Source organism: Physeter macrocephalus, chromosome 7, assembly GCF_002837175.3.
Source record: "Physeter macrocephalus isolate SW-GA chromosome 7, ASM283717v5, whole genome shotgun sequence".
Taxonomy (NCBI): domain Eukaryota; kingdom Metazoa; phylum Chordata; class Mammalia; order Artiodactyla; family Physeteridae; genus Physeter; species Physeter macrocephalus.
The window spans coordinates 36991911-37063999 of record NC_041220.1 but is presented as its reverse complement, the minus strand read 5'-3'; the positions used below and the strand labels follow the sequence as shown (position 1 = coordinate 37063999).

At 36.6% G+C, this 72089-nt stretch overlaps 2 protein-coding genes across 2 annotated transcripts; one reads left to right on the top strand and one right to left on the bottom strand.

Annotated features, from left to right (window-relative positions):
* Positions 1-10523: 10523 nt before the first annotated feature.
* NPY2R (neuropeptide Y receptor Y2) lies at positions 10524-12657 on the top strand. The gene has a single exon (XM_007118845.2). The coding sequence runs from the start codon at positions 10536-10538 to the stop codon at positions 11688-11690; it is 1155 nt and encodes a 384-aa protein (XP_007118907.1). The 5' UTR covers positions 10524-10535; the 3' UTR covers positions 11691-12657.
* Positions 12658-33439: 20782 nt separating this feature from the next.
* On the bottom strand, positions 33440-64481 carry MAP9 (microtubule associated protein 9). Its single transcript, XM_007118846.3, has 13 exons — positions 64407-64481; positions 63576-63660; positions 61949-62266; positions 55291-55520; positions 48397-48490; positions 46459-46694; positions 44826-44896; positions 43653-43821; positions 42815-42904; positions 41199-41360; positions 40932-41077; positions 40621-40753; positions 33440-34223 (listed from the first exon to the last, which is right to left on the bottom strand). Exons 1-13 carry the CDS (start codon positions 64479-64481, stop codon positions 34101-34103), a joined length of 1932 nt encoding a protein of 643 aa, XP_007118908.2. The 3' UTR covers positions 33440-34100.
* Positions 64482-72089: the final 7608 nt, after the last annotated feature.

The following is a 72089-nucleotide window of genomic DNA, read 5'->3' as shown; positions in this document are numbered from 1 at the left end:
GGGAAAGGATCCTGGTTCCCTCTCAAGGGATACACATAACTATATCTTTGAGCTGTTTTGCAGAGACTGAAACCCCCACCAGGTGAGAGAAGTTAACTATATGCTGCCCACCAGCACGTAGACCCCAGATGGGTTGGAACCAGAAGGTTGATGATGCTGACTCCCGATTACCTCCCCACCAACCAGTCAGAATAATGTCCACGAGCTGATCACACCCCCTTTGAACCATTACTATAAAATTTCTCAGTACCCCCTCCAGGTTGGTACACACAGTTTTGAGGGCATTAGCCTGCTGTGGCCCTGTTTGCCTGGCAAAGAAATAAACCTATTCTTTTTTACTTTACCCAAAACTCTGTCTCCAAGATTTAATTCTGTGTTGGAGTACAGAGGCCAGATTTAGCATAGAAGTCCACTATGTCAGAGTCTACCAGAAAATCTCAAGCTGTTTAAGGTACTTCTTTATTTAAAAGTCTACATACTTGGACTAGAAACAACCAGGTCTTTGTGTCATTTGCCTTGTATGGACATCATCTGGCACAGTATCTATAACAAATTAGATACTCTATAAAGATTTGTTGACAGGAGTTGTGAGTAATAAAATGTTTACATGGATTTTTATATAATTCTTTTTTACTACAAAGAGTAGTGAGTCCTGAATTTAATCCTACTTGCATTATTCATTTCACATTTTGAAATTTTTACCTTGAATAAGCCATTTCATCATCTCCAAAATAACATGTGAAAACTATATATAAATCTTTGACTTCTCATCTCTCAAAATAAACCAATAGTAATTTAGTATGAAAGCTTTGATTTTACTTGTACTTTTTTGAGAAAATTAAATTTGTTTTGGGTGTATGATTCAAAAAATACATATCAAATTATGTCTCTATGCTACAAGGATAAACACTTATCAAATAAAGTTGATATTTCTAAAAGGGTGCAGGTTTCCCCTTTAGCCATGGGCCTCCTGTGCACATTTCAGATAATCCAATGAACATTTGCATTGATTAAATTCTGAATTCCACATAAAAATGTCCCTTCCTTTGTTCCATGTTAAAATTTGAACTATAAATCATTTGCATTTAAATATCCTTCTAGATTTGGCCCTTTACCAGTCTCAGTATCCATTTGGATGATCACCAAAAGATAAAGATCTCAGCAAAATGTTGCATATGTTGCTTACAATCCTGCTTAATTACTTTGAATCTGTAATTAAAAATTCAAAACAAAAATAAAAATCCGGAATCCATAGAAATACAAATCATAGCAAATGATATTTATGTCCAGTTTAGGATTTAGCATACATTTCACTCTGAATGACTAGTTGCTTTTCTTGAATGAGACACCTGCCTACATAACACACTGCATACAAGGACTGTAAGAGAATCCAGACTGTGAGCTTTGTGAAATTCACTGTCTGGGCCACTTCTTGCCCACTCACATGTTTACTGGTCCACTTGTTCCAAATGAACTAAGTTTGCAATGAGATAGAAGGAAGTGGAACAATATTACCTTTTCATCAGAACAAGTGTGATTAGACTGACTAGTTTTTAAAATGGTAGACTAATTTAAAAGTTATTATAATTGCAGATCCATTTACATAAACTAGTCTCCTTTTCTATGTCTACTTGGTACATCCTCCATTGTATCTGTTCAGATATGAACTTAACTCCCATTGTTCCTTTTCATGTCCAATCAGAAATATATCTACAACCTATTGAGAATCAACAGTATAACGAAATGGACATTAGGATAGCTAAGCTCCATAATTTTTTACTATAGGAGAGTGTTATTGAAACTTTAAAAAGAATTTCTGTAGGAAAGACTTAATAAGCCTAAGAATAAATAACTAAATTTATTGAACATTTAAATAAAGCAAGACAGAGTCAGTTTCAAATACACTAAGCACTATAACTAACTGTTAAGCTAACCTGATTATTAACATTTCCTAACTAGGGACTTGTTATTAGGCTTTTTTTTCAGTCTGAGAATTTAAGTACATTATTGAATAAAAGCTAATAAGCCTCACTGAGCTTTTATTACATGACTGGGTTTAGAGAATTCCTCTGCATGGGTTTGCTGTCCTTTCTCTTTCTGTTCTTTGCTCTTCCTCCCTTCCTTGGGCTGGTGTCCTGATTTGTGGAGCTTACTTCTTTCTCCTTCTGGAATCAGCTTCCACATTCCTGCTGCACTACGCTATTTCATTCTGTCTGTGATTTAAGTTAGGGTTGTATGACTTGAAGCTTATTTAATAATCTCTCAGGAAACACTGACATTAAGGGGAAAAAAATAGCTTTCTGAACTTTCCCCCAGGAATCAAAACACATTTGTTCTTTTCAGTACTTTTATTAAAAAAATTAAAATTTAAAATTCAGTTTCATTTGCACTAGCCACATTTCAAGTGCTCAATAGCCACATGTGGCTACTGGCTACCTTATTAGACAGTGCAGATATAGAACATTTCCATCATTCCAGAAAGTTTTATTGGAAAACATTGTTTTAGATAATGTATATTTCTTTCTTTGCTCTTTTTACAATCGTTATAAATTACTTTTATAATCAAAATAACAATGAAGTTATTTACACATTGGAGGACACTTTCTTGCTCTCAAAATAAATTTAGACTGAAGGAAATCCATATCATGATTTACTTTATCTAAAAAATATGTATCATTAATGGCCTTCTATCCTGACATCATCTAACTGTTTTTTCAAATGAAGCACTTCTGTGAAATTTCTCATTCCAACCATCTAAAATACCAAGTTGTTCAGTTATTCACCATGTTCTTTACTTCAGTCTCATTGAGAACATCTATTCAACCAGAAGTGGGAAAAAAAAGTTACTTATTTAGCAATTAATATTTGGCTGCATTCCTTTTATGTGTTTGTGCACTGAGGAATGGTCTATGGGTAGGGAAAATGGTAGGAGAGTCATGTTTTGGATATTTTAGGAGGTTTGTCAAACATCACATACAAATATGAGAGGCTACAATATTGGAAGCCCATGGGCCAGGCTGCAGATATCTATCCATCTGTCTATCCATCTGTCTGTCTATCTATCCCTATCTATATCTCCTTATTTATTTTGGTCTGCACAGATCTGGGCCACCTGGGGGTTGACGTTTTAAAAATTAATTTCCTTCATATAAAATCTGGAAGATTTTTAAGAATATGGATTTTGCTTCTCTTAAAATATCAGATCTCACAATACTGAATCTATATTTTTGCAGGGCAGTTCAGTGGAGTCTGAGAAGCAGCCTCCTCCTTTAGAAGAAGCATGTGCTTTGTGCTTTCTGACACATGGTAGCCCCCAACCCTCCCTACTGTCTACTGCAGCCTAGGCTGCTGGTATATTGAGGTCATTGGCCCTAGCTATAGGCATCTGAGTTTGAGTCTGCTCCCTATGTGAGGAGTAATCAGAACATATTCCTGTTAGATGTGAAATTGCCCAAGGAACTAAATGATTTGACACAACAGAAATCAGGCAGTAAAAATTGTGTCCTGTCTCAATTTGTATTAATCAATATTTCACCACCACTTCCACCACCTTCTATCAGTGTCTTGATGGGGTTTATTGGCATTTATCAGAGTGGCTCATTGCTGCTGTACTACAGAGTATGTGCACACTAAAAGATATCTGTTAGATCTTAATGCACAAAAAAGTCATGAGTTAATTGTCAAAACTATCCTTGATAATATGACACACAATAAACAACTTTAATTTCCATGGATCAATTTCTCACGCAATTGTGTACTTTATTGGAAAACATTAATCAAAGAAGTCATGCAATCTTAACAGGACTGCTGACTAGATGTCTGTGGAGTTATGTGACTCTTCTAAGACACATACGTGTCGATAAGAGAGTGAGACAAATATTTGTATGTGCTTGCTAAGATGCTTCCAAAAAACAGTTCTAAAAGGAGGCAAAGTTGTTTTGTGCAACCCATGTCAGTGAAATCTGCTGAGTCCTCCAAAGCAATTACAGCACTCCTCTGTTTTCCTGTGTATTTGTTTTTGTGATTGTTGTTTTAAGCCACTCTTACTCTTCTAGAGTTACAGCTCCTTGGCACATAGTTCATTCTTCACTGGTGCAAATATATTAAGAAACATGGAACCTGTTGCAGAAAACACATGTGTGAACATTGACTATTTCTCCAAGCTAAAAAATGTACAAAAATATTTTAAGTGGAACTGTGTAGAACGTCTTGGATATTTCCAGTTCTATGTATTTTTGTTTATTGGTAATTGAAAAGCCCAAGCTGCTTTGTTTTCGCAATAATTTCTGTGCTCCTGAGGGCATAATTCTACACTAGCCAGAAGATCAATTTCAGATTAGGCTGAGTAAAAATGCCTTACATATGCAACACTATCAGGGCGTGGGCAAGCCCTCATAGACTGAAACCTCAATGCTCTTGAGAAGAGGACTTAACGAATATTTTGCAGAGTATTTTTTGATTAGCTTAATCTTTTTTATACTTCAGAGAAATTTCAAGTGAAGCAGTATGATCATCCTCATTTCAGAAATGAAGAGACTGATGCATAGAAGGAAAGTAATGTGTGCTAAGCCCCAGCACAAGATATTTGAGGAAAGACTTCGGTTTCCAGTTTCAGTCTTTTGTTTTCCTAGTTCGATAGGCTCTGCTGCCCCCTCTAAAAATGAACAAGGGGAAGAGAGATTGGCTGAAAACTGCGAGAAGGAATGGCTCTGAATTAAGAGTTTCTGGGAGGAATACTGAGGAAACAGACCCCGCAGCTTTGTTGACTGACTCCGCAATCCTGTTTTGCTCGGATGCTTTAACTCAGCCTGGCGGGCTCCAGCCACTAGCAGAGGGCATCGCCAGGAGGAGACTGGTAAGAGCATTTCGGAGGCACGCGCGCATCGTGGCACGAGTAGCTTGGGTCATGACCAAAGAGCGAAGGATCCAAAAGTCAGCTAACTGGAGAGATCAAGATTTAGATTTGTCTTGTTTTGTTTTGTTTTTGTGACCCTTTGTTTTCTCCTTCCTGTTCTAGCTTTTGCCCTGAGCAGCAGCGTACACCACCCGGGCTGCCGGCTTTTGAATCTGAATGCGCACTACCCAACTTGTAAACTGTTAACAGACACCAGTTCAGGAAATTGCAACCAATTGATCATGGGCAAACAGGATCTGAACTCGCTTCTCCTTCCCGTTGGAGCACAGCGACCGCCCAGTTAGAGTTGCACCGGCGCCCTGCGCTCCAGCTCTGGCGGAGGGTTGGTCCTCCGCGCGCAGTAGTGCTGCACTTTTCTGTGGTTCTGCGCGGGGTCCAGCCCCCCACCTCTGCTCCTACAAGCAAAAAGGAGAGCGACTCCTGGTTGCAGTTCTGGGATTTTACCGTCTCCGCCAAGTCGCCGGGCTTCTGCCTCCCGGGTCCGCCTCGGGCCAGCTCGAGGTCTCCTCTCAGCCGCAGCGCCCGCAGCTGGGACTGTCCGCCCCGCCTTGGCCCTGGCCTCTCCTCGGTGGATGTGGTGAGCCCGGCCCTAGTCCGGGGTCTGTCCTCGCCGGGCCGTCTCTCATAGAACTGAGGAGCGGGAGAATAAGGGAGGGGTTGGTGGAAGGTAGGAGTGGTGCGAACACCCAGAGTATCAAACTTGGGGGTGGCCAGTGGGGGTCAGGGGAGAAGAGAAGCCGTTGCAGGCGGCTGTGGGGACCCGCGAGGGGGCGCTGGGCAGGGTCCCGCTGCCCGCGTTCCGAGCCCTCCAGGGGGAGAGACCTGGACTCTTGTTTCCAGCTCCATCGCACTGAGAATTTCCCTCCAGCCTTCTCCATTGCGGGACCCTCGTCCCCCACCCTCCGCCCCTGTTTCTTTTTCCTCGAGGGAGGGATTCGCCTCCCGCCTGCAGAGGCTCGGATCCCCACCCGCTCCTCTGGCCGCGCAGTGCGGGCCGGGGCGGTGCCCTTGCGCTCTGCTGCGGAGGTGGGCTGCGGACCCCAGCGGCGCAAAACTCCTAGCGGCTCCGACTGTCAGGCGGACGCTGCGCTCTCCTGCTCTCCCGCGCGCGCGGCTGCCCAGCACCGTCGGAGCGGACGGACTGGGCCTGCCTTTGGGAACCGCCCAGTGCCCTCTCCGGGTCGGCGGGCTAGATAATCATCAGACTGACAGGCGGCACACGTCTGGCTTCCACGTCTCAGCAGAAGCAGGAGGGCCGGGTCAGTAAGTGTAAGTCCTAACTGATTCACCTTCTGGTAATGAGAACACCCCCAAAAGAAGCTTTCGGGTCCTTTGAAGAGGGATGGGGGAGGTCCTCATGAGTGTAGGGGCTTTTTTCCCACATTTAGGCTGAAGATGGGCATTGTGGGTGAGACCATCCCTGTTTTCTACACTCACTGGAATATTCCTTACCCATTGAAGAGTCTTGATTATTTCCTTGACTCTTCTTAGAGAGAGGTAATTATCTTTCCAGAACAGCAGGTTGTTACTGTTCCTGCCTCTTTAAAAATCAAACACCTGATTAGCGGGGAAGGTCAAACTGCATTCTCCAAAGCTGTTCAAGAATGGACACATTTATGTAAGAGTTCGCTGGTTCTGCACCAGAAGGGCTCACTCCCTGGTAGGAGCATATGGTGGACAAAAAGGAGGCAAAAGGAAAAGCTTTAAGGCTTTTGGAAATAGGGACACATCATGTGAACTCAGTGACACAAAATATACAGTGCTGTTTTCAAAGGTCAGAGGCTCAAATAGACAGAAGAGGTACATTCCCAATCGCCTTGGTGAATATTTTCAACTTTCTGCTTATCAGGCAAACGGTCATGTCTTACATGCAACATTCTTGGATGTCCACACCCCCTCTCTCCAGGACTAATACATATAGGGCATATAGCATATTTTCTGGGATTCTTCCCTGAGAAAAATTCCTGGAAAGTTTTGTGATTGTAAAGGTATTAAGTTTTTAGTAAGACCAACCTGTGACAGTAAGAATACTGTTGCAAAAAAACCCACAAATTTCAATATGGAGTCAAAGCATAAACTGGTTTCCCACTTAGATAATTTGAAGTTCTTTAACTCTCTGGGGAAAAAAAGTCCTGAAGCCATTTTCCTATCTATGAAGAAATAGTTCTATAGCAGAATCTCTAATGATTCACTCGTTCAAGAAAACTACCACTCACAGTTCTCCTTGAATGTCTTGAACAGTGTGAATGCCTCATTTTTACCTTATTTCATGGAAAGGTTTTTCCCCTTTTCTATTCATCTTTGAATTTTTGTGCTTTTGAGTTTTTACTCTGGCGACTCCCTCTGTGTACTCTCTTATCCTCTTCCACTTTTCCAGAAGTGCAGTCATAAAATTATACATTCTCTGGGTAACACTCTGACCTGGTTGAAGGCCAGTCAGGTGCTTGAGAACAGCTATTAGAATCCACATGATAATACCCTGTAGATCAATAATCATTCCTGTAGAGAAGCTTTAAAGAAGGAAATAAAGAAAATGAGACTGAAAAGAAAAAGCAAAATAAGTTAATAAATCAAATATGCTCCTAATAAGCGTCAATCTTGGGCTTGCTCTCAATTTAGTTTGCTGCAAACCTCAAACTCAGACCTTCTGGAGTCTCGTTAGTTCTGTTAATGACTTGTCAGGATTGACTAATTTTGCTCTGTAGAGTCTCTTTCTTAGTCTAAGGGAAATGGAAGGGCCCATCAAATAAAACACTCCAAGATTTGAATGGTTAGTTTCCACTTTCTCTAATCACTAAAGAATGGAGGCAAGTGCAAAAGGTGGCCTGGGCTCTGTAGAACATTCTATTTGAAATGTATGCAGAGAGAACAAGAATATATCAGTGAAGAAAATGCATGAGTACGTGAAAATCTCTGTCATCTCTGTGATAAGCAACTGTTAGTGTGTGTGTGTGTGTGTGTGTGTGTGTGTGTGTGTTAAGCCCTTGGAGAAAGTTTCCTTGTGGTATGTACTGACTAACGATTTTTAATGTTCTAATCAGAGATTATATCTTGGAACAACTTTCTTGTAGAGGTGGTTACCTGATTAAGAACAAGAGAATAAGCACAGAGATGTCATATCAGAACAAGAATCCTATATAGGCAATTATCTTCAGTACAGGAAAGGATCAAAATTGTTACTTTGTATTTTGCTGACCTCAATTATTCAGTGAAATTGTGCTTTCCATATTTGCTAAGATTTAAACAATGGATGGAAACAATCCAGACTGTGTTCTAAAAGACACAGCTGTGGTGGGGAGGCTGAAGGAAAACAACAGTGATGTGTCATGTGCTCCTTGCAGGATTAGAAGTGAGCACATGTTGTTGAGATAAGTGAATAGGGAGGGCAGAGAGGCATGAGAAAGGCTGATGTGTTGCTGGAATTGGAAGTAGTTTGGTATGACAGAAGCATCAGATATATCCTAAGATGTCAGGAGAGATGAAGGCAGGGTTGAGTTCAAGGAAAGCTTTGAATGTCATACAGTGGAGTTGGGATTTTCTTGTGTATGTCAGTGTTATCAGCCTGTACATGCAGCAGCTGTAGTGGGAGAGCAAATTAATGAAAGCATATATGCAGGGGCAGCTGAGCAGATCATGCAAAACAGAACCTATTCAAGAATGCAAAAGAGAAGGAATTTAATGCAGAAAGTTGGTTACACAAGTGATGGAAGCCAAGCAGAGGATGTTGAGGCCACACAGGGATTAGCAAGAGCAAAGAATCATAACTACCTCCAGATAGAGGGACACAGGGAAAAAGCGGTGTGACTGAATCCAGGGCCTACGTGCCTCCACTGGAAACAAAATCACTGCAGACCATTCCCGTGGGAGCCAGCCATAGAGGGACGGTGGAGGCACTGGTAAGAGGAGAGAGGGAGGGAGAAGAGTACAGTGGCTTCTGGATTCTCCCTTCCTCCTGCCTCGTAGTAACCTGCCAGTGCCTCCTGTTGGCCAAGCGCAGCCAGCATCCCAATGTCCTGGGCGCCTGGAAATATGGTCTGCAAGAGTCAGCCCTCCAGCGTCAGGGGAAGAATGGAGCTGAGCAAACAGGCTCAGCCAGACATTGTCTGTGGCATGAATAAATATGACTCACCTACCAATGTAGGTAGATGTGATTATGATTAATAAAAAACAAATTCATTTCAAAGAGGTTCTGAATTAATGGTGGCAGCCTTTTTTCATTATAAGTACTACCATTATGATGTTGGGCTCCGGATGTTTTTATAGACTTGAGAAGGTAACTTTATATTAGAAACTGATTAGTATTATTTGAAGCAATTTGGAGATGTTGGGGAAATGAAATGATCACATCTGAATTTCAGAAAAAAACATTTTAATGTCAGAGTATGCTCTATTCAGTAAATGTAAGAGCTTTAGAGTAAGGGCACTATCCTGTTTTTTTTTCCCCCAGCACAAATCCTAATTCCTGACAGTGGGTTTTAAATACTTGCTGAATGCACGTTTGAATAAGTATAAGCATCATGAGAGTGGAGCCACCTCTGGCATTTAGTAGACGCTTAACTATATTAGTTAAGTGAATGAATGAACGAATGAGGAAAAAAACGAAGGAAGGAAGGAAGGAAGAAAGGATAGGGAAAAGGGAGATAAGTTAGACAACTATTAGAGTTATTACAGTAAGAAATCAAGAAGGACAAAATTAATGTGTTAGAAATAAGAGGACCATTGGGAGAGATATTGAAGAGTAGTCTGAGGGTTCTCTTAAACATGTGGGCTAAAGGAGATGAAAAAACCTGCATAGTTACCTGCTTCTTAACTTTACATGGCTTAATTAATGAGGATAGTATTGACCTAAGTAGAGCACACAGAAGGATTCTGAGGGTTGAGGTGGGTGACTAGAGAAGAAAGGTGTTAAAACTTTTGTATTCAGGGATTAGAGAGAGATGAAATTCAGATTGCACATATTTTCATACAGCTCCTATGTAGGATTCTGCTGTATGTCAGGTAGGAAGTTTATTTCAGATCATCAAAAAAGCTGCTGTTTTACACAGGCTACCTATTTTTAACGCTAATCCCTACATTAGAAAAAATGGCTATGAAACAGAATATGCTCAGTTTATCTTAAATATTTTATACTCCTAAAGTCCAAGCACCAGGCAAAGGATTTTAATATTTGTCTCTTTTCTGTGCAATTAGTTGCTAATTTATAAATTTAAAACAGTCAAGATATTGAAGCAAACTTTATCTACCTTAAAATTAATTTGATGAATTTATAGCAGTTACAAAATTAATTGATAATATTTGTAATATCCATCTCACTTAAAATGGATTGAATCAATTTGGTCGCATTCACATAGGAATTGTGTCTATACTATAGACGTTACATTTTGCCTTCATAATATACATTTCGAGGATCTGATTTAATTCATCCATATTTGTGAATAGACTTATTAAAGGGTCCACTTTATTCAAATGTTCTACGATGTGCAAATTTAGGGATCAGAGGACAGGTACTGTGAGCCCCAAACAAAATGAAACCAATCCATTTGTGATATTCCTTGCACCCATGAGTTTTCCTCGTTCCATATTTGTTCATTTTTTAAATTGTAGATTCTTGTGCTAGTTGATGAAAATGGGCCCATTAGGTGCAGAGGCTGATGAGAACCAGACAGTGGAAGAAATGAAAGTGGAGCAGTTTGGTCCAGGGCACACCACTCCTAGAGGGGAGCTGGCCCCTAACTCTGAGCTGGAGCTTATAGACAGCACCAACCTGATTGAGGTACAGATCGTCCTTATATTAGCCTATTGCTCCATCATCTTTCTTGGGGTGATTGGCAATTCCTTGGTGATCCATGTGGTGATCAAATTCAAGAGCATGCGTACAGTAACCAACTTTTTTATTGCCAATCTGGCTGTGGCGGATCTTCTGGTGAACACCCTGTGCTTGCCATTTACACTTACCTACACCTTAATGGGGGAGTGGAAAATGGGTCCTGTCCTATGCCACTTGGTGCCCTATGCCCAGGGCCTGGCGGTACAAGTGTCCACCATCACCTTGACAGTAATTGCCCTGGACCGGCATCGTTGCATTGTCTACCACCTGGAGAGCAAGATTTCCAAGCGAATCAGCTTCTTGATTATTGGCTTGGCTTGGGGCATCAGTGCCCTGCTAGCAAGCCCCCTGGCCATCTTCCGAGAGTATTCATTGATTGAGATTATTCCTGACTTTGAGATTGTGGCCTGCACTGAGAAGTGGCCCGGTGAGGAGAAGAGCATCTATGGCACTGTCTACAGTCTTTCCTCCTTATTAATCCTGTATGTTTTGCCTCTGGGCATCATCTCTGTTTCCTATACTCGTATCTGGAGTAAACTTAAGAACCATGTCACCCCTGGAGCTGCTAATGACCACTACCATCAGCGGAGGCAAAAAACCACCAAAATGCTGGTGTGTGTGGTGGTGGTATTTGCAGTCAGCTGGTTGCCGCTCCATGCCTTCCAACTTGCTGTCGACATTGACAACCAAGTCTTGGACCTGAAGGAGTACAAACTCATCTTCACTGTGTTCCACATCATTTCCATGTGCTCCACCTTTGCCAACCCGCTTCTCTATGGCTGGATGAACAGCAACTACAGAAAGGCGTTCCTTTCAGCCTTCCGCTGTGAGCAGAGGTTAGACGCCATTCACTCCGAGGTATCTGTGACATTCAAGGCTAAAAAGAACCTGGAAGCCACAGAGAACAATGGCCCCAATGATTCTTTCACAGAGGCTACCAACGTCTAAGGCAACTGCCATGTGAAAATATATGGATGAATTCTGACCAGTGCTGTAAACCTGGTTGAGTGGGGCATGCAGGTGCATCCTCATTTCCCATTTTAAGGAAGCATCTGAATGGAAGCGTCCGCAGTGTAATTCATGGAAAACTGGTTGGCAGAGTCTAAGTAAAAACATTCAGATTCAAAGGCAAGGCAACAAAAGTTTGCTTACAGTTGCTTAGATTGTAGGTTGGATTATGAATAAAAGCAGAGAGAAATGGTTTTGACTGTTTCCCAGAGTGAAGAAAACGTGAACAAGGAGTTGGGGTTATCAGCATTGCTAAGAGGTGGTGGGTAAAAAAGTTGACTTTAAAATCACATTAGGGCATAGAATGGGGATGACGTATAATTCACTGCTCCCCCCTCATCTGATGAAAAGGCTGCCACCACCAATTTCCCTAGAAAGCCACAGACTCTTCTCTATTGTATTTTGCCTTTTTGTTATTCTTCCCACGGACTAAAACCATCAGAGAACACTGCAGGTAAATGTTACCAACTATTTGAATGACTTCAAGGAAATAAACTGAAATTTTCTATGTAATTCGTGTTTTGGCAAATGATGGGGGAAATCTTTACCACCCAGTTAGCCAATTGTTTTTTTAAAACCAAATGCACATTTAACGAAAAGTTTCTTCAACTTAGAAGCAAAGGCTGAAATTCTCAGAGAAATGTAAACCATCATTTAACTTCTCATTTCAACTTGTCCCTGCTTTGTATAGTTACTATTTGGATAACAAATAAGCATGCCACACAATACTTTTAATCATTGCTAATTGTTATAACTTTTGGAACACATATTATTCCTATGTTGGAGCTGAGTTTGTATTAACTAAAAATTAAATCAGATTAGGAAATAGTTTTGTGGCATTTTTGTAACATTTTGCGGTTATTTGTAAGCAGTGTTTGCACAGGTACATACTCTAATGTGTTTACTGCAGTGTTATTATTATTTACTTTTGAAATTCATCTTCCATGGACCCATTCATGATTCATAAAACAATGTAATTTCATCAAAATGGAACCCATCTGGTAAGAACTATTAAAAACATTACATTCATTCCACTTTAAAAATGTTCAGTTTGGACCAGTTTCAACATAAGTTATCCTCCTTTCAAAATTATTAGCTATATTTTTGGATAACTTCTGAATATATACATAATAAAATTTTACCTATAAATAGTGGAACATAGATGCTCTAATACTTGTCTTTTAACGATTTTTGAATACAATTTTTATTTCAGTATTATCCAACCAAAGATGCTTAAAACCCTATTACATTCATGAAAAATAATTGAGATATTAAAATAGCTGTACTTCTTTGAATGCTGTTAAAGAAGTTTCATCGTAATCATATTTTTTATAAGTATGACTGAATTTGTGAATAGATTCCTTAAATTTTAAGTAAATTCATCATGACTGTTGCATTTAGTTATAAACATTAACTTTGTGAACAGGAGCAACTTATTTTATGGATACATTTAAAATTCATATTATGGCTTTTACTGAATTCTTTTCATGCTGGAAATAAAAGACTGGTCTTGAAGTAGACTGCACTTTTGGAATACTGAAAAAGAATGAAAACAATGGAAGTTAGATTAAGTGTAAGACTGAATAAGAAGTTGACAAATAATGTATATCTGTAACATATAATTGAATAATTCATTTTTCTCTTGGACCTGGCATAACTGTCCCAGAAGAAGCTTTTTGTCTTTTAAATAGCAGTTACTTTGCTTAAGATGCTAATAGATAATTGTGCTCAAAGATTTTTTTTTTCCTCTTGGAGAATTCTTACACTGTAGGAAATGTGCATGCTACTGTATCACCTGTTGTCATAGTAAATTATTAGAAGCCAATTAATATTTGTGATCTAATTAATTATGTTAACTCATTAATAAAATGTCTTTTATGTAGTGATTTTGTCTGTTGAAATAAAAAGAATTTGAGAAATTAGAGAAATGTGTGTTAATTTATGTCAGAGTTCCTGTCCAAGATGAGATAGCCTTTGACACAACTAAAGAAAGGGAAATCATGGTGGCTCCTGCACAGTTAGTCTAGTGCTCTCTCCAGTCTGTACATGAACTTGAGTCAATGGACTCATTCCTGTGGCTGCAGGTATAATCCATATTCTGACAATGCCTGAATATACCTCTGTTTTCAGAGCTGACCTTTCTTCTGGACGTCAAACCTCTATCAGCCCACTTGACGTGTCCACACAGTTTCTCACCAGCAGATCAAACCCAGTGTGTCTAAGTCAGAACCTGCCATTTTGATACACACCCCACCTCACCTCCACTTTGTTTTCCTGTATTGCCTGTCCCAATCATGACACTGCTATCCACCCAGTTCCCAAAAGTGTAAGCACTTTGGAGTCACTCTTGTCTCTTCTGTCTCTTTATCACACATGTCCAATTAATTCTCACATTTTGTGCTAATTCCTAGATGTTTTTTGAATCAATTCACTTTTCTCCATCCCTGTGCTCCCCACCATAGTTCAGGCTGTGATTATCTCCCTAGACCCCTATATCTCTCATCTGGTTTAATGTAGCAACTTCCTAATTGTTCTTTCTATATCTCATCATTTTCCTGTCCAATCCAACTCTGCCCACTAGCCAAGTGATTTTTCAAAAAACTCAAATTTTATCAAATCACTTTTCTCCTCATCATTCTTATGCCAAAATCTTTCTATGACTTGGAAGGACGTATAGTACCTCGTTGTACCTATATGTTCTACCCCTTGCAGATTCTCTCTTTTTCCAATCTTTGCTACATATGGAGCATATGAAGGCAGGGGACCAGGACTGTTTTAATCATTGTGGTATCAGAGGTACTTGCAGTTCCTGGCACCAAGTAAGTGCTCAGTAAATATCCATCAAGGAAATTGAATTGATGAGTCAATTAAATATTAAAGCAGATTTGAAGATACATCCATAAGGATGTAAATGATAAGCTACATGATAGGAAACCATCTTTATCATACAACTTGTAGAAAAGTAAGGTTTTAGCTATGCTGGAATCCAGTAAAGATGCATATTTGTTCAAGATTAGATTGGCTTTATTTTTTTGAAAGCCATTAAGGATAGACATTGGCATAGTTGAAGGAGCTCTATAAATAGATTCCACTTATGGCTCACTCAGAATTATCTAGAACCTTGTACAAGGGAAGCATGTAGCAGCCAGTGGAGTCTATTAGTCATGATTCAGATAGCTAAGGAGAAGCGATCACAGGTATTTCCAGCAAAATGTCATTTAATACAGGAAATTAAAATCTTGCAAAACCATTGGAGGACCAAAAAGTGAAAGTTAGGAAAAGCCTCCACTGACATTGAGGAAACAAGGAAGTGCAAAATTGCAGGAAACCACAACGAATACCTACAGCAGCAATGTGGACAATACACAGGAATAAGCATAAATTTACCTGTGAAAATGTTATTGCCTCCTGCTAAAGCCACTCTCCTGCCCATTCCTCCCATAGACTCAGTAATGCCTTTTGTTTCTCTTCTGCTTTCCAAAATTCATGTGAGTATCTCTCACTTGTGAAATATAATTCAAGACTTGCTGGCAGGGATTTGGGGAAATGTAGTTCTTAGGTTTCCAGACCCTACACTACAGACTAGAGCTTTGAATGGAGAATATGGTGCTTAATTGCTGTCCAACAATCTGGCAGTCTTGAGAACTGCCCAAATGGTGCAATTTCTAGTTGCAGCAACATTCTCTCCTTCTCTGTATCTCTGGGTTCTTCAGAGTTGCAGAGATGCAAGTTAACTATGCCTTTTTTCTTTTTTCTCTTATCCAGGCCAATGTGTTAAAGATACTTTTAAAAACTGGCCTATTAGTACAGGTGGACTAAGGAGTAAAGTACCAGTAAGACCATTTTGGAAAGGAGGAAGAAAGATTTATACCAAGACTTTAAAAGCAACAATCTAAAAACCACACAAGGATATACATTCTGAGTTAGCTTCTTAGGATGAGCAAAGGAAATGATGTTTCAGGGAGAAAATAATTTTAAAATTTTCAAGTTCATGAGATGAAATATTAAATTATAAGGCAACAAAAGATAAAGAGTTTACTTTTCCTTAAGAAAACAATGTCTAAAGAAACACAAAAATAGTGGAGAATACAAACATCTTCATGATTATGTCTTATGACATTAAACAAAGGTAGGAATTTTATTTAACAAAGGGTTACTAAGGGTTGATTTGTGAAGATTTATAAAAGACACCTGTCTATTAGACCATTGACCTTTTTCTGCCTTGGTACACTCTTCAGATGTCCATAGGCTTTACAAGTTTTCCTGGGTATGGAAGAGTTTATAGGAAAGACTGTGAGTTATGACATTCACATGTTATCTGTAACTCCAACTCTTTCTTTTTAATTTGTGAATGTGTAAGTGAATGGAAGTAAACAGAAATGACTAATCTGAATCTACTCTCCTTTATAAACAAATCATTACCAAGTTTAAACACTTTAACAAATTACTTGCAAAACACCACATATGCTACATGTGTGAGTTGTCACATTAAAATTTAAACGTGCTGCATTATCTTCAAAAGACATAAAGAAAAAGCAATTGAAGATTTTAAATTTGATTTTTGCCCTTCTCATAGGAAAGTAAAATACATTGTAAAAAAAATACAGATATGTGTATATGCACAAATACACACATTTAATTACAAACAAAATCACGTTGATGTACACTATCATTCAATATTGTATATTGCCTGTGTATAAACCATCCAACTATGTAACAGTGGTTATTAACCTTTTTCCATATGACACACGATTCCCACCAGGGCCCTGTGAAAGTATTTACCAGTGGCCTGTGGGTGGGCATGGTGAAGAGAGTGGGGGAATGCATTTTGGAATGTGAACAAAAATAATTTGGATATAAGCTGTTCTGCATAAAAGCTCCTTGGTGAGAGTTACCAACCAGTTGATAATCGAAGATGATACATATCAAACTGGTGCTTATCATTTTGAACACCAGCACATTTTAAAATGTCATCTATTAGGATAGAATAAGCTACAATCAGCCTCTAAGCACACATAGATCTATAGTGCAATTATTCCTGTTCTCTGATAGAAGAAAATCAGTCTTGTTTTGAGAATGCAATTGAAGGGGAGAGAAAAGTGGATTCAGTGGATGTATTTAGAGTCAGGACTGCTGAGTGCACTGTGTATAATAAGTTGGAACCAAATACCATCAGTCAAAATAGATATACAATTATATCTGTCTCCCATCAGACTTGACCATATTGAGGGATGTAACAACAGGGTCTAGGGGAACAGAGATAATGTAATTTTAGATTCACTGAAGTAATAATAAGAGAGGTTTGACACTGAAGGATTTCTTCTGCCTTTTTGTTCCAGGAAAAATAATTTACTGGAAGTAAAATCTTCCTGCTTACTACTACAAGGACAACTCCATATAAACAGTTTTTGTCAAAGGCACAAAAAGCCTCACAAATGGACAGACACAGTACACTTAGTAGCTTATGACCTCTAAAGCTCCACAGGAGATATACAAAACTGGTTGGTCTCCATTAAAGGATTTTACATTTACTTTCTGATGTTTAGCTTAAAAGTCTAAAATTAAATGTAGGCATTCCTTACCTAGGAGGACCTCATGAGAATTACTTATAACTGTCATTACATTCAAAGACAACATGAAACAGATGATTATAGTCATGAGTATTCATTAAAATACAGGTCCCAGCAGCTTTTTTTTTCTTTTATTGGATATAATTTAAAGTATACTAATGGAATTTTGGAACTTTTGATATTGTGATGTGGTGCTATGCAAAAACGTATTTGAGCATATACCTTGAGCAGTTTTGCTATTAGTACTAATCACTTGTACTGATAGATTATTCACCATCTCTTATTGATTACACTTTGCCCACCAGCACATTTTTACAGGCATAACTGTACAACAGAGTTATGTCGTCCTTGCAGAAAACTCATGGTGTTCAACAAATTAATAGCATTCTTTACAATATCTTCTGTTATTCCCAAGCGTAAGTCCCTCTCATGAGTTTACTCCTGTTGTCCTCCTCTCCAGTTCTGTTTTCTACTGACAGAGATTGGCTGGAAGGACAAGTGAGGTGAGCAGGGTTCCAAGGAGCATGTAATATACTCCATAATGCCGGGAAGACCAGTGGGTGAATCTGCATCAGGCAACGCTTAAAGCTGGAGAGTCCAGAGCAACAGCCAATTTCAAGGAAGCAGTCTTAAAGCGGTCATGGAACTAAGCGTCAGCATCTGAGCAGGGCCTGGACCAAACCAGGAAGCAGAAACTGTGAGATAAGAGGGAGGTAGGAGCAAAGTAATAGCTGCACCACTGTGGATAGCAGTGCTAAGTGAAGGGTCCTGGACAAAGGTGGAAAATCTTAGATAAGCATCTCCTTATGTAAACTGCATATACTCATGACAGCAACACTCACTCCTTTTAGTTAAAATTATCTGCAAGCTCTCATAACTCTCTAGAAGAATATATTTTAATTAATTATCAGGTTTTTTTTTAACAGCTGAGAGTTCATTCATTCAACACATAATTACATAAGTTTACTGAACCTTAAAATAATAAATTCTTGTGATAATTACTTCCTGCTTTTCACCCTATTCGGAATGAGGTGTATGAGAGAGAGTGCTCTCTGTGGAGAGAGGGAGACATGGAGGGGAAAGAGCAGACAAAACATTCTAAAGAAAAGAGGCAGAAGACCCCCAGTAGTTTCCTGTTTGCCTTCATTGTGTACATCAAATTGGTACCAATTCACTGGAAGATTCACTGAATTTCTGCAGCACTACTCAACTCCCAGCCAGACCCAGCACTCAGTCAATCCCCTACCATTTTATATTTTAATTAAAGTAAAATTTACGTTAAAGGCACAGATTTAGGTACATAATTCCATGCATTTTGATAAGTGTATACACATATAGAACCACTTACCTCAATCATGATATAGATGATTCTCATCAATTCATAAAGATCCTTCATGTTCATTTCCAATCACCTCCCCCCATTCCAATAGCAAGCCATAGATTAATTTTGTCTATTCTTCAACTTCATACGAATGGAAACATAGACTATGTATTGTTTATATCTGGCTTATTTTACATAATATGATGCTTTGGAGATTCATCCATTTGTTGTACATTCATTCATTTTTACTTTATTACTGGGTCATGTTCAATTTTGTGAGTACACTACAATTTATTTATCCATTCTCCTCTTGATAGACTTTTGGGTTATTTCAGGGTTTTGGCTGTTATAACTAAATCTGCTATAAATTTTCTTTCCTAAGTCTTTTCATGCACATATATTTTTATGTCCCTGAGGAAAATACAAGCAGCTGAATTACTAGGTCATGGAATATATATATATATAGTGAACTTTATATAAGAAACTGCCAAAGCATTTTTCAAATAGGGGTTACACTCTCACTTGAAAAATATGAGAGATCCTGTTATTCCATACTTTTGCAACATTTGGTGTTGTCAGATGTTTAAATATTTTCCATTGTACTGGAAATCCCATAGTGCTTTGGATTTGCATTCCTCTGACGATTAATGATGTTGATCACGCCTATTCATCATTCATATATCTTCTGGGGAAAAGTCTATTCTTTATTCATGTCTACTGTACATTTTTAAAAATTGTATATTTTTGTTTTTTATTGAATTGTGGATCCTTATAAATTCTGGATATATACTGAATATAAACTCGATTTATTCTCCCAAATACATGTATCGCAAATGATTTTTCCCAGGAAGTGATAAAAGTTTTTAATTTTGATCAAATTCAATTGATCATTTTTTCTTTAAACATTAGTATTTTTTGTGTCCTCTCTGAGAAATATTTGCTTATCTCAAGGCCAGAAAGATATTCTGTTTTCCCAGAAGCTTTACCGTTTTAGCTTTCACATCCATGATTCATCTCAATTAATGTTTGTGTTTGGATTTATTTATTTTTCATATCTTTATCTAATTCTTCTGGCACCAATCATTAAAATGACTTTAATGAGAAGCAAGAAGAACTACAATCCTGCAGCCTGTAGCACAAAAACCACATCCATAGAAAGATAGACAAGATGAAAAGGCAGAGGGCTATGTACCAGATGAAGAAACAAGATAAAACCCCAGACAAACAACTAAATGAAGTGGAGATAGGCAACCTTCCAGAAAAAGGATTCAGAATAATTATAGTGAAGATGATCTAGGACCTCGGAAAAAGAATGGAGGCAAAGATCGAGAAGATGCAAGATATGTTTAACAAAAACTTAGAAGAATTAAAGAACAAACAAACAGAGATGAAGACTATAATAACCAAAATGAAAACTACACTAGAAGGAATCAATAACAAAATAACTGAGGCAGAAGAACGGATAAGTGATCTGGAAGACAGAATGGTGGAATTCACTGCTGCGGAACAGAATAAAGAAAAAAGAATGAAAAGAAATGAAGACAGCCTAAGAGAGCTCTGGGACAACATTAAATGTAGCAACATTCACATAGGGGTCCCAGAACGAGAAGAGAGAGAAAGGACCCGAGAAAAATTTTGAAGAGATTATAGTTGAAAACTTCCCTAACATGGGAAATGAAATACCCACCCAAGTCCAGGAAGCACAGAGAGTCCCATACAGGATAAACCCAAGGAGAAACAGACCGAGACACATAGTAATCAAATTGTAAAAAATCAAAGACAAAGAAAAATTATTGAAAGCAGCAAGGGAAAAACGACAAATAACTTACAAGGGAACTCCCATAAGGTAACAGCTGATTTCTCAGCAGAAACTCTACAAACCAGAAGAGAGTGGAATGATATACTTAAAGTGATGAAAGGGAAGAAACTACAACAAAGATTACTCTACCCAGCAAGGATCTCATTCAGATTTGATGGAGAAATCAAAAGCTTTACAGAGAAGCAAAAGCTAAGAGAATTTGGCACTACAAAACCAGCTGTATAACAAATGCTAAAGGAACTTCTCTAAGTGGGAAACACAAGAGAAGAAAAGGGCCTACAAAAACAAACCCAAAACAATCAAGAAAATGGTAATAGGAACATACATACTGATAATTACCTTAAACGTGAATGGATTAAATGCTCCAAACAAAACACACAGGCTTGCTGAATGGATACAAAAACAAGACCCATCTATATGCTGTCTACAAGAGACCCACATGAGACCTAGGGACACATACAGACTGAAAGTGAGGGGATGGAAAAAGATATTCCATGCAAATGGAAATCAAAAGAAAGCTGGAGTAACAATACTCATATCAGATAAAATGGACTTTAAAATAAAGAATGTTACAAGAGACAAGGAAGACCACTAAATAATGAACAAGGGATCAATCCAAAAAGAAGATATAACAATTAAAAATATATATGCACCCAATATAGGAGCACCTCAATACATAAGGCAACTGCTAACAGCTATAAAAGAGGAAATCAACAGTAACACAATAATAGTGGGGGACTTTAACACCTCACTTACACCAATGGACAGATAATCCAAAATGAAAAGAAATAAGGAAACAGAAGCTGTAATTGACACAATGGACCATTTATAAAACATTCCATCCAAAAACAGCAGGTTACACTTTCTTCTCAAGTGAGCATGGAATATTCTACAGGATAGATCACATCTTGGGTCACAAATCAAGCCTCAGTAAATTTAAGAAAATTGAAATCATATCAAGCATCTTTTCTGACCACAATGCAATGAGATTAGAAATGAATTACACAGGAAAAACATGGAGGTTAAACAATACGTTACTAAATAACCAAGAGATCACTGAAGAAATCAAAGAGGAAATCAAAAAATACCTAGAGACAAATGACAATGAAAACACAACGATCCAAAACCTATGGGATGCAGCAAAAGCAGTTCTAAGGGGACGTTTATAGCTATACAAGCCTACATCAAGAAAGAAGAAATATCTCAAATAAACAGCCTAACCTTACACCTAAAGGAACTAAAGAAAGAAGAACAAAAAAACCTCAAAATTAGCAGAAGGAAAGAAATCATAAAGATCAGAGCAGAAATAAATGAAATAGAAACAAAGAAAACAATAACAAAGATCAATAAAACTAAAAGCTGGTTCTTTGAGAAGGTAAACAAATTGATAAACCTTCACCAGACTCATCAAGAAAAAGTGGGAGAGGACTCAAATCAATAAAATTAGACATGAAAAAGGAGAAGTTACAACAGACAGCGCAGAAATACAAAGCATCCTAGGAGACTACTACAAGCAACTCTATGCCAATAAAATGGACAACCTGGAACAAAAGGACAAATTCTTATAAAGGTATAACTTTCCAAGACTGAACCAGGAAGAAATAGAAAATATGAACAGACCAATCAAAAGTAATGAAATTGAAACTGTGATTAAAAATCTTCCAACAAATAAAAGTCCAGGACCAGATGGCTTCACAGGTGAATTCTATCAAACATTTAGAGAATGATCAAGTGGGATTTATTCCAGGGATGTAAGGATTCTGCCATATATGCAAATCAATCAATGTGATACACCATATTAGCAAATTGAAGAATAAAAACCATATGATCGTCTCAATAGATGCAGAAAAAGCTTTTGAAAAAATTCAACACCTGTTTTTGATAAAGACTCTCCAGATAGTGGGCATAGAGGGAACCTACCTCAACATAATAAAGGCCATATATGACAATGCCACAGTAAACTTCATTCTCAATGGTGAAAAACTGAAAGCATTTCCTCTAAGATCAGGAACAAGGCAAGTGGGTCCACTCTCACCACTATAATTCAATATAGTTTTGGAAGTCCTAGCCATGGCAATCAGAGAAGAAAAAGAAATAAAAGGAATACAAATCAGAACACAAGAAATAAAACTGTCACTGTTTGCAGGTGACATGATACCATACATAGAGAATCATAAAGATGCCACCAGAAAACTCCTGGAGGTAATCAATGAATTTGGTAAAGTTGCAGGATACAAAATTAATGAACAGAAATCTCTTGCCTTCCTATACACTAATGATGAAAAATCTGAAAGAGAAATTAAGGAAACACTCCCATTTACCATTGCAACAAAATAATAAAATACCTAGGAATAAACCTACCTAGGGAGACCAAAGACCTGTATGCAGAAAACTATAAGACACTGATGAAAGAAATTCAAGATCATACCAACAAATGGAGAGATATACCATGTTCTTGGATTGGAAGAATCAATATTGTGAAAATAACTATACTACCCAAAGCAATCTACAGATTCAATGCAATCCCTATCAAATTACCAATGGCATTTTTTACGGAAGTAGAAGAAAAATTCTTAACATTTTTATGGAGACATAAAAGACCCTGAATAACCAAAGCAGTCTTGAGGGAAAAAAAACAGAGCTGGAGGAATCAGACTCCTTGGCTTCAGATTATAATACAAATCTACAGTAATCAAGACAATATGGTACTGGCACAAAAACAGAAACATAGATCAATGGAACAAGATAGAAAGCCCAGAGATAAAACCATGCACCTATGGTCAACTAATCTATGACAAAGGAAGCAAGGATATACAATGGAGAAAAGACAGTCTTCAATAAGTGGTGCTGGGAAAACTGGACAGCTACATGTAAAAGAATGAAATTAGAACACTCCTTAACACCATACACAAAAATAAACTCAAAATAGATTCGAGACCTAAATGTAAGATCGGACACTATAAAACTCTTAGACGAAAACATAGGAAGAACATTCTTTGACATAAATCACAGCAAGATATTTTTTGATCCACCTCCTAGAGTAATGGAAATAAAAACAAAAATAAACAAATGGGACCTAATGAAACTTCAAAGCTTTTGCACAGGTAAGGAAACCATAAAGAAGACAAAAGACAACCCTCCGAATGGGAGAAAATATTTGCAATTGAAACAACAGGCAAAGGATTAATCTCCAAAATATACAAACAGCTCATGCAGCTCAATCTCAAGAAAACAAACAATCCAGTTAAAAAATGGGTGGAAGGCCTAAATAGACATTTCACCAAGAAAGACATACAAATGGCGAAGAGGCACATGAAAAGATGCTCAACGTCACTAATTATTAGAGAAATGCAACTCAAAACTATAATGAGGCATCACCTCACCCTGGTCAGAATGGTCATTATGAAAAAAGCTGGAAACAATAAATGCTGGAAAAGGTGTGGTGAAAAGGGAACCCTCCTACACTGTCAGTGGGAATGTAAATTGATACAACCACTATGGAAAACAGTATGGAGCTTCCTTAAAAAACTAAAAGTAAAACTACCATATGACCCAGCAATCCCACTACTGGGCATATACCCTGAGAAAGCCATAATTCAAAAAGAGACATGCACCACAATATTCCTTGCAGCACTATTTACAACAGCCAGGACATGGAACCGACCTATATGTCCACTGACAGATGAATGGATAAAGAAGATGTGGCACATATATGCAATGGAATATTACTCAGCCATAAAACGAAATGAAATTGAGTTATTTGTAGTGAGCTGGGTAGACCTAGAGTCTGTCATACAGAGTGAAGTAAGTCAAGAGAAAAATAAATACCTTATGCAAACGCATATATATGGAATCTAAAAAAAAAATGGTACTGATGCACCTAGTTTCAGGGCAGGAATAAAGAGGTAGACATAGAGAATGGACTTGATGACATGGGGTGGGAGGGTGAAGCTGGGCGAAGTGAGTGTAGCATCGACATATATACACTACTGAATGTAAAATAGTTGGCTTGTGGGAAGCAGCAGCATAGCACAAGGCGATTGGCTCAGTGCTTTGTGATGACATACAACGGTGGGATAGGGAGGATGGGAGGGAAGCTCAAGAGGGAGGGTATATGGGGATATGTGTATGCATATGGCTGATTTGCTTTGTTGTGCAACAGAAACTAACACGGTATTGTGAAGCAATTATAATTCCAATAAATATCTATTTAAAAAATACAAAAAGAAAGAAATGGCTCCATGTTTTAAGAAAAATAAGAGCAATTAAGTTTCTTGGTAAAATTTGTAATATTCTTATGTGTTCTAAACTAAGTCAGTGTGTATTGAAATACTAGAAATTAAATGTGAGTTGGAGGTAAAGAGGAAAAAGTTGACTGTATATTGTGTAGGCAAGGGAGTACTCCCTCTTCTACCCCATTGTGTAGGGCAGTATGGTATTATCTTTCATAATTAAAATGCACATAACTTTCAATCCAGCAATCCAGTTGTCAGTGTTGATGCTACCATTATACTTTTCCACATGTAAAATCACATGTACAAAATTCTTCTCTGCAGTATTTTTGTGAGGAATTGCGATGAGGGAAATGGTACAGTCCTGGCTTGAATAAAGTAAACTGCTAACCAGAGACACAGAAAATGATTTTCCTGTGACAGCCTTTCAGATATACTTTATTGATACCAATCTCAAGGTTTTTCAAAGACTCTGTAACCAACTGAAATTGTTTTCTCTAATGATCTATCCAAATGGTCCAAGGCAGAATACCCCAATTGGCCTCTGAGCACTGCCAGGTTGTCAGCAGCTTACCCAAGGATAGAAAAATACAGGTCACATATACACATTGTCAGCACATTTTTCTTCTTCCTTTTGCCTCTTTTTTTTTTTTCCTCTTATATAATTCCTGTTGGCTTTTTTTTTTCTTTCATTTTTAGATGAAATCAACCTATTGCTTGGTCTCCCTTGTATATGAATAAAAAGCATTTTAATGTTAAAATTACTGTATAGCTGATCTATTACTTGACACTGTAATACCAAAGGATTGGAAAGAAATTGTCTTTCAAAAGGAAACTGTTTGAATAAATTATCAAATATCCATGTAATGTAATAGCATATAGCTATAAATAAGAACAGGGTAATTCTATATGCCTTAATCTGGGAAGTTTTCCAAGATATAAGCAATGTGCAGAATAGTACATGTAGTATTCTATCATTTGAAGGGGTTAAGAGAACAAATAATTATATACTTTTAATATAAGTGACATCTTTGGAAGGACAAACAAAAAACTAGTAATGACAGTTGCTTTCTGGAAAGGGATACCAGGGGCTGAGAACAGTAGAGAGACTTATTTTTTTACTGTATACTCTTTTGTAACTGGTTAAATGGGTTCTGCACTCAGATTCCAATGTGTGGAAGTTTTCCCACACCACCGACAAGCAATTCCGTGACACAAGTTGGGTGTCTACAATTCAACTCCATTCTGAAAATATAAGGGCTCAGTTCCTCAAGATTGTGTTGTGTTCACACCCCAGTCCCCCACCCCAGTTCAGATGCCAATCACAAGCCCAGGTTATCACCTGTGCTTCTGACCAATGGGCAGCAGATTGGAGGTTCCCATGACCCCCTTCTTGGGTTGGTTTAATTTGCTAGAATTTTCACATAACTCAGAGAAACATTTTACTCACTAGATTACTGGTTTATTATAAAAATATATAATTAAGGAACAGCTAGATGCAAAAGATACATAGGGAAAGATATGTGTAAGGGCACAGAACTTCCATGCCCTCTCCAGGCATGCTACTCTCTCCAAATTTCCACGTGTTCACCAACCCTGGAGCTCTCTGAACCCGTCCTTTTGAGGTTTTATGGAGGTTTCATTACATAAACATGATTGATTAAATTATTAGACATAGTCAATTGATTTAACCTCCAACCCCTCTCCCTTCCACAGAGGTCAGGGGGTGGGACTGAAAGTTCCAGTTCTCCAATCACATAGTTGGGTCTCCTGGCAACCAGCCCCCATCCTTAAGTTACCTAAGGGCTTTCCAAAAGTGACCTCATTAACATAACACAAGACATCTATGTTGCTGTCATCACTTATTAGAAAATTCCAAGGGTTTTAGGAGCTCTGTGCCAGAAATAGGGATGAAGACCAAAAAATATATATATATAAATGAATATATATATTATATATATAAATATATATATACTTACATATGTATGTATTTTTCTTATTATAAACCACAATAAAACAGTTGTGAATTCATTATTTTGTGAATCTATCAGCTGTTAGCTCTGGAATAGAATATTAAGTTTGTGTTTGTGTTTTGCTTTACAAACATTGATCTTCCCATATATTTATTGATATTCAAAATTAGAAAGTTGCTGGAAAAAGAGTGAAAAAAAAGTCACATGGGACAAGCAACTTCCTGGAAGTAAAAACACAGAGAAATCTCTTTTGTTACCATTACCCCAGGACGTGATATACTGAAGTAGCCCCTACTAAATATGGTGGGAGAAGGCAGAAAAGACTCACCAAACAGCAAGGGAAGTGGTTATTGGACTTGTGTGTGATTGGGCTTAATACCAGGCATAGGTTGTCATAAGACATGACTGCGTCCTGGTAAAGATCATGGCCCAGGCTTGAAGTGCCCCTTGAATGAAACTGTGTCATGGGGTTTTGTATGGTATACATTAATTAAGGAGCAAGCAGGGTCAGACATATACTCAGGTCAATCAGCATCTCTTTCCCCTAATCTCTTCACTAGGCTCTGAAATGTCTAGGACCAATTCCCTCAAATCTATCACCACCCCTCACACCCCAAAATCTTTCACCTTCATGCTTATCTGAATAAAAGGCATCATCATCCATCCATTGGCTCAGGCTATGATGAAACACTGAAGTCGTTGTTGACTTTTCTTTATCCTTCATATTTCCTACTCAGTCCATTAGAAAAGTCTATTTTTCTACCACCCAACTGTATCTTAAATCCAACCACTTCTCATTACCTCCACTGCTACAACCCAGACCAAGTCTCCATCAATCCCTACCAGGACAGGAAAGAAATCTTCCAACAAGCTATCTCCCACACAGGAGCCTGAGGGAACTTTTTAACGTACATGTCAGATCATTTAGGTCCCAAACTAAAACCCTCCCATTGCACTTGGAATTAAATTCAGACTCCTTAAAATGGCTTCTAACTCTTTGCATACGCTAGAGCCTACGTACCTTTCTGGCCTCATTTCCTTACTCTCTGCTCCTTGTTCATCACCAAGCAATGTTGGCTTTTTCTGTCCTCAAAGTCTTTTCACTCAGTGAGCCTTCTGCTTAGACCATTCTTCCAACAGTCATCCTGGGGCTGTCTTCTCATCATTTCAGGTCACAACTCAAATATTGTTTCTTCAGAGATGCCTCCTCTATTATTATTGCTAAAAAAAAATTGCTAAAAATCTTCTAGATCCCAGTCATGCTTTATCACATTAAATTATTTTAACTTCTTCATAGAATTTATCAGAGACTAAAATTATTTTGTTTATTTGTTCAGTGATTTCTGTTTGTCTCCTCCCAACTTGCATATAAGTTCCCATGTCTGCCTATTACTGCCATATCCCAAAAGCTTCATAAAAGAGTCTGGCATATGGCAGCTTGTTCACCACTTGATGAACTAACAGTTTTGATATGGAACAATCAGCATCTGGTAGCATTTGTGGAGATCGCAATCACAAGCTTTAAAAGTGTAACTCTGAGCTCTAGATCTACTGAGAAACAAGTAACTACAGAGTGACCACTCCCTCCACTCATTAGGGTCAAGGCACAGCTGCAGGGTCTGGATTCAGCATCCACACTTGGGCATATCTGAATTTCAGCTCTAGTTAAAAGATAATTCTACTCAGGATTCATTCTTTAAACCAGAGGTCCCCAACCCCTAGGCTGCAGACTGGTATTTGTCAGTGGCCTGTTAGGAACTGGACCGTAGAGCAGGAGGTGACCAGTGAGCGAGCAAAGCTTCATCTGCTGCTCCCTGTCGCTCACATTACCACCCGAACCATCCCCATCACCGCCCCCAGTCCGTGGAAAAATTGTCTTCCCCAAAACCAGTCCCTGGTGCCAAAAAGGTTGGGGACCACTGCTTTAGACTGAATGAGCCAGTGAGTCCTAGTCTGGCTCCCCTCTTTCCTTTTTCTTTTTCTTTCTTTCTTCCTTTCTTTTCTTTCTCTCTCTCTCTCTCTCTCTCTCTTTCTTTCCTTTCTTTCTCTTTCCTTTCTTCCCCTTCCTTCCTTTCTTTTTTTCTTCTTCATTGTTGTTGCTTAAAAGAAGTACACCAAGAAAAAAGAAAAGCGTTTTCTTGATAGGGCTCAATCTATTTAACTGTAAATATTAGAATATACATAAGATTTCCTGACATAATGCAATCACTTTTTAAGTGTACAGTTACATAATTTGAGGATATTCACATGGTTGTGCAAACAATCTCCAGAACTCTTTGTATCTTGCAAAACTGAAATTCTGTACCCATTAAACTCCCATTCCATGTCTTATAGTCCTGGCAGTATGAATCTGTTCCTAGCTTTACTTATGAAATTGATTTATCTGTAGCACTGATGTGATCTTACAAAGCGATCCCTGACACTTTTCTCAACTTGTACATGCACTGCAGCAAGAAGGCTAATCCTCAGAGTGTGAAACCTCCTGAGTGACTGTCTCAAAGCCTAAGTTCCATAACCCACTGGATGTTTTGACATTTTAATTTTAGATACAGGCGTTTGACTAACTCCTTAAATATTCTGAATTATTTTTTCATTTCACACATTTAATGAGGTGTACCATCACTAATAACAAGGCTATTGACTACAAGAATGTTGACTGTATTATTACTTATTATAGTCAACATTCTTAAGGAAACAAATTGCTCAAAAATAGGTTAAATAAATTATAGTTGCATCAAAGATTATTTGAAAGGTGTAATAACATGGAAATATGTTCATTATATACTGTTGAGTGGAAAAAATATGGTTACCAAATATGTAGTTTGATCTCATTTTTAAAGAATAAAAATATGTATGTTTGAATATATGCATGTATGTGCATGTGTTGTATTTTATATAATGTACACATACCTTTACACACATATGTATACAGACATATAGCAGCATGGTAGAGCAATAGAGAGACACAGAGAAAAATAGAGAGAGAGGAAAATAGAGGGAACTGTAACTCTACATTATTGACTCTCAGCTTAATTTCATGCATGGAGGAAAATGAACTAGAAAATAAAAACTGGAGGAAAACAAAATATTAACTATGATTGTCTTTGGGAAAAGACAACGTGGGTAATTTTTGCTATCTGCATTTTCTAGTTATTAATAATTATATACTTATATTACCTTTGTAATTTGTGTAGTGTTTTAAGTAAAAAAAGTTTTATATCCAAATTTTCAGTGATTTTTTAAAAAAGATATATCAACAAAATATGATTATTTCACCTTTAGCCCACAAATAAAACTCATACCATATTTTCTATCATTATGAAATAAATTTGGGCACAGTCAATAAATAATATCACCCAATAAAATAAATCTTGTATCGTTCACTTTAATTAAACATTACATGAAAAAAAAAAAAAATTACATGAAAATATGCTACTAAAAAGCAGACATTAAACACATCTCCTAAAATAATTCTTAAAACATCCTAAATCCAATACCAAGAATTTAGTTGACCCAAGTTAACATTATACAACTATATGTAACACATATTTCAAAATAACCAAATCACATGAAATTTCAAAGTAAAAAGAATTCAGAGAAGTCTTCAGTTAAATGTTACATAGTATTCACTATTTCTGTCAGCCAATGTACCTAGGAAGCAGGATAATTGATAATATCTTTGCTTTGTGTAGAATGGAGGAATACGGGTTTAAATACTTTTTAATAGAGCACTATTGAAAGCAGAGTCAAAATTAAATCAGGAAAATGTGTTTTCTGTATTAGTTTATTCTTGGGAGCTATTTTGACAAACATCAATTTCTCCTATTTTGTAAAATTCTTTTTCTCTTCTGTATCTTAGCCCATGACTCAGGATTTTAAAAATGTCAGTATTTCCCCACATTTTCAGTGACAGTGTAGGTGCACAAACAGCTCTGATCTGGTGGATAGTTATGGAGAAGGCTGTGAAAGAGCAAGGGCACATCTGAGAGGATTAAAATCAATGACATTAATAATGACCACAGTTACAAGAGTTAGTGCAAAACTTTTATCAGATTATCAAAATTGTGGAATGGTGGACAGTCTACACCTGGGAAACCTGATACCTGAGTTGTCACTCTATATTTCTCATGGTCATTTGTGTGAACTTGAGCAAGTCAGAGGCTTTGGAAATTTAGAAGTAAGTCTGGGCCAGGCTTATTAAAATTCCTTTCAGATTTATAGTTATATCACTCTAAGGTACATATACCTTTGGACATCTAAATACTATCAGGTACTGCTTTGGCAACATGAAAAATATCAGTTTCAATACTATATAAAACAATAAATGAACTACTAACATTTTCAAAATGTGGTACAATACAAACCACTGGAATATTGCTATCCCTGAACAGTTCTTACTTTCTTACATTAAGAAAAATTTAACCTCCTACTGATCTAAAATGCCATATTGTTTCTTTTTACTTATGTCACTAATTTTCTTGGTTACTATGAAACTTCATTTCTGAATAAAATTTTATTTTTTAGTATTATTATTTAAATTTCTAGGGAAATCGTTTTCAGTAATGTTTTAAAATATTCATTAAATTCCTATTTACTTTAAGCGTCAGCATTCTTCAAGTGCTCAATACAGTTTACACAACTAGAAGTTTAATCTGAAAATATATAGGCTTTTACTGTCTTTAATTTGAATTAACATTCCCTCATATTATAACAAAAACTTAATGAAGGTTAATGATATTGATATCTGATAATTTCTAAGGAAATAGGGGGAAAGCATACACTTTAAATAGACAAATATATTCAGGAGAATGTTACCTGGCTTGATTCTCCCCTTTGGATCTCAGAAAGTAAATAGCACTGTATTTTCATCCAGCTCCGAGAACTCAGCTTTATTTCTGCTATAGGCAAAGAGGTGATTTCATTCAATTAGACAATTCAATCAGCACAGCTTGCTGTAAACAGGAAATAATATATTATTTAGCATAGTAAGACAAAAATCCCATTTGAGGGAAATGACTTGTTGGGTCTTTGCAAACACCTCAATTTCCCTTTTCATTGACCTCACAAGCAATGCCAAGGAATTAGTATTTAGATTTCTTTTTAGAAGGTCCCAAACGCAGGTCACCTTTGTATTCTCTTTTGAGTGCTACAACCTAGACTGGCGAGGGAAGCAGAGATTTCTTCTTATATGCCAACCAAGTGAAATGTTAACTCATCATTATCAGCCTCATCCATGTTAACCTCCTCACAAACATGAGGTGGGGAAACAAACGGCTCAAGGTAAGAAGTAAGTGAAAACAATGAACATTTATTAAGCCTTTTCTTATGTGCCATATTCTTTATATTAATTAACTAACTTCAATTCTCACAACTCAGGGGTGATAATAGTTAATCCACTATGCATGATAAATTAGAAGAAAATGTTCAGAATGCTTAAGTCAATATTTAATGTGAAATCTATGACACACACACTTAAGATCTCACATTCATAAAAGTAGCTGTACATTTTTCTATTTTTCCTTTTACTTCCCTGGAATTTTCAAATATCTTTTAAGCTCTGAATAGAATTCAATACAATAAATACTTAATCTTTTCTGTTTGGTACTGTGGGGGACACACGAATGAACTAAGGGAGGCCCTAAATCCCATACTGATACTGCTGGTAATTAGTTCAATTTAATGACAGATTCTCCTAGTTCCAGTAGTATAAAAAGGCTTCCAGTTTTATTTATGAAATTGTAAAATTTATCTGTGGCACTGATGTGGTCTTACACGTGTTGTGATCCACAACACCTTTCTTACCTTGCACATCCACTGCAGCAAGAAGGCTAATCCTCAGAGTATGAAACCTCCCGAGTAACTGTCTGAAAGCCTAAGTTCCATAACCCGCTGTGTGCTCTGACATTCTAATACTAGACACGGGCATTTGACTAACTCCTTAAATACTATGGATTCTTTTTTTCATTTTGAAGATCTAATGAGGTGAACTGTCTCTAATAACAAACAGCTATTTCTTAAAGGAAAGATAATCTCTGGATAACAATACATGATTTTAGGATCTGAGAAGTAAAATGTGTTTTTAAGGTTGATATAACACAGAGGTCTTGACAGAATTTACAATTCTCTGAGGTCACATGAGAGCATGAACATGAGCATCTGAATTCTAGAGGTAGAGGGACTTCATCAGCTCTAATCCCAGCTCAGTCACATGCTAAATGTGTGGCAAGTTCTTTGATTTCTCTGAGTCGCAGTATTTTTGTCTGCAAAATGAAGCTAATAACATGTACTCTGAATAGTTGTTGTAAAGACAAAAAATAATACTTGTAAAGATCTAGTAGAGAGAATACAACAGGCACTTCATAAATAGTAACTTTTTTTCTCATCTATCATTGCATTGCATCATTGGCTGCAGTAGCATTTCAACTCTGAGAGCATACATTTTGTCTGTGATAAACTAGTTGACCAGTTCAAGTATGAGTCCAATTAATGAGGATATGCAGAGATCAAATAAATAAATAGATTCTTTGGACATTTTCTACAAATTACCTTCCCATACAGCTGTCTTCTAAATATAAGGTAGATGACTCTGGATTAGCTAAGAGGACAAAAATTGCCATTATCATCTTTATGGCTTAAGTCTGGAAAATAAAAATAGTGATAATGACCTTGGACTCTTGTGGAATTTCCATAAGTAATGTATATAATTACCATGAAATGGACATCTTTTGATATCAATGAAATAGTAAAGTGAGATAGAATTTAGGAAGACACATTTCAGAGGTCTGCTCATTATAAAGCGCCTAAGATTGTCACTTAAGCAGGAACAGATAAAGTATACTCATATTAAATCATATGGCAACATTCTTAAATAAAATGCCTCAGTGATTGGATGATTCTACTGAACTACTGCCTCAGCTGACCAAAATTCTAACTTGCACAGTGCAAATGCAACTACTTTGAGCTAAAGATTAGTTTTAGAAGAAATAATATATGCATACTCCCCAGTGACCATTCATTTTAAAACCCAAATCTAGATGTGCAATCATTTGCAAAATCAATTATTTCTATGATTATGGTACCTAGATGGTTTTATTTTTAGATTGGAGAATAAACGTACTAATAACATGCACAGGTTAGGGAAAGTGATCATGGATCATCAGACTATAAGAATTATCAGGGCATGATAAAGGGTTATGTATTTCAATGGTAAAAGCAATCTGATTATTAGCTCTTCATTTGAAGCAGTTTATCTACAGTTCAGAAATTCTTTCACTGATTAAACTCTAAAACATCTTCTTCATTGTCAGCAGAAGTGACCGGCATTTAATTAAAATAGACTCTCCTAACTATAAATAATTGAATTAATAGTTTTAAATTTAGTTTGGCTAAAATTGGTGAATTGATAAATAACTAAATAATGCAAGAATAAGAATTATCAAAACACTTTTGAGAACACAGTTCTGCTTGGAGGGCTCCATGGAGGAAGTGCCTCATTTTCAAGAAAGGGATGACGTTTCTTTTGTTTTCGTTCAATTCTTTCCTTCCTTTCTTTTTTTTCCTAAAGAGAAAATAGAAAACTATTTATATATAAATTTATATACAAATATGACCATTATTTTCAAATCAAGCTGCTTGCTGAAGAACAAAATAATCATTATAAGGTATTTAAATGTCATTTGTTAGCTTAATTGGTTATAAAGTAATAGCAGCTAGGGAATATTGCTAATTTGTGAGTATACTATCAATAGGTGTTAACGCACCACTTAATTTTTTTAATATTAAAAGTGATAATATTTAAAAAGAATTTTGTAAAATAGGAAAAAAAGACCTGTAATCCCATAATTTAAAGAGAATAATTATTAGAAGTTAGTGATGACTTTCTGAGAACAGAGTCTCAGAAATAAATTTACTGGGTGTACGTGATGGCAGCAGAGGATACTTCACAGTGTTTAAAAATATTTGAATATTGAGGTTCATGTTTCTTTGCTTGTTATTGAGCTTGAGCACATTTTCATTTCTTTAGTACTTTTATGAAGTTTTTGCTCTATTATTTGGCTCTTCTAACTGTATGGGTATTGGTGCTTGTAATTTTTAGCAATTTACATATTTTCATATAATAAATATTATCCTTGCAGCATTTTATCTACATTATTTTTAACCCTTAATTTTTTTACCAAAAATTAATATTTCAACCATAGACAACTAAAGTGTTTAAAGAGTCATATAGTCAAAATTTGTGTACCCACTACCTACCTTTTGAAATAAAACATGATCAATACTTGTGCAGCCCTTGTACCCACTCCCTCACCACACCTGCTTTCTCTCCACCATCCAGAGATAGCCATTACTGAATTTAGTGCTTATAGTTGCAGTGCATCCCTTAATACCTTTATCACACACATGTATTCATCCCCAAACAACACATAATTTTGTTCTGCAGGTTTTTTGAGTTTATGCTAAAAGGTACCATGCTATATATTCTTTTGCATGTCTTTTATTTATGACCATATTTCTAAGATCCATCTATATGGAGCTATAGCTCTAGTTCATTAATGCACAGAATTCCAGTATATCAACATACCACAGTTTACTAATTTATTTTGGTGTTGAAGACATGATGTTCTAATGTTTTTTCCACACAAAGACAATGCTGCTGTAAATAACCCTGTTTGATTCCTCGTGCTTATAAGCCAAGATTTGCTCTCCAAGTATATGCCTAGGAGTGAAATTGCCAGTTTGTAGTGTATGAATATGTTCGACTTTGCTGGACAATAATGATTTATTCTCCAAAGTTGTAGGAAATTACTCTCCAGCCAGCAAATATACTGATTTTTTATTTTGTATTATCAATATGATGTATTCTATTGTTTGGCATTTTATATTTAATGTTTAAATCTTTTGAAGTTTGTATTGCAGTAAAGTAATTGTTTGAAGTGATTTTATGTCCAAATGTCACAAATAATCCCAATTGTTATTGCCTTGCATCCATTAATTTGTGTTCCTTTATTATATAGTACATCCTTACAGGTAACAGGTTCTGAGGCTATTATTCTACTTGTACTATACTATAATTTGTGCTCATTCATTCAATGTTAAGCACTGAGATCTTACTCTGGGTCAAGCAGTATACACGGAGCCATACCTGAAGTGATTATATAACACAAACACACAGGTTACTGTTCCTGTCCCTTAGGGAGCTTTCAGAATAGATGGTAAATAAACAAGTACGTGAACAACAGATAATTCCAAATTGTGTGAAATTCTATGAAACATATAAACAAGCTGTTGTGATTGATAAAAAATGAGAGGAAGAACTTACTTTCAAAGAAAAGTGGATTCAGGGAAAGTCACTATGAGACGTGATGGGTAAGAGGAGCCACTGGTGATGTGCACTGAGGGGAGGGCACCCCACGCAGACAGAAGAGTGTGTGTGAGGACTCTGACAAGTGGGGAAAACTTGGGATGGGAGAGGAAGCCAGAGAGCCAGTGTGAATAAAGCCTGGCGGGAGATGGGAGCGAGGTCCCAGATGAGAATGACAAGGTATATGTGTAAGATCAGACGGGGCCTGGCAGGCCACGGTAACATTTAGAACACAGGTTTGAAAAAAAAAAAAGCTGTCAACACGTGATTTGGAGAAGAAAGGCAGAATGCTGAGAGGTAAACCGGGAAACATGGCAGCAGAGGAGGAGACAGCTCAAGTGGAAGGGGAAATCGACTGTGCAGAATGCCCAGCAGTCTTGGAAACAGGGCAGAAAAGAATACATACCATAGGCTAGATGCTCTGGCAAAATCGTAACTCTCAAAGTTTAGTTTCAGAAAAGGGATAAGATGGGGGTTTACTGAGGATGAAAAGGATATGAAGAACTAAGGAAGTGTAAACAAACTTTCCAGAAGTTTAGTTATTTAAAAAGATGAGGATCATAGCTGGAGGGAAATGAAGAATTAAGAGAGTTTATTTTTATTAAGATTACTTATCCTGAGACTTGATGGGAATAATCCAGGAGGGTAGAAGAATGCAGATTCACAGGAGAGTGAAATGGTAAGTTCATATTTCATTGCTTGATTGGTACAGTCCTGCTTCATATTATTTTGAAAATATTATCTTCCATAGTCTCACATTTTTATTATACCAGGTGAATTTTAGAACCATTTCATTTCCCTGCTATACTCCCTTCCAAGAAATGACTATCTGAGGATTAATATGAAATCTAAACAATGATTTAGGAATACCTGAAATGTTAATAGCATTTGGCTTTTCATCCTGCAGCTTGGACTGTCTCTCCGTTTCTTCAAGTTTCTGCTAAAACTATAAAGTTTAGTGGTTTCCTTGTATTCCAAAGAGCAGTGGTGTCACGGAACACTTGGACAACCCTGCCTCTGCAGGCTGAATGGCTTGGGAGGAGTGGTATTTTGGTAAATTATTAGGTGTCTATGCTTCTTTCATCAGTACGTAAATGGAATTGATAATGTCACAAGGAGAATATGGTAATGTAAGGTTGCATTAACATGCAATTATTCACATACAACAAAAGGATTGACGAGAGGTGTGAAATTTTCTTTTTGTCTTAACATTTTGCTCTTCGTCATGAGAATGTTTTCATCCTTGCTACTTCTACTAAACAGAGAACCTCCTTTCAGAATCCTAACTGAGAAAATAAAAGCTGTAATTGGACCACAGTCAATCATCTTATTACTTTAGAGAGAGGCAGGCCCTCTAGCTAGGTGAGAGAAAAGCAGTGACCATACTGTGTCCTCAGAAACTGACTGAAAAAACCTCATTGTCCATTCCATTTAACATAGGGAGAGAGAGGAACTGGAAGCAACCTTGAGTTTACTGGCAGGTGCTAAAAAGTCAGGGCAGGAAATAGGCAATTAATTATCAACCTTAATATCAATTTAGATGAATCAATGTTATCTTGAGTAATAATTAAAAGAGGTTTCTTAAAAAGTCCTTCTGTCTGTTGTTTGTTGGGGTCTGAATCTTTTGCTTATTTTATTATTAAAGGTAACTATGAATTAATCTGGAAACCAGCTTAAAGAAGCATCTTACATGATCTTTGGCTACAATTTTCACTTAAAACAGTGACCCATCAATTGCTCACTCCCCAAACTAGGTTGTACATCAAAATTTTGAGATGTATTTTACATGATAATTGAAGTAATTAGCTCTTCTGTATAGGGGTATTTTTCCATTCTCTCTGCAAACAAATTTCAATAAGAAATTGGTAAGATGGGGAATAGAGCTGTAACATGTTGTACATGGATTTTTTTTTTAGGTAGCGCTGTATTGTAGGGATATATTGTATACCAAAACAAGTTATTTTCTCTTAGGTCTTTGATGAGTTTTTGTTTTCCAGAGGATTGATTAGAATGAGAAAGTGACTAACCACTGTAATAAAACATTGTGTACCTATGACTTAGTCACTAAGGAAATTCTATCTCATTTTCAAGACAATGTGAAAATAAAACTGAAAACTGAAACATTTACATTCAGTAACTACTCTAAAAATACTAGCAGAATTAGCATACATCTCCTTAATATAAAAATATTTTTAATTTTTCTTAGAACAAAGCATTATTTAAGAGTTTAATATAAGGAAATCATCATAGAACACTACTATCCTCATTCAAATGACTGAACCAATTTTGATCACCTTATTACTGTTTTTCTGCATGGATTTAGCATTATAGCAGTACTAAAGTTAACACATAAACAACAATAAATTCTGTTGGTATTTTTATTAGGATTGCATTAAATTTGTAAATTACTTCAGGGAAAACTGACATCGTTATAGCATCATTATAAGATTGTTTCTATACAAGGACAGTTTTGTTCTAATTTCTCAGGTATTTGTTTGTGCCCTTCAGAAGTGTTCTAAAGTTTTCTTTATATTGGTATTGCACATTTCCTAAGTTTATTCCTAAGTATTACACCTTTTTATTCTATCTTTAAATAGCCTGCTTTGGGTCCTGTGTGTGTCTCTAGCTACTACTGATTCTAAAATTTATGTGGAAAAGGAAAACCGAAGAATATTCAGAAATACTTTGAATGAAGAGTTATGAAGGGAGATTAACCCAAACAAATATGAAAATATATAAAGTCCTGATGATGAAACAGTGTCGTACTGGAATATGTACAGTGAGATTGACCAATGGAACAGAAAGTTAAGAAAAAAACAGACCTGAAAATATGGGAATGATCTAATGTATCATATAATAAAGGCAGTACCTCAAATCAGTGGGTAAAAGATGTGCTGTTCTATGAAAGATGCATTTGGAAAAAATAAAGATGGAATCATATTTCCCATCATACACTAGGATAAATTCTAAGTAGAGCAAATGTTAAAATGTTAAATATTAAAATCATAAAGTTATTAGAAGAAAAATGGGAGCTTTGACCCTAAAGTTTGGAGAAAGTCCTTTCAACTACACCTGAAAATCAGAAGCCATAAAAAAAGACTGATAGATTTGACACCTGAAAATAAAATTAAATTCTTCATGGAATAAAATGATATAAGACTTCCCTGGTGGCACAGTGGTTAAGAATCCACTGCCAATGCAGAGGACATGGGTTTGAGCCCTGGTCCAGGAAGATCCCACATGCTGTGGAGCAACTAAGCCCATGTGCCACAACTACTGAACCTGTTCTCTAGAACCCGTGAGCCAGAACTACTGAGCCCGCGTGCCACAACTACTGAAGCCCATGCACCCTAGAGCCCATGCTCCACAACAAGAGAAGCCACTGCTATGAGAAGCTCACACATTGCAATGAAGAGTAGCCCCTGCTTGCCACAACTAGAGAAAGCCTGTGCACAGTGAAGACCCAATACAGCCAAAAATAAATAATAAATAAATAAATTTACTAAAATAATGATATAAGCAAAGTTGAGAGACCAACAATACAATGGAAAAAAAATTGTAACTCATATCAGAAATGATAGGTTAATTTCCCTAGTACATAAAAAAGCTTCTAGAAATCAGTAAGAAAAAGAACAATGAAAAAATGTTCAGTTTATGAATTGACACTTTACAGGAAAAAGAAATACAAATTATCCTCATACAAATGAAAGGATACTCAAGCTCAATCCTAACCAGAGAAATGCAAATAAAAAAATACTCTGGATGACATTTTTTTAACTTGCTGATAGACATGAATTCAAAAAAAGTTTGATAAGAAACCCTACTGGACCCTAAGCCCTGTGGAGAAATTTTGTACTTTTTGATTGCTGAATCATATGAATGTGTTAACTATTCACATAAAGTACTTATGCATCTGAAATGTATTACTTATTTACTTATTAAAAAATAAATGAATAAAATACATATTTATATTGATATTTTAAAACAGAAAACAGTATTTTGCTTGCCATCACTGGAAAGTAACTATAAACATAAGTACATTGAAACAAAGAATATAAAGTCCTGCTAGATATCATTTCTCCCAACGTTCATACTTGATGGCTTTCATTAAAAAAAACACTTAAATAAGACCTTCTCCTTGAGGCCATCAGAAAGATCAAAAGAAAATAAAAAATGGAATAACTTTCTCATTAAATACAATTTTACTGTGTGTCAGGACCAAGTTCCATCTAAATTAACCTGGTATACCTTCAGTAATACACTTGTCAGTACACTTTTTTTATAATTTTACGTAGGAGAATCATTGCAAAGGACAAATGGGCATGACTGGTAAGTGACTAAATGTGGGAATGTAGGTAAGGAACATTATTATGACTAAAGTTTTAAGCCTGAGTGTTTTAAGGAATAGTAGAATCATTAATAGAAATGAGTAGATCAAATAAATTATGATATATGTAGGAGAGAATGAATTCAACAAGGTAGCTTGCAGGTAGAAACAGTTAGTAGGCATGGGACAAATAGAACTGGAATTAGGGACAGAAAAGTCAGAAAAAGTACATTTAAAAGACACAGTGCATTAACAAATAACACCTACCAGCCATTTTTCATATTCATCAAGAGCTTGTTTATCTTTATCTTTTTTCTCAGCTCTTTTCAGTTCTTCTTTTCTTTTCTCATTTATTTTCTCTTTTTCCTTTTCCTTGAGAAAAGCTTCCTTTTTTTCATTCCTATGCAGGATAGTCAAAACACTGGCAAGTTAAAGGAGAATATGTAATAAAGATTCCCTAATGTGTCTTTGCAATAATGAGACTGAGTGCATTAGTAACATTCAAGTAAATGAATTTTAGAAAAGCCTAAAGTGTTACTAATTTAAGATCTATCAAAACATTTATTATTTTGAATTACCATTTTTCAACAGCAGTTAAGTTATCTTTCCTTTTCTCAGCAACAGTTTCCTCCTCTTTCTGTTTCTTTGCTCTTTCATATTCTTTCTCTTTTTTACTTTTCTCTTTAAGATATTCCATCTTTTTCTCTTTCCATTTTTCAAAAGACTGAAAAAGTTCAGAGTTACTTTCTTATTTAATGTGAATATAATAAAAGAGTAAAAACACAGTTAATCATTAATTTTCAAATATTTTAAAAATAATTAAGATATTCAAAACCATTGCATACTTGGAGTGCTTCTCTTTTTCTCACAGCATTTTCTTCTTCAGTTTTCTTCTTGTTTTTTTCCTCAAGTCTTTTTTTTGCAGCTACCTTCTTTGCTTCCTTTTCTTTCATGGCTTTCCAGGCCTCAAATGATGCTAAGGCTTCTTCTCTCTTAGCAGCTCTTTCCTATTTGGGAAAAATAATAGACAGTTATATGTATATGTATAAATAGACAAATATAGATAGATGTAGATATACATACATTCATTTTTTAAAAATTCCCCTCATATTCATCAAATTAGGTTTCAAAGCAATCTATTTAAAATAGATTTAGAGAAGTTAATTGATAAAGAATGTTATCTGAATTATTCACTGCATTTAAAAATGTCCTTTCTTAAACATTTATCAGATATTGATCTACTACCATGCATGCGAAGGAATTTTTTTGGAAGTATACTGAACAAATGTTATGAAAATAAACTGTAAAAGGCTAATCGGTACTGCAAAGTGCTCATAATGCAATATTGCACTAAAAGAAAAATATCAGGAAAGTTACAGGCAAGAAAGGTAAAGTTATAGTCAGAGTAAGGTAAATTGGCCAAGTCACACAGTAAATTACAGATCTGTGATTTAACCCTGAGTTTTGACTGACATCAGAGGATAAAATTCTTACTGCATAAACATATCCCAAGTGTTGAAAACATGTGTCAGATTAGAAAATATGTAGGTGAACATATAGCAAGTATGTTATTACTTTACTTACTTCAATCTAATCCCATAATATTCTATGTTTGCCTTATAATATTGCTTAGCATTAAATGATATAAAGCTTTATTACAGAGATAACATAATTTAGAAGTAAAAGTATGAGCTCCCTCACTGAGTTGTGAAGAGCAAATGAGGTGTCTGGTGCTGACTGTGGCAGATAATGCTGCAAAGGCAGTGCCAGTGTCCAGGCACGTCCTCTGCCGGGCTGCTCCACACAGTGCTGTGTGTTGGGGAAATATGTTTCTATCCATGGTAGTATTAAAAGCACAATGAGGGTTTTTTGTTTGTTTGTTTGTTGTTTGTTTTTGCTTTTTTTTTTCAGGGATTTTACTTTAGAAGATGGGAAAGAACTGGAGCATGTTGTAGGCAGGAGTTAGAGGCAGAGGGTGAAGTACAGGAGAGACTGAAATGAGACCCCAGCTCCAGTCAGTTGGAAGGATAGGGGCAAACACTCAGGTAGAGGCTGGTCTTGAAGATACATACAAAACTCAAGATAGAAAAGGGGAAATCTGAAGGTTAATGTCTGATGACCCTTTATATTCCTGGCTAAGTTGTAATATCAAAGTCAATTTTTAATAATGAAATAGGTACATGGTCACAAGAAAAAATAAGTTCATAATCAGTAGTGCCAAAGCTATTGCTCACTTATAAATAATAAAAATCTCTGTGTATCCATATTTTCATGTAAAACAGTTATATTTATATCAAACTAAAAATGTATAAAGTACCAGAGAAATAAAATCAGAAATCAATTCTTTTATATACAATTTATTTCACCCTTTAAAAAACAGTTGATTTAGAAATATTAAACATTCAGACTATTTTACTGACTTAAAAATCCAGAATATTTTTCACTTCTATATTCAGAATACCTGTTCATTTTGAATCCTTAAGTTTTCACTCTCGAGTCTTTTAATTCTGTGCATTTCATGTAAATAAACATTTTTCTTTTCTAACCACTCCTGTGGGAACATGAAAAAGACTATATGATATTCAAAGTCTTGCAAATGAATTAGAATTCTTATTTATTTCTGAAATATATGATTAAAACTTTAAAAAACCAAAACATAAAACTTATAGATTTTATATGTACTAGTATCATTCTTTTTCTGATAATATCTTAATATGTAAAGATGAGCAAGAATTAAGAAAATCATGTGTATATATGATTCATATATGTATAATATAATGACTACATATATTAACATTTTTCTCTGAAATTCACATTGACAATTTTCCAAAGTGTACTATAGTCTGTACAACAAATAAGACCAAAAAAAAAAAGACTTCTTTTTTGGAATTGTGAAAAAATTAGGACAGCTTTCTTCTATGTAAGTTTAACTCAAATACAGAAAGTCTCAGGAAAGAAAAAAAAAATTAAAACCCTTTTTGTTCATAACTATATAAACTTTAAGGAGAAAAAGTATAGAACATAGGTGTACCTCAACTACATTTTGCTTCTGCTGTATTTTTATCAATTGCCATGGCATGTTCTCTTTCTTTAAAAGCAACTATGATCAGTTAAACAAAGCCTGGAAGGAGATAATTTAGTATAAAAAAAAAAGCTTTGGATTGCACAGGTATTACAAAGGAAATAAATTAAACATTAAATCATCATCTCTGACAGGGTCATTTTATTTCCTGATAAACAAACCTTATGTAAGTGATTAATTCTTCTAATTTTTTAAAAAAATATATTTTCCTTTTTACCTGATAAACAGCTGCCCTTATGTTATCTGCTCTGTCGGGTTCTGCGTTCTGTTTCTGTGAGGGCTTTTGGTCCAAGATTTTCAAAGTCCCTAAATAGTGAGAAGTGGGAACTGTCAACGGAGTTTTCCTTAGAGAATCAGGTTTCTTTAAGAACTCAGAGGTCACTAATCTGAAAAGATCCAAATGAATCAAGATAAACTATTACAATTGCACTTGATAGAAGACAGATTCATTAGATTTTGCAAATACTATATTTGAAAACTACATTATAATTTAATAAATTATAATTACTTTGAAAATGATGTGTTCTTAGTATACAAAGACCCCTATTCAACATAATTTAAATTGTATCACTTTAAGTTATATAGCTTCAAAGCAATTTTTCTTTATAGGTTTTGTAATTAAAACATTTTTAACAAACATGGACTCAAGTTACATGGAAAAAGAATATTAATAAGTAGGTTTTAATAGTTTCTTATGTTATTTTGCTACATAAACCATCTTAAATATAAAGTTAGACTAGTAACCTCTATTTCAGTGTTGGTGGGAAAATCTGGTCCCCCACCTATTCTGGTGTATAAAGTGTTTTGCACCCGGGCTTTGTCATTTATTTGCATAATGCCAACAGTGTCTTCCCTGCTACAATAGCAGAACTGAGTAGTTACAACAGAGACCATATGGCCTACAAGACCTGACATATGTACTAACTGGCAAATTTACCTGACCCCTGTTCTATTTGACTAATGATAATTTAAAAGATTCATAAGGTTTTGAATAGCATTTATGAGTTCTTATCATTTTAATAAACCAACTTAGTCCATAGAACCTCTAGGCTTAAAGTACAATTTTTCATGTGTTGGACAAAGCCATTCAATAGAGAAGGTGAATGCTGGACTTCAGCTTTATTACCACTGTATATCTACTGTCTCAGGAAAAATAGGAGAAAGAAACTGTATCCCAGGAGCAATGTAGAACATAGAGGATCCTTAATCAATTCCTCTTTATAAATGAATATATTCAACTAGGGGGATTTACCATGAAGTAACTACTTCATTCTTCTCACAAGAAGAAAATTAAGTAACACCAAATGAAATTTACTGTATAGAAGTTAAACTAAAACTAGTTTTCTTGGAATGTAAACCCATAACTGAGGGAAAATGATAACTTTATTACCTGCCAGATGCATTGGATGCTCTATTATTTGTTGACTTTTTATTCTTCATATTTCTATCTTGAATTATTTTCTATTAAATAGAAAAAGCCAAAGATGGATTACTCACTGTATCTATCACAGTTAGAGGCCAATCTTCCAGTAAATCGATGTTTTTTAAGCATCTACTATGTGTCAAGTATAGCTGTCACCAGGAACAAATAAGTATATTACATTTTAGGGAGGTTGACTGGCAATAAATACGTAAACTAATGTCACTCATGAAGGAGATAAACTAGGGTCCAGTGACAGTGACAGAGTGGAGTTGACGAGCCACAATAATGAATGTGATCAGGGAAGGCCTCCCTGAAGGCTCGACATCAGAGCTCAGACAAATGATAAATAACAAAGGGCCACATGACGTTCTATGGAGAGCTTGATCATTTTGAGAAACCAAAAAAGGTGAAAGATGCTGAAGGCACAGTGAATGGCAGGGAGAGCTGAGGAGTATAAGGTCCGGGAAGAATTGCATGAGATCTCCAGTGGTGAGGAGTCTGCATTTTATTCCATGGGGAGAATCCAACAAAGAGACCTTAGAGGGGAATGATTAACCAGACTTAAGATCACTCAGTAGAGAGTAAGAATAAAGCCAAGGATTCATTCAAAAGAAATATGTTATAATCTTACTTGTTATATATAAATCACCTGTTCTAATTTAGAATTACCTCTGTTAAACATTTCTAAGACTTGTCTATAAATTCCAGAATACCCTTCTTCCTTTTAAGGAATAACTTCTCTACTTTACATGGACAGATGGGTGCTAACACTAAAGTGAGAGCAGATGTAAACACATCCCTAACTTGGCATTAGTGCTTCTTCCTAAGAAAACTGGTTAGGGACAATATACCTGGAAGGTGGCTTAATGAACCTTCTCCATAAAATTTAATAAAAACTTAATACTCTGTATTATAAAAGTCCTGTTCAACCACAAGTTTTCAGCTAACTGTTATCTTCCCTAGTAATAAGTACACATAGCCACCAATTAACTGCAGGAGAAACTGCATAAAGAAAATTTAGGAGAAATAAAGACTAAAAATGCTCCCCATAAATTTTAACAGTATAGTACGCTGGTGCAATGTAGTGTAGGGACAAGTAAACCTACATATCACAAATCTGGTTCTCAAGGTAATAATAATAATATTCCTGATAATGATCCTGTCCATCCATTTAAATAGGTATGGATGTTGATAAACTTTTCTTAAAGTATTTTATTAAAATTTATAAAATATTTTAAAATGATATCCAAAGGAATATCCTTCACTAACTCAAAACCTTAGAAATTATTTCAGACAGCTGCATTTTTATAACATGAAGACTTACAGAAACCTACCCACTTCTGGGTATGTATTTCTGAAACATTTAAAAGTATATTATGATCATATACTTCTGATAACTTTTAATGAAATGTTGGGTTTTATTATTTTCACTGCAAACCTTCCCTGAAGTTCAAATTCTATTGAATAAGAATCACTTGACAGTATAATACCATTATTTCCACAGATAATTCAGATGTACCTAACATGGAAGATAAAATATTTAAAAGTTCTATTTTAAATTTTAAGCTGTAGTATAGAAGGTACAATTTTATATAAATACCTTTGCAGACTCAGTGCATAAGATACTCTGAAGTTGTAATAGTGGTGGATCATCAACTGTTAAGTCATCATTCATAATCAGTTCAGCTTTCTCCTTTTCTTCTTCAAGGTCACCAGTAGTCACTTGACTTTCCTTGGGTTTCTCAAGTGTAGTAACAAAGTCTATCAAAAATGAGTTCTCTTTATTTTCAATTGATTTCAAGGAATTATGGTTTTCAGTGCATTCTTCATTCTGATCTATTTTGTGACAGAGTAACAGAAGTAAATCTCCCCTTCTTAATTAATAAGGTGGATAACAGATTCATTTGTTTTCTGCTACATGAAAACTGTCTATAATCTCTTTTTTGCAAAATAATAAATGGAGAAAACTGTCATATTCAACTTGAATAAACTTTTTTCCCAAGTGAGCTACAAAAGAAAAAATGGCTACTAAATCTACTAAAGCATTTGACACACCTTAGAAAATGGAATAACAACCCTAAACCATACATACGCCACAAGCCCTTGTTGGTGTATAAACCAAGTAAGTGAAATGGCAATATCTATTCTATTCAAAAGCCTCTGTTTCTTAGCTGGAGCAGGAGGAACAGATTTCTAAGATACTACAGTTACTAGCAATACACTTATAATATTGTACAGATGTAGAGAGAACCAAGAATCAATGCAGTTCTAGAAGAGGCCACCACACAGAGAATAAAGCCATCCTTTAGAGTTTTACTCCCACTAAGATGCAGTGTTGCCTCTGATACCAAAAGGGCAGGAAAGGAAGACCTAGTACTTACCCTCTCAGTGCTCAAGGGACAGGTTTAAGCTCTGGCATGGAGGATTCAGTTTTGCTTTTACAGAATTGCTTCTATTATTCTGATTCTACCACACTTTAGAATGTTCAACAGAAAATCAGTGCTTTCTCCGTTGATCACCAACTTTCAGTTCTACTAGGATCCACCTACTAGCCAACCTGTATCTTTACTGTCAAAGTCTTAATTACGAGGCTTTCATTACAGCCATTTCTGGGGAACTCGTTTTGAGGTAAGCTAGATATAATATCACTTTATAATTCCAGTTATACATTCATATTTGGAGACTACTCATGATTCAAAGTATCATTAATGGATTCTTTAGAGCTGCTAATCAAAGTACTCAGTGAAAAGAAGAAGGACTTTGGAGCCAAAGATTCAAATTATGGTTCCATCACTGACCTTTGATATGTTTCCCAATATCTTTGCACTTCAGTTTTTCTCATCCGTAATATGACAAAAATTATACTACATAGTAATCACTTAATAAATGTAAGTCATACATCCCAGTCTTAAAAACAGCTATGCCTTTAGCTCTCATTGTTATATGTCATAAGACTAAGGAAAGAAACAATGTTAACTACTCATACCTCCCACTTACTATGTGCTAACGATGGTTCTGTTCTACATGCTTTACATGTATTAAAACTAATTTAATTCTCACAACCACCCTACTCTTATTAAGCCCATTTTAAAGAGCAACATACAGGGCCAGAAAGGTTAGTTACTTTCTCATGTAGTTGTACCTAGATTCAAATCCAGCTTAGTCTCACTCTAAAAGTTCACCTAACCATTATGCTGACTATTGCAGCAACACCTACATAATAATAGCTCACATTTAGTGAATACTCTACTTGTGCCAGGAATTGAGTTAGTGGCTAAAATGCATAGTATGAGTTAATTTTCACAATAGCCTCATGAGATTGGTATTATTATATCTTGGGGGATTGAGGCATTGAGAGATCAAGTTCTGCATCTACAATCACATGATTAATAAATTGTATTTTGGGGAGTAAAACTCAGACAAACACAAACATATATTGTTCCTATAACTCTGTAAAGTATTATTTCTTTTACAAATAGCATTCTAAGCAATACAGAGTTCACAAATAAAATAAGGTAGAATAATTTGATATAATCACCTGTAATGGAGGCTTTTTCCCCAGATACTGGTGAAGAGGAATTTCCGAGACTTTCTTTAAGGGATGATGATGATAGACTTGTTAACCATGCATCCTATTTAAAGAAAATGTATTTACTAGTAAGTTTAGTTCTCAAGATTTGGGGGAGCAATAGGATTATTAAAACTACTTAATAACTCTGAAATCTGCATTATTAGTTTTCTGCTAAACACCAAAAGTAAGTCAAAGGAGGTTATAATATGCTTTACTTTCAAGCCTTTATATGTTGATCATTAAAAGAGGTCGCTAAGAGCTATTCCAGTTCTTTAACTGAAACCTCTATATTTTAAAAACTCCTGCTGCTCTAAAATCAAATCTCAGAAATATTTAAGGTAACTATTTGACATCTCTTTCTCTAAGTATATACTTTCTTAGAAAGTATAAAGGAAATAGTAGGTAAAAACCCTTAGCTTCAAACAAATATTACTTGTTGACCAAACGAAAGCAATTTATAAAACCAAGTAGACAGTTACTTCCAAATATTTTAGATTAAAAACTACATAGATTTCATACACTTTAGTTTTCCTCAAAATTCCTATATATGAATTAAAATAATTATTATATCTGAAATGAAGTAATTATATTTGTGTGCATAAATTAAACATCTCTTTATAGAATAATACTCTAGTCTAAAGGTGATGATATTATAATGTAAGAAGTTTGATTTTGTTGCATAGATAATACATTTTAATTTTCTTTCCCATAATATTTACAAAGAAAATTATATGTCAAAAGCAATAGAGAGAAACCATCTGGACAGATGGCAGAAGGTCTCAAACACTGGAGTCTACCTTGAGAAGGGAAGATTTACCCAAGGAGATTTACAAGTTAGTAGCCTTTTTCCTGAGGAAATTCCCCCAACTGTGCAGCTTAGTAGAAGGCTGCAGCATTACTAGACTGGCTTGAGGGGTCAGAAGATAGAGTTTAGGACTAGAAGATCAGCCAATAAATTTGGAGAAGAGCTGCAGAAGGCATGAACCCCAATATCTGCATATAAAATCCACCTCAGAAACTTGGCTCATCTATACATGGCATGGGAAAGACCTCACAGGGTCCTGTAAAATCACAGTAGCTAGAAAGTGAAAAAACAAAGCAGAGATTTCAGTCAATGTCCATGGCAAGGGAGAAAGAGCTGGGAATTTGAGTCTAGCCATAATATCTCTGTGCTAGAACACATGTTCAGAGGAACATAAGAGAATTCAGAATCTCTACAACATATCATTCATAATGTTCAGTAGTCAATCAAAAAGTTAATAAGTAAAGTAAAAAAAAAAAAAATGGTGACCCATACTCATGAAAACAAAAACAACAAAAGCAGTCTATAGTAACCAAGCCAGAGATGACGCAGATGTTGCAATTAGCAAATAAGAACTTTAAAGTAGGGATTATAAATATGTTCAAGCACTTAGGAGGAAATATATACATAGTGGCTGAACAGATGGGGTATCTTATTATTAGATATAGAAAATACAAAAAATACCAATGGAAATTCTAGAGTTGAACACTACTGAAATTTAAAAAAAAAAAGAAAATCACTGATTGACTTAATAGCAGATCAGGAATGGTAGAAAAAGGCAGTGAACTTGAAGACAGAACAATACAACTTATTCAATCTAAAAAAAACAAAGGGAAAAAAGATTGAAGAAACATGAAAGAAATTTAGAGATCAGTGAGACATAGCAAAAATTTCAATGTGCATGTAATTACAAACAAGAGGAAAGAAAATAAAACAGAATAAAAAATTTAACTTCACATCTGCATGGAAAATACCAGTTTACAAATCCTGAAATCTCAACAAAACCCAAGCAGGATAAATATAAAGAAAACCACACCTAGGTACCTCATAGTCAAATTGTTGCAATTCAAAGAAAAAAGACCAAATCTTGAAAATAATTCTGAAAGCTACCAGAAAAAAACAAAACATTGTATAATGAGGATAGCAAAATAAATTTTTACTGATTTCCTAACAAACAGAAATAATAGAAGCCAGGAACAGTGGAAACCTATAAAGAGCTGGGGATAGGAGAAGGAAACTGTCAGCCAAGCAGTATATATTCAACTAAGCCATCCTTCAAAAATGAAGATAAAGTGAATATGTTTTAGATAAGCAAAGACTGAGAGAATCCATCACTGGCAAACCAAGAAATGCAAAAATAAGTTCTTAAGATTGAAGGGAAATAACACTAGAAGGTAATCTGGATCTATAGGAAGAAATGAAGATCCCTAAGAAAACTATAAATGTTTATTCTTTTCTTCTTTTAGTTCTTTAAAAGTCTAAGATAAAAAGTTTAAAAGGCTCTTTAAAGAAAAGTTATAACTCTTTGTTGTGGAAATTATATCATATGTAGGTGTAATATACATGACAACAACAGCATGATGGATGAAGGAGTATATGGAACTATACTCTTACAAGGTTTCTATTTTAAATGTGAAACAATACAGTGTCAACTGTATTGTGATCATTTATAGTTGAATCTTGTAATCCATAAGACAACTACTAAAAATATAACGCAAATAGTTATAGTCAAAAGGCAACAGAGAAAACTAATGGAAAACTAAAACCTATGTGATTAACTCTCAAAAAAAAAGGCAAGAAAGAAGTTATAGAGGAACAACAACTTCAATTAAAAAAAAATAGATAAAATAAATAGAAAACAAACAGCAACAAATTGGCCCTAAGTGTACTTACATTAAATGTATATGGACTGGATTTCCCTGGTTGCACAGTGGTTAAGAATCCACCTGCCAATGCAGGGGACACGGGTTCAAGCCCTGTTCTGGGAAGAGCCCACATGCCATGGAGCAACTAAGCCTGTGAGCCACAACTACTGAGCCTGTTCTCTAGAGCCCATGAGCCACAACTGCTGAACCCAAGAGCCACAACTACCGAAGCCTGTCCACCTAGAGCCTGTTCTCCACAACAAGAGAAGCCACCGCAATGAGAAACCTGTACACCACAACAAAGGGTAGCCCCCCCACTTGCCATAACTAGAGAAAGCCCGTGAACAGCAATGAAGACCCAATACAGCCAAAAATAAAATAAATAAAATAAATAAATTTATTTTTAAAAGTGTATGGATTAAACACTCATAAATGGAATATTGGATTCATAAGTAGATCACAATTAAAAAGCAGATTGTCAGACTTGATAAAAAAGTAATACCAAACTGCTATTACAAGAGTCATTTAAAGAAAAAGAAAAATATTGTTTGAAAGGAAAATGATGGAAAAAGTTATACCATGCAAATACTGAAATGTTGAAATATCAGGCAAAACAAACAGCAAGATATGAAGCATTACCAGAGATACAAAAATTTCATAATGCTAAATAGGGTCAAGAACTAATAATGATGAATGTGTGTGTATGTGTCTAATTACAGAGTCATGGAATGTTGACAGAACAACAAGGAAGTACAGAGAAATTCACAAACATAACTGGAGATTTTAACACACTCTATTTAGTACATGGTAAATCAACTAGACAAAAATTCAGTAAGAATGGAGAAGATCTGAATGACACTACCAACCATCTTGACCAAACTGAAATTACAGAACATTATATCTAACACCTGCAGAACACACATTAGTTATTAATACAAATGAAACTTTCACAAGACACACTTAGTCTGGGCCATAAAAAAAAATCTCAACAATTTTTAAAAATGTGAATTCATATAAGATATATTCTTTGATCATAATAAAAAATTATAAATTTATGCAAGAATATATCTAGAGAAGATCTAAATATGTAGAAATGAAATCATTCACCATAAAATAACCATTTGGTCAAAAAAGAGGTCACAAGGAAAATTAGAAAATATATTTAAAGGAATGATAATGAAAATAAATGGCATCAAAAAAATTGGGTGCTGCTAATCAGTGCATTAGAGGAAAATTTATAGTTTTCAAAGGTTTTGATAGAGAGGATGAAAAGTTTAAAATGAATGGATACATTTTCTAACTTAAAGGTAAGAAATTAAACCCAAAGAAAATAAAAGAAAGAAATAATAAAGATTGAAAATCAATGAAATTGGAAACAAACAACAGAGAAAGCTAACAAAGCCAACACTGGTTCTTGGGAAAGTTTTAACAAAACTGAGCAATGCCTATCAAAATTTAACAAGAAAGACAGAAAACACAAACTACATATTAGAAATGAAAGATGGAATGTCATGATAATTTTACTGTCATCAAAAGGATAAGGGAATATCACAAACAACTTTATAAATTCAACATCTCAGATAAAGTGGAGAAATTTCTAGATAGACATAAATTACAAAACTGATGAGAAAATCTGGATACCAAATATTTAACCCTCAAAAAAAAAAAATCAAACTTAATGTCAAAGACCTCTCCACAAAGAAAATTCTAGGCCCAGATAATTTCGCTGGTGAATTCTCTCAATTAAGGGGAAAATGAAACTAAACTTTTGGTTTCATACCAAACAAACTTTTAGAAAATAAAGGAGGAAGAGACACTCCCCAATTCATATGATACGCACACCTGATAACAACATTATAAGGAAAAAATTATAGACAACCTCCAAAAATATTGATGTAGAAGTCTTAACAAAATATTAAAAAATAAAATCCCACACAAAAATGGTCTACCATGATCGACTAGATTTTATCCCAGGAATAATGAGTTAATTTAACATATAAACATAGATATATATCATCATACACACACACATGAACACACAAAGGAAAGGTGGGAAGTGAGGTTTTAGCGAGAAAGAAAATGTCACCCTTTCGATGCCCAACTGTGACATTTGCAGGAAGGTAAAGCAATAGGGAGAGAGGTGCAGTGTCATGTGAAAGCTTATACAAAGTTAAAGAGGCTTCAGCATAGTTGAATGTGGATGAAAATAGACTCTTCCAGAGCCAAAGATAATAGACATAGGAGAGAGAAGGTTTGGATAAAAAATAAATGGGAAATCCCTGAAAATGTGGGCTTAAAGAAGATTCAGAGCATGGTCAGGAAAATTTTATAATGAGGAATAAGGAAAATTTAGACTATTAAAAACAGAAGTATCTAATATACCCAACAAAGATAATAGCTCTACAATATGGGCTATGTTATAGTCATTAAGGTGAACGTAGTCTCAAGATCACCCAGAAACATGGAAACACATCATGGCCTAATGTTAAGAGATTAAACAAAAAAGCATGTTACAAAACATTGTGAATGTTAAGATGACAAATATTATAAAAACAAGTATAGGGAAACCAGCCCAAAAGAGGAGTAAGAATAATGAATGTTATTAGGTGGTGGGATTATAGGTAGATATTTTTCAATTAAATTTTCTGTCATAATATAATGTTACTTTAAAAACTTTAGGAATACTTTTTTCTTTAATCAAGGGATATGGAATACATCACAAAGAGCAATTAAAGGTAGGTATCACTATCAGTTTGAATAGTGTTCCCTCAAAATTCATGTCTATCCCAAATCTCTGAACGTGATCTTATTTGAAAATAAGGTGTTTGCAGATGGAATTAGTTAAGATGAGAACCTACTGGAGTAGGGTGGACCCTAATCAAATGACTGGTGTCTTTTTTTAAAGAAAAGTGAGGGGAGACACAGAGACCCAGGGAAGAAGAACATGGGTTGATGGAGGCAAGGACTGGAGTGATGCAGCTACAAGCCAAGGACCACCAAAGATTTCTGACAATCACCAGAAGCTGTAAGAAGCAAAGAAGGATTCTTCCCTAGAGCCTTCAGAAGGAACATGGCCCAGTCCACACCCTGATATTGGACTTCTGACCTCCAGAACTGAGAGAACTTCTGTTGGTTTCAGTCATCTAGTTTGTGGCAATTTGTTATAGCAGCTACAGTGAACTAACACAATATCCACTGGGCCAGATGATTTTATTAAACATAAAATAATTGTTTGGTTTTGATAACACCCTCTCTTCACCTGATTTTCAGAACAAATTAGGACATAGCACATTGAAGTCAGGCAGATTTATATCAAATTGCCAGCTTTTCTGGTAAAGCTAACCTACGGATAAGAGTGGAATCAGAGCCTACTGTGTTCATACTTCTGGCCTGAATTAGAGAGATTAATCTGTTTAGTTGTGATACAAAGGACTTCTTCCGTCTGCCTTTGTACCACCTCCCAGGGAGCATGTCTTTTCTCACATCAGTAGCACAGAGGAGTCAGGAGAAGAAGAAAGAAGCTTAGCCAGTACTGTTTAGTTCCTTTTCTCTGATCTGTTCAAGCAGATTGTGGAGGAGGAATGTTCTTCCCATACTTACCCCTTCTGAAATGTGAGGTGGAACTTCTCTAACCATAGTGAAATATAAAGACAGGTGGCCAAGTGTTCTTCCCTAATAACAATACACAGTAAACTCCTGATGAAGTCCTGAAGGATCACATCTACATCCCTTCTGGTATATCCCAAAAAATATAGAACTGTGACGTGAACATTCAGTATACATTTGTTGAGTGATTAAAACCAAATGAAGAAAATGACACTGGCCATAAATTATATAATTCAAAAATATGTAAATAAAAACTCTTGCAATTAGTGTTGCATAGATTCAAAAAGGCAACAGTTTTTTTCACATTTTACTTTCTCTGAAATTGGATGCATCGTGTGTTACAGTTTAGCAGTTTTCTTCCTTCTTAGCAGTACGTAAAATAATGCTGTATTTTTGCTATATCTTACAATTGAGTTTTAGATCCAATAAAATATAATATATTTTTAAAAACTTAAAATTATTTCCTTATCAATTGCTGAAGAAATCATGTAAAACACACACACATGCACGCGCACATACAAATATTCTTTCTCTTATAATCAGATGCAAAAACCTGAATTAGAAACACAATTTAGCAGTAGTGCTAACCTCAGGGTCAAGGTTTTCAGAGAATGCATTTTTCTCAGCTTCTGGTTGTCTGCCATTCAGCCTTGGGAGGAACGAAGGTGTAGAATGTGCCTCTAATTCTTCATGGAGGGCAGTGTCTTTGTCTTCTCCTACCCTGTCTTTCTCCTCCCTGTGGCTGTGCTTTTTCAACATGCTCCTTGGCCGAGGTGAAGGCTTAAAGTGGTTGTCTGCTTCAAGGCTGCTGTTATTTTCTGCAGAAAAATACAATGTTTTAATACATTAAATACAATTTAATAAACTAAAAAAATACATTTTTAAATGACCATGGCTTCTCCTACACGGCAGGTGCCACCACACTTCCCTCCTGTGCCCAAGCACCTTGGCTTTCTATCCTGGAGAGTCTAGAAGAAGCCCACACCCTTCTCTACACAGAACTCCAGAAAGTACAAGTAGGTGATAGTTCATAATCAAATAAATTTTTTTTAATGGCTGCCATCCTGGAAGTAACTTGTATACTTCACTTTTGTGAGTGGTTAACTCATCAACTCTCATAGTATTAAAAAAAAATTTTTTTTTAACAAACAAAACCAAACTGCCTCAGTTTCATCCTTTATAAAATGAGGCAGTTCATCCATCAAACATTTATTGAATATCTGCTGCCAGGCCCCATACACATCACTCACATTAATGGACCTCAGAATCAAGACATTGGCAATGGCCCTGTCCAAGGATTTTAGAGGTTGCGAAAGGAGATGATTCTAAACAAATAAAATTATAAGACAAAGGTAAGTGCTGTTACAAGTATAAAGATGACGTCAGTACAGGGAGTAGAAGAGCCAAATGTCCCTGGAAGGAGGAACAGACAACTGGATAACTTGTGAGCTGCTGCTCTCTGAGTCCATAAAACCTCTCCAGCAGTTCTTAAAATTTCTCAGTTACTATTTCATTAGTTCTAAGTTTAAAACAACAATCTAATGCTGGTATATTTCCAGCCCTCAAAACATGATAAGAAACATTTTACATGAACTTTTCCCTATATTTTACCTGTTATACATATCCATCTCTCCATTGTTCTACCAATGTATTCTTCTGATGAAACTTCAAAACTGAACTAATTAATACCTTTATCTTTTTTATCTATAAGTAGAGTTATAAATCCTGCTAGAAGATTCTACAACCATAACTAATTGGAACCACTATAAATGTTTCATTGCCCATTTTAGGTATGTCCTAAACTCTGGTCAAATGTCCAATCCAAAATCCAAGGGTCATCCTAGATTCCTCCCTCAAAATCCAAAGAATCACAATACCCTATCCATTCTACTTGCTAAATTTCTTTCTCATTTATCCCACTTTCTACATCCCCACTCTCAGTTCCTCATCCACTCTTACCTAGATTACTGCCTCAGTGACATTTATAAAACACAAATCAGATCACATCACTCCTCTCCACAAAATTTTTCAATGGCTCCCCATCAGCCAGTCTTACAGAATAAAAAACTCATTGCCTCTGAACAATATAAAAGGTTTCATGGTTTTGTCCCTGGCTACCTGTGCTGCCTCATCACTGACACACCCACTTAGTAATCTGTCCTGAAATGCTGGGCTCACTGTCCTTCTGCAGCTGTGCCACATCCCTCCTGCCACCAGAACTTGCCACCCAAGCTCTCCCTCTGCCTAGGATGTTCACTACCTGTTTCTCCTCCTGACAAATGTTTGCCTGTCTTTGGAACCTCAGTTTAAGCAGAATATTGTATATTGCCTGGTTTTGAGTCTTTTTTTTTTTTTTTTTTAATTCGGTACGCGGGCCTCTCACTGTTGTGTTCTCTCCCGTTGCGGAGCACAGGCTCCGGACGCGCAGGCTCAGCGGCTGTGGCTCACGGGCCCAGCTGCTCTGCGGCATGTGGGATCTTCCCAGACCCGGGCACGAACCCGCGTCCCCTGCATCAGCAGGCGGACTCTCAACCACTGCGCCACCAGGGAAGCCCTTGAGTCATTTTTTTTTAGTGTGGTAAGAACACTTAATAGGAGATCCACCCTCTTAACAAATTTTCAAGTGCACATTACAGTATTATTAACTAAAGGCACAATGCCATAAGGCAGAGCTCTAGAACTTATTCATCTTGCATAACTGAAACTTGACATCTGTTGACTAGCAACTCCCATTTCTCTCTCCCTCCAGCCCCTCATAACCAGCATTCTACCCACTCTCTGTATGGGTTGCCTATTTCACATATTTCATATTTGAATCTTGCTCTGACACTTATTAGCATTGTAAACTTACACGAATCAGATAACTGTCACACACCCCAGTTTTCCTATAGGTAGAATTAGCTAAGATTTGCTAAAGTGCTCATGGGACTTGAGCAAGATAATACATACAAAGCGCACAACACAGTGCCTGACACATGGGAAGTGCTCAGTGAATATCAACGATTGTATAGACATTTCCTGTTCTGGTTTGTTCACCACTCCTGTTTTCTTTTTGGGTATCCTCTCCTCCTTTCTATCCATGTGATTCTGGTGAGTTAATAAATATCTCCTCCATACCTCAGTGAGAATGATGGGCACATGATGCAGCCCCCTCCTTCCTGTGCAGCTTATCACAGAAACTTCATTTCCCCTGACCACAGCAGGCAGTCAGGAGGTCAGGATTTTTCTACTTGGAGTTGGTGGATATGCCTTTAAGGCCATGGAGCTGGAAGGATGTGATTTAGAGACCGCTAGTGGCATTCTCTGCTGCCAAGTGAAGGGCTGTCTGAGACAAAGAAACCAAATGACAGAAAAATGGACCAAGGGATGGAGTAAATGGGGCAGTGACAGTGCAGGAGGAGAGAATGAGAGGGTCAGGGAGGGAGGGCAAAAGTAAACAGAGAGAATCCTGATGATATAGAAATACCAATTCTCTACACTTAATCACACCTAAAGCAAGGACTTCTGACATCCATGCTCAACACAGGGATAAACTCTTTCCACTGATGTTTGAATTGGGTCATGTGAATCTGAGAGTCCTGACTACAGGTACTATTATTTGTCAGTTATAGCTATTAACACCAGCTCCTCTAGGAAGCCTTCCCTGATGCCCTCAGGTAAATTTAGATGCCTACTTTCCTGTGTTATTACTATACCTTTTATACACCTTCCCACCAAATTGTAAACTCTTTGCTATGGTCTGAATGTTTGTGTCCCCACCCAATTCTTTTTTTTTTTTTTTTTGGTAACATCTTTATTGGAGTATAATTGCTTTACAATGGTGTGTTAGTTTCTGCTTTACAACAAAGTGAATCAGTTATACATATACATATGTTCCCATATCTCTTCCATCTTGCGTCGCCCAATTCTTATGTTGAAATCTTAACCCCAAAAGTGACATATTAGGAGGTGAGGCTTTTGGGAGGTGATTAAGTCATGAGGGTAGAATATTCATGAATGGGATTAGTGCCCTTAAAACAATGCTCTACAAAGTTCCTTTGCCCTTTCCACCACATAAAGGTACAATGAGAAGCCTGCAACCCGGAAGAGGGCCCTATCCAACCATGTGAGCCCTGTGATTTCAGACTTCCAGCCTCCAGAACTGTAAGAAACAGGTTTCTGTTGGTTATAATCTACCCAGTCTGTGGTATTCAGTTACAGCAGCCCAAACGGACTAAGACAGTATTGGAGGATTGGTACTAGGTCTTTGTAATGCCGCAGTGATAGCTACTATCACAGTGCTTGTAACAGTGAAACATATCGTACCCACAATAAAAATGTGGGATAAGTAAAATGATCTGCTTATGAACAAATGCTGAATAATAAAATGAATAGTAAAAACATTTTTAGAGTACTTAATTTATGCCAAGATTGCTCTAAGCACTTCAAATACATGAACTCAATTTAATTGCCTCAAACCCCTAGTGGTGGTTCAACTATTGTCTCCATTTTACAGTAAATAAAATGAGGAACAAAGAGGTCATGTGCCCATAGTCATAAACTCTAGTTTGTGGGATTAAGGCAGGAGCACCCAGACTCCAATGCTAATGGAGTCAAGATTCTCCTGCTTTAAAGTTAAAATAAAAACAGCATAACCTGTAAAAATTACTTTCTACAATCACTACCAATGTGGCCATTACCTGATAAAAGTGAGAGTTTGATTATTGTACTAGTTACAACAGACATGCAAGAACAAAGGAAACTTTCAGGTTCTAATATTTTTATAAAGCATTAAGTGATACTCAGCAATATCTCACCACATTAAAAATATTAAGTTCTAAACTCTATAAGAAAAAAAAGTCTAAAAATTTAGAGAAGGATAAAGCTAAGCTCATTAACCATTTTCCTTCTTTAATGAATGAATTATTCATTTATACATTCAAAGGCTTAATGAATTCTACATGCCAGGCACTAACCAGCAGCCTCAACTTTTTTCTTTAACTTGAATAATGTAGGACTAATGATTTTAATATATTTTATACCAAAATTCCACTTCCAGAAGCATCATCAAGTTTTCAGAAAGAAAAAAAAATACATCTATACCTTATCAAAATGTTTTATTTTACAATCAAATGTAAATGATTACTTGTTTTGGTAATTTTTTTTTATCCTACATATACTGAGTTACAAATGGTTAATGATTGTTTAAAAATACAGTATTGCACATTTAGAATCCTGAGCTATCTTGTAGTCAAAATACAGTATTTCTCTATTCATTTTAATTTGTCACAGGTTTTAAAAAAGATATTAAATGGGTGGATTATTGCTGATTATCTACCATAAAGTTCTAATTATATACATCTATCTATATCAGACTAATTTTTAGCTTCTATACTATACTCACATTTTCTTTTTAACCTAATGAAAAGCTTTTCTAGAATCAGGACAAATAGGATAAACGTAATCCATAAAAATAGGTTTTTAAACTCAACTAAGACTAGGAAACACTTTCTACTCTTTCTTAAAGATTCACTGTGCATACGTCTTTATTAATAGTTCCAAGAAGTTCATAAAGAAATTGGTTTACAATTCCTAGAACTCTGTGTTTTTCCCTCAATACCAATGAACAAACTGTGGAACATACTTTGGGAAATGGGGATGTAATGGATTATTCACTGTTTGATTACATTTCCCTTCTCTCCATTTTTTATTTTACTCGGTACACTGGGAAGGTACATTTTAGCAAGTTAATTCTGTTTCATTAGGCCTTGTGCTTACACTTTTGTAGAAGTTTATAGTTTGAGACATACTTCAGTAGATTCTTAAAACAATTCTGTAGGAAAGGAGAGCAGGTTTCCTCCCCCTCCTCATGAATACAGTGAGGCTTACCCTACAGCTGAGGTCACACATAATTAACTTGCAGTAGTTTTTCTCCTAGTATCGCTGCTTGCTCATATCTTCTCCTCATTTGAAAGTGGATGGAATTGTGGGGGTGTGAAAAGGAGTGTCTGAAATATAGCTTTGCCTAAGGTTACCAGTGCTATCTAATACGTAAAGTATGAAATACTTACCAGTACCATATTTAATGATGATATGAAGGAATGGGGTTTTTGTGAAGGTTAGTATCAACTACTATTTTTTCTATACAACAGAAAAAGACTGGAAGACTCCAAATCCTTAAACTTCTATGTCCTTGTTTCTGCGTGACAGCCCAGGGAATGTCACAGCAGTTGGTGCCTGCTTCACTCCATCTCTGCTGCACTATGCACAGAGCTCAGTAGAACTGTGGAGGAACTACTGCAATCACACTAGGAACATCCCCACAGAAAATTGAGTTTTAGTGGATTTTCCTGGGGAACAGAGAAATCAAATGGAGATTCTCTTTTCTTAAGGAAAGCCTGGAGGCTTAAACAATGACAGCAACAACACCTCCCCCGACCACCCCCTTCAAATATACAAATGCCAAACAAATATTCTGGCAAATGGCTGTATAGAAATGATTGTTTTAAGGACTAGCCCCAATGCTGCTATAACCCTGATGTCTGGAGTGTGAGATGGATTATAAAGGATTCCATTGTAGTTCCACTGCTAAAAACAAAATTGGAGCTCACAGGCCTAAGCAAGCCTGGACCCAGGAGCTTTGGAGCCACAGTTGTGGATGACTGAAGGTACTTTGGCCATCTATCAGGCTCTAGCAGAGATACAAGACTAAACATACAACTGGACATCAGAATTATGGTTTTTCTCTATGGTTCTATTATTTTTATTTATATCTGTAAAATTGAAAAGTTAATTCTGATCTTTTTTTCTTAAATATCTACTAGCCACCATATGCAGTGGTTAAGAATCTTCCTGCCAATGTGGGGGACATGGGTTCGATCCCTGGTCTGGGAAGATCCCACATGCCACGGAGCAACTAAGCCCATGCACCACAACTACTGAGCCTGTGCTCTAGAGCCTGTGAGCCACAGCTACTGAACCCATGCAGCACAACCACTGAATCCCGTGCGCCTAGAGCCCATGCTCCACAACAAGAGAAGCCACCGCAATGAGAAGCCCGTGCACTGCAATGAAGAGTAGCCCCCGCTCTCCACAACTAGAGAAAGCCTGTGAGCGGCAATGGAGACCCAACGCAGCCAAATATAAATAATAAATAAATAAATAAAAATTTTAAAAAATCTACTAGCTACCATATAAAAGTATTTTGTGATTGATTATCTTAAAATAAATTTTCAAGAAATGCAATTACAGTAACCTAACAAATTACCTGAAGATGAGCTTTTGATTGGAATAATTCTAGGTTTCGTTTCCATTTTAATTTTCTCTTTTTCAAATCCTTGTTGTTTATTTTGAGATTCAGATAAGGGATTTACAACCATGCCTTCACCACCATCATGTGCCATCTCATCGTTTTTGACAGAGACTACTGGCTCATCTTTCCTCACATCATTGATTGATTCCTTGGTTTTCAAAAAAGACAGTTTTGGAGAGTTCTTTTCTTTATCATCTGATATATGAAAATCATTAATCTTTTTCTTAACTGAATTTTCATCTACTGAGGTGTCAGAAAAATCACCTAAAGAAACTGAAAAATAGAAGAGAAAAAATATTTTCAATAGTATATTTTAAAGTTTTGAAGATTACATCAATCAAAAAGATTACCTTAAAGACTGGAAATGAATTTACAACTGTGAATAGATTTGCAGCCCTAAAAAACAGCTAACTTGGGTAGTTTTTATTGACATTTGTAAAATAAAAATTTCAGTTTCATTAATTTATTCAAAACATACTTATCGAGTACGAATAGTTTGTCAAGCCAAGCACTGTGCTTGCTCTGAGAAAAGTCCTTCAAAAGTTCTTCAAAGTAATAATCAGCCATGGACATTTAAATTAGGTTTTGTACCGTAAAGCTTTTTTTTTTTTTTCAAAAACTTCATAAAATCAACAATATTTGTAAATGGAATAATTTGCTAATAATGTTTTTTCATAAAAATTTTGGAACTGCAATTCCATCCATACCACAGTATTAGATTTTACTATGAGAAGAATAATAAAGAATGCTAACCGAACTATAAAGCAATGATTTAACTATTGTTCTGATTACTTTTACAGAGAACATTGAGAGTTATTCACTGAAAGTATAAAACACTGAATTTCAAGTTTAGAATTTTGTATGTTTAGGGCTTCCCTGGTGGCGCAGTGGTTGCGCGTCCGCCTGCCGATGCAGGGGAACCGGGTTCGCGCCTCGGTCCGGGAAGATCCCATATGCCGCGGAGTGGCTAGGCCCGTGAGCCATGGCCGCTGAGCCTGCGCGTCTGGAGCCTGTGCTCCGCAAAGGGAGAGGCCACAACAGTGAGAGGCCCGCGTACCACAAAAAAAAAAAAAAAAAAAAAAAAGAATTTTGTATGTTTATCCTGAAATGTAAAATATTAATATTTTACATAATCAAAAGAAACCAAATTAACCCTACAGTACTGATAATTGGGTTTTTAATACTTATTCCCTTTCACAGCCAAAAAACCCTTGATTTATAAAAAGCATTATAAAAGTGATCCTAACGTGCACAAAGTTTAGTTCTATGGGCCCTAGTTATTACCTCATAGGGTTGACCTTAAAGATGAACTTGTTATCTCCAATGTGGTTTACCACTAACAAGCAAATCTGCTGTCAGTTAAATTTTATTTTCATACACACATTCAGAAAAAAACCAAGGACAATCATACAACTTCTTTAAAATTAAGAGTGGCTTTTTACTCATTAAAAAGTTGGAGATCTAAAACCTGTGAATTCATAGGTATTATTTTAACATAGTGATTTTTTTGCAGGGCTGGGCTAAACCTAACTAAAGAAGCAAAAAGAAGAGAAGTGGTTTACTTTCCCCTGTTCTCACATACCAATCTCATCACTGTCAAAGTCATCTGAGTATTCAGAACTTCTTTGTCTGGCTGAGCGAGCTGTAATTGCTTTTATTAGTTCATCCTGAAATAAGATAATTAAAATCAATTTCCACCCAAATGCGGAGGTCTCATATATTGAATTAATTCTTTAAACAAATAATGCTTGATTAATAACTGCCTTAAAACTTAGGTTTCATTTATTTAACAGATATTCACTGAAAGCCTACCTTATGCCATGCACCCAACCCCTAAGCCTCAATGCAGAACATCACAGACAATTCCTTTCCTCATGGAGCTTTGGGTTAAATTAAAGAAGACAGACAACACCAAGCAAATTAATTGAAGGACTCAATTTAGACAGGGTTCATTATAAACTGGCATTATGGAAGAAACTGGTATTCTTTATGATCTTTTGTTTCAGCATATTGCTGTTAACAGATGTAATCAATACTGCAAATTTAGAGGCTGAGTTCAAAATTGTAGTGACTGGACAGAGAAAGCCTAAATGTTATAACGTTACACCAGGGGGAAAAAAGAACAATTTTTATATGAAAACGGTAATTAGAAGCTGCTATTCAACTTTCAAAAGCTAATTTAACTTTTAATATAGTAAGAAGCTAGTACTGAGTTTAGTTTGGCAGTCTTAAAGCCACACAGAAGAGTTGGTAATACTGGAGCCCAAATACAATCATCTGCAAAATTTCAAAAGAAACATACATTTACTCCAGCTCTACATAGGACTGTTGTATTGAATAGAAGCACTTTCAAGTCCAATATTCCTAATACAGTGTTTACCTTGTAAAATCATTCAAAATAAAAATACTTTACCTGGAAAGTAGTCCTTTTGGTGACTTTTGGACTCTTTGTATATGCCAAAGTTGTGCTAAAAACTTCATCAGACATAGTGTTTATTTTAATTCTCTAATTTTATAAAATGGCTAACAAATGATAGGGATAATTCAACCTCTGACGGTGGCTGAAATATATAAAAAACAAATCAGACTTTTTTGCATGCTTGAGAATTTCCATTACTACACTTAGGACTCCCTCCCTGCCCCCAAAGCTGAACAAAAACCAGAAAAGCATCATATGAACATTGAGCTATACCTTCACTTTTCAGTAGCAGAGTAATAAACAGAGTTCTTGTAAAGAAAAAGCAAATTCTACTAACAAACTTGTTTTCAGAAAAATAAAATTCAAACTGAAGTTATCCAAAAATATTTCTACAATTATTTTATTATCCTAAACAAGTTTTACAATTATTGCACTCATTTAAATAATGAGTGCAATAGCTTGTTGCCAATTAAAATAGAAACTTTTTCACCTCTCTTCCATTCAAAAAGTATAATATAGCCTACAAAACAGCCATACTTACTTAAAAGGCTACAAAGAAGACGATTGTCAGCATAAAGTACAGCAACGTTCCCCAACCTTTTTGGCACCAGGGACCAGTTTCGTGGAAGACAATTTTTCCACAGATGGCTGGTGGGGGAATTGTTCGGGCGGTAATGCAAACGATGGGGAGCGATGGGGGGCGGCAGATGAAGCTTCGCTCACTCGCCCGCCGTTCACCTACTGCTGTGCGGTCCGGTTCCTGGTTCCTAAGGGCCTGCGGCCTGGGGTTGGGGACCCCTGAAGTACAGAAGTCCCCTACATACCAAAGAGTTCCATTCCGAGATTGTGTTTGGAAGTCCAATTTGTTCGTAAGTCCAACAAATTTAGCCTAGGTACCCAACAGTAGTACAGTACAACAACTAGCATACAGGGGCCGGCATCGAGGGAAGAGGCAAACAGAGTTACTGGCTGTAGGGGGGAGAGGAGGTAGGAGATGGTAGAGCTGAAGGATCGTCAGCAATAGGAGACGGAGGGCAAGCTGCAATTTCACTCACGTCTGACGATGGCACATGTTCTGCTTCCTGGCTGCATTCAATTCTATCTACCCTCTTGCTTCCGGGCATCCTGGGCTTGAAATAAAGATACTGAACTACTGTGCCCTATACAGTACTGTACAGTAAAGTACACAAAAGCACAACCACTTGTAGAGGACGCACGCACGTGACAATGTACACCATACACGTGAACTAACGTACGTGATTGGACATGAGAACGCAGGTTCGCATCTTTTAAAGTTCGCAACTTGAAGGTTCATAGGTAGGGGACTTAGTGTACGTAACTAAGAACATCACCATTTTTTTAAAAAAAGTTTACATACAGTGCTGGGAAAGAAAAAGATCGTAAATAGTGATATTTTTCCAGCCACTCTTCCCTCTCACAAGTGTTGAAATACTATTCGATAAAACAAAAAGAAGATTCTGCGATGGACTGCATTAAAATCTCTGTTAATGGTTCTGTGGACGTTTCCAGTGCTCCAGGCGGAGGCTGCTCACCCTCCCCGCCGCCCTCAGCAGCGCGGGGCGGGGACCGCTCCGGCCCGGCCAGGTGGCGTCCTGTCCCTGCCCGCTCTGCCCCGTGTGGCCGACCAAGCACCCGCCACTAGCCAGGTCGGTGCACAGCCGAGCGCCGCCTCCGCCCCGATTCTCCACAACCCCCAACTCCCTCGGTCTGTACTCACTCTGCATTCCTGCGGATGTCTCTCCGCGACCGGAGGAACCAGCTGCTGGCCCCTCTCCTGGGCCTGCGCCCGGCTGCTCTCAGAGACTAATTCTGCAGGGAGCGAGGAGGCGGTACTAAGAACGGAGGTGGGAAGCGGTTGCTAGGAAACAGCTTCTCCGGGAGGAAGTGACATACCGTGCCGCAGGTCTCTCGGGTACCTAACACCGCCCTACAGCCCGCCGTGTCACTGGTGCAACCGCCCAGACGAAGGAAATGACATCAGCCCTCTGGGTCTGGGGAGAAGGGTGCTTTATCGACCGCCTGTGCTTCAGTCATTACCTAGGAGACAGGACCTGTCCAGCTCCCACCTGCGCGCTGAGAGCTGGCGCTTGTCAGTGGCGTTAGGATCTTCAGCCGCACAAAGCACATCCATCGTTCGTTTTGCCACAGTTGTCACAGACATGAAGTTCTGTGAATCGTAGTAGTGTACTAACGGACTAGTGCACTGACAGATGGGACAGAATAGCAAGATAGAGACGTTTGCAGTCTCTATTTTCCTCTTCTGTAAAATAAATAAATAAAGATAATAATATTAAAAGCCACCTTAATAGCATTGCTATCAGTATTGAATGAAATCATTCAGGTGGAATACTTGGAAGAGTGCCTGGGATTGCATTCTGTCAATGTTAGATACTCTCTTTGTGCAACTCAGCCACAAAGGGCCTGGATAGACGTCATCCCTTGTCGACACAGCTGAAAACCCATTCCGAGTGTTTCTTTAATGTAAAGTTCCCCGCTTTGTATATGTACTCAGTGGATAATCTGGCTAAAATCAAACCAGTCCACAAAATGATCTGATAGGCAGAGGACTGTGTGCTGATAAGGTAAGCAAAATCAACACCACTTAATTAGCATAGGTAATCCTTAAACAAATAGAGACTTTCCTTTAAAGCCTTTAAAATAACAAGGATTTCTACTTTTTTTAATTTAAAAGAAGCTCAATCCTAAATTGTCTGAATGCAGTTATTATTCATTGACAAGTAATTAAACTTGTTGCCAGTATTTTTCCCCTGACTCTGGAATTTATTTTCACTTGTTCAACAATTATTTATAAACAAATCACATTGAGATATAAGTTTAATAAATCAATGTGTTGAAAAACCAAATGTGCATAACAAGAGATACGAAATTTAGTGTAAAAAAGACAACCTATGCTTTTAACAGTATGTGCAATGCAATTTTTTAAATGCTATGTTCAGTTTATGCTCAACTTGTCCTTGTTTGAAAAACTCAGTTTGATCAACATTTGCTTAACTTTGATGTTTTCAAACATTTTTGGATGTCTGCATCAAAGATTTTTCATTCACCACTTACTGTTAACTTTCTGACCCATATAAGTTACTAATCAACAAATATGATTCCATCATAGTACCTGTGTCCACAAGGAAAGGACAATGTCCACATTTTCCTTATATGTGAAGTACTAATTTGCTTAGGTTGAAATATTTATATTCATTCAAAGTGCTCTGTTCATTTTTTTCATCCATTTGGCTAACATAGTTTTCACTTAGATATGGCTTAAGAAAATAAAATTCAAAAAGATATTAATAAAAAGAGCCTTTAAAGAAAGAATCTGTCTTTTCATACAGAACCCACTAGATTTATATTTTTAACTTAATTCAAAATAATTAATACAGGATATAAAATCTATGCCATACATAGCTATAGTAAATAAGACAGTTAACCTGAACTAGTTAATTTCTCACAAGCCCTAAGGCACAATTTCTTTGCACTATTATGTTAAGCAGCAGAATATTATGCACTTTATTAATATTTTCAGGTAGATTCAGTATAATAATATGTTAATAATAACATTATATAAACCTAAATTAATAGCATAATGTTTTCTGATGTATAGTTTGCAATAAATAACTGTTGAATGGATGAATGAAATCAAGAATAAACAAATAGCATTTAAAGCTGAAAAATAATTTTTGAAACATTCCTATAAAAGCTCATGGATACTCACTTAAGAAAATGAAAACACTCCAACACACAAAATTTCAGTAGCTTATGTAACATTTTCTCTATATTTCATTTTTCTAATATGTATTTGATCACAGAAGTATTTGCCTAGCAAACTTTTTTGAGTTTACTACTCTTTTCATTTCCAAACTTTGCCTTCATTCATTCATTCAATAAGTAAGTATACCCATAACATTTTGGGTCAGATTTGGTGAGTTCCAAGGTAAAGCAGACTAAGTCCCTGCCTGGGGATCCTGTAGACTAGAGAGAGTTAGAAGGCTGGGTAAACACATAATGACTGTACACTGTGAGAATTTCTCTTTCGGAATACAAAGTAAAAGCTCTCAAGAGGGAAAAATTCTTCCTAGAGGTTCTAAAGAGTTTTCACAGAGAAAGTGAATTCAAGTTGATTAATGAATTTAGGAGATAAGGAAGGATTTTAAGCAGAGGAATTGGTCTATGAGATGGAGGCTAACACGATTCTATGTGAGGGGCAAGGAGGGGAATGAGAAGCTCCACTTCCAGATCAAGAAGCAAATGAAAAGTGACTCTTCTTCAAAATTTCCCTGCCTTCACAAGGACAGGCAAATTGTTAACGTCTTTTGACTGGCAGTTAGAGAAAATTGATCTTGTATACACAGGCAGCGCTGGTTGAAAACATACAGCATGTGTCTAACATCTTGAGAAGTATGCTACAAAAGCTAATCCCTCTGGGTGTCAATTGATAAAGATTATACTTGCATTAAACATTGAATGCCTATGTTGTCAGAGGATAGGAGAGAGATCCCAGATTCAAGTGCACTTACCAATCAATGCCAGGGCCGATTTGTGGGAGAAGAACAGAAAGAAGCTTATAGAAGGTGATTATCAGAATCTTGAAGAAAGACAAACATGACGAACTACACTGGCCATCTTTAGTCAAATATAGCAGTATGTATTCTTTTGGGCTGTTAAGCAGACATAAATGAATACAGCAAGAGAAGCATGATTCCTCATAATTCAAACTCAGAAGTTGTCATTCAAACAAGTACCTACAGTACGATTTTTTCCCCATGTCAGTTTACAACTGCATTCAGCTAAGAGGTGCAAAGGTGACTTGGAGAGAAAGCACTTCCACTGCCTAAAAAGGCTTGTGTCCTGTGCAGTAATACTATGTGTCTTCTGAAAGCGAGAGGAAAGGAATTTCAGGCATGATGTACTTTCTCTGTAAAAAAACAAAACAAAACAAAACAAAACAAATCATCCCCAAAGGAAGTAGGACTTCGTGAATTGTTCCTGAGCTCGGCAATATTCTTGCATCTCCAGCTAAATGAAGAGATGGCCTTAGGTTAATTTCCTAGGGTGACTAGAAGTGAATGCCTTTAAGACTGTTGCAAGGCTTGCATCCTACTGGTAAAACATACGGATTTTTGCAAGCTACTAGGAGGAACGGGAGAACATACCAAAGACTGGGAGACTGACCTTTGGCCAGTGACTGAGAGATGAAAGCATTGGGGAAGGACTGGTCTTTTCGAGACTTATATTGGCTCCAGTTGAAACGCTTCTCCTTAAGGTGTTTGACCAAGAATGGTTAAGACACAAGTTTTCACCCCTCCTAGTAGAAGCAGATTCCTTTCCTATGTACAAGGCCTTTCTTCACACCCATGTGTACCAAGGCCAGGCATGGACGTTTCAGTGAAGAGAAATATTAGGAAGGATGGAATACTCACTGCAATTAGAGGTCTGGTGATCTTCAGCTAAGCACTGCCAAGGACGGTATGAAATGGCAAGTGAAACCGTTTGCGAAAACAGTTCGTAGGAAGAGGCTTTGGGTTACCGGGTTAGACCTGTTTCTCCTCCACGGAGAGTAGGGCTTACTTACCGTCTATAACAGAGAAAGTCTAGGTGCAGAGACATTTCCTTAGGTGGATGATCAAATGGAAGTCAAGTGCATGGCGAGCCCTGTTAAAGGGACAGCCAAGCAAGATAAGAGGAGTCACTTGAGAAATGCACTTGTCTTAGGGTACCCGGCACAAGCAACCACTGTGTGAAATCTGTATCCTGCGAGCTGCTCTCTTTAGGCCATGGGTAGTCGGATGCATGCTAGATATAAGAAATTTCACACATTGTATTGATTCGCCACGTGAAACTCTTTGGTCACACCGGAAACAGGCTACTATTCGTCTGACAGCCTGCACTACAACGGTTTCCCCAGCTTAGTTTATAGTTACCTTCAGGTAAGAGGTGCAAGCCTGCGTTGGCTAGAAAGCGTTTCCACAATGAAAAGGCCCGTATTCCGACCAGTAAACACTTTTGTCCCCTCAAACTGAGACGAAAGGAATTTCACTCACAGCGTACTGTCTCTGTGAGAGTCACCACCAGAGGAAGCAGGGTGTGAGAATGGTTGCAGAGCTCTGAAATACTCTTCATCTTCAGCCGAATGATGAGAAGGGCTCAGCTTAGTTTCCTAGTGTGACTAGAGGCAAATGCCTTTAAGTTTGTATGAAAGGCTGTTGTCCTACGGGTAAAACATATGTGAGTATACCTAGCCACAAAAAGGATGGTTGAGAAGACATTGACCTCCGTGGAGATGCACTTTCGCACTTGGATAATGAGAGAAGAGCTGTAGGTGTAAGACTTATGTATCTGCTGCTTCTATGGCCTAAACTGAACACTCTCCTCCCTGTGGTATTTAACAGAGAATGAGAGGGAAAAGCGTTCAACCTGCCGAAGAGAAGTAGTTTCCTTTCTGAAGTAGAAAGTCTTCCTGAAATGCCATGTGAAGGACCTTGTGTTCCTGGGGTGTGAGAAAAAACTAATGTTACAGAAAGAAAAATATGCAGTGTGTGTGGAGGCCGGGCAGGGCTCAGTGGTGTTTTACCAAGGGCAGCTTTCATTGGGAAAGTTGACCGTTTCGTGGAATCATTTGAAAGGCTGAGTCTTTGTGTAACTGGCTTAGACTTGCCTCTCCTACACAGAGGGTAGGGCTTGTTACTGGGTACTGCAGGGAAAGTCTAGGTGCAGAGGCCTTTCCTTAGGTAGATGATCAAATGGAAGTCAAGTGCATGGGGAGCCCTATTAAAGGGACAACCAGGCATATTAAGCAGAGGCACTTGAAACATGCACTCATCTCAGCGTACACGGTACAATCGTCTACAGTGAAGACTGTGGAAATGTGTATCCTAAAAGCAGCACTCCATAGGCCATGGGTGAGTCTGATGCATGCTAGATCTCAGAAATTTCACACATTGTATTGATTCGGCTTTTGAAACTCTTTGGTCACTTTGGAATAAGGCTATAATTACTCTGGCAGGCCTACAATACAACGGTTTCCACACGTTAGTTTATAGCTGCCTTCGGGCAAGAGGGGCAAGGGTGAGTTGGCTAGAAAGCATTTCCACTACCTTAAAAGATCCATATTCTGACCAGAAAACATTTTTGTCTTTTCAAATTGAGGGGAAAGGAGATTCATGCACAGTGAACTCTCTCTGTCAAACAGTCATCCACAGAGGAAGCACGGTGTGAGAATGGTTGTAGAGTTCTACAATAATCTTCGTCTTCAACCGAATGACAAGAAGTGCTCAGCTTAGTTTCCTAGGGTGACAAGAGACGAATGCCTTTAAGGTTGTTTGAAAGGCTGGTATCCTACTTGTAAAATATATGCAAGTTTTCCTGACAAAAAAGGAGGATGGTTGAGAAGACACTGACCTCTGTGGAGATTGACTATCGTGGTTGGATCAAGCAAGGAGAGCTGTAGGCATAGGGCTTTTGTCGCTGCTGCTTCTAGGGACATACCTGAACACCCTCCTCCCTGTGGTATTTAACTGAGAATGGTAGCGAAAAGCCTTCGCCCTGCCAAAAAGAAGTACCTTCCTTTCTGAAGCAGAAAGCTATTCTTCAATTCCATTTGGAGGGCCTTCTGCTCCTGATGGCTGAGAAAAAGATAATATTACA

Coding starts and splice junctions, on each gene's coding strand:
- MAP9 (XM_007118846.3), bottom strand. CDS start 64,481: ATGTCTGATGAAGTTTTTAGCACAACTTTGGCATATACAAAGAGTCCA. Junction 44,897..46,458: donor TATGCACTGAGTCTGCAAAG/GTATTTATATAA, acceptor TCTATTTAATAG/AAAATAATTCAAGATAGAAA. Junction 34,224..40,620: donor ATGAATATGAAAAATGGCTG/GTAGGTGTTATT, acceptor TTTTCTCTTTAG/GAAAAAAAAGAAAGGAAGGA.
- NPY2R (XM_007118845.2), top strand. CDS start 10,536: ATGAAAATGGGCCCATTAGGTGCAGAGGCTGATGAGAACCAGACAGTG.